Below are 72089 nucleotides of genomic sequence, written 5' to 3'. Positions count from 1 at the left end.
TTTGGTAGTGAGTGCAGAAACAATGGAAGAAGTTCCTCTGTTTCATACTTTTGACCAAACATTTTTGCAAGAATGAATTTGGTAATGCACCTGGAAAGTAGCCAATCATGTTCACCCATGTACTGCTATTTTTGCAAGGTCCTCCCATAAGCCCTTCATGTCATGGCAGTGGAACTTCCTCTCACTTTTAACATGCTTGCAGTGTTACCCTAACACCCTGCAAAGTCTCTTATTCTGTGTTTTTTCATTTCTGATGCTGTCTTGTTTTCTTAAAATACATAATGCTCCTGCACCTCCTCCTTTAACTTTAACTGTAACCATGTTGAAGTCCATCCACCCTAACTCCAGTCTTCTTTGTCTTCTTTGGCCATTTCTGCTGCCAAGCAATGATGTTCCCCGGCTGTAAGTGGCTGGCTCGGCTCCCTCTGTGGGTCTGTGTTGTGTTCTCCAGTGAAACAAGCAGAGCGTGACAGTCAGAGAATGAACAAAGTGCTGATGTCTGTGTGGGCATCGCCTGGCAGATCATGCTAATAAGGAGGCGTGTGTCTCGGAGGACAAAACCTGCTTCTTAAACCACGTTTCTTGCTTTGGAAGTTGGATTTTGGCAGACAGCCACAGCCGAAACTCTGTCACCACAAAGGGGAGGTGCTTCACCAGATCATTACCGGGCATGAGGGGATGTTGGATAGTTAAAAGACAAATATCTCATTTTATTTCAATCCTTATCTGTGTAAATTCTAATCTAACCCAGGCCATTGTGGTTAAGTGTTTCACACCCACGGTCAAGAAATGTAGTAACAATGTTTTACCTGGTGACAGAACAAGTTGTGGAGTTTGTTTGCTGGTGTGATGATGGATGTCTTATAAGAATAATGTCAAGATGTTGTTTTTTCATCAGAATGAAACCCTAACCCATGCCCGCTTGTCCCATAGACTTTACATTGAGATGACCTTCCTCACATAAAGGTAGCTTTTCTAGGCTCGGGTAAAGTTTTACAAATATTCTGTCTGTGTGTTTTTAAAATCCTCAACACTTAAGATCATCATTTACCTAATTAACCACGACAAAAGCTAAAAAGCTGCTGCGATACATTTCTGGAGTAGGTAAATCCTGTCTGTGAGCATTACAAACCATTCAGTGTTCTGGCATCTGATAAGCCTTTAAACGCATTAAGCTCTTTCTCAAACTTATCTCACTTCTGTGTGGTACAAGAATGTAGTGGTATAAGTAGACAGTTTACATGACCTGACCAGCAACTACATTTAGCAGCACCACTGCAATTACTTAAAACTGCACTAACAGTCATTGTCTGCTCAGCCAGCATGAAAGCAGCACGCTCCATCTGCAGTTAGAAACGATGTGTTCAGGGACAGTCCTGAGTGCAGGTCACCAGCACTCTGACAGAGCTCAGAGATCAGGGATCGTAGCTAACTGTACTGGAAGGACATATATGAATAAATCAATAAACAGCATGCAGTCTCACAAGCAAATAACAACCTTAACGTCACATTGACATTGTGTGTGTGTGTGTGTGTGTGTGTATGTGTGTGTGTGAAGCTGATTAATATGGAGTTAGATCTCAGTATGTGCTAATCCACTGCTTCATATTCAAGGTGATTAATCCTTGTAATCTACTGTAGAGGTACAGCGAGGGGGAAAGAGGAGGAGATCTCTTCCAGCCTTCTTCGCGTCACTGTCCTGAGTGAAAAATAACTTCTACCTCTCCATTCATCAGCATAGCACATGAGAGAGAGGAGGAGGAGATGAAGGGATGGAGGATGGGGAGAGAAAGGAAGAGAGGGAGAGAGGTGGAGGTCTCTCCGACATGCCCAATGACACTAACTCCATCTGGATAGTCCATGTCTTTGTTGCACCTCTTTGATGAAGACTTCAGAGCAAACTGATTAATGTAACACCACCTGGACGGAAGCCAAAGTGATCCAACGACTCAAGAAGTTCTCCAACTTCATCTCAGGGCTCTTAAATCACACAGCTTGATTATTCCACCACTGAAACTGGCACCATCTCGAGACATTGGCAAATATTTGCACAGCCTGCATGAAGCAAAATATGTAAAAAATTCATCCAGGGATTAGTCAGCCCCACCTCTTAAACACTGGGAGGACACTAGAGCAATTACAATTGGTTCATGATCTGTGTGTTAGTAATTATATCTATGGTAAATACCAAGGTGGGTGCTGCTCTTTCCTTTGTTCATCCATGTGCATCTACTCAAAAACTAAATCAAATGCATGATTTTGAAATTGAAACAGCGGAAAGTAAAATGTTTCAGGAAATGGTTATATTTCGATTCAGTAACAGTTTACTGTCTGTAATTGCTAAATCGTTTTCTTGGAAGTTTCCCAGAAATGAATGCCGATATTCAAACCATGTCACGGTCTGCCTCAGTCCTCCATCCCTCCGCTCAGCCACACCATCACTTCCCCAGCCCCCTGGACTGTCGTCCTCCACCAGATGCCCTCAGACTTTCCCATCTGTCCCAGTCCCCTGTCACTTCAGATCCAGCCACACCCTCCTGCCCTGCAGTAGCCTCAGTCCTGCCTTTACCATCACCTGATCTCCCCCACCTGCCTCCTCATCCGTTTCCACTTTCTCTAATCAGCCCTTCAGTACATACACCAGCCCCCTTTCTCCAGTCGGTCACCAGATGATCCATGAAACGTATGCTTTGCTTTCCTGAACCTGAGACTGATCTGTTGCTGTTTTTCCTTGTTACCTGTCACCTGTTCCTTCGTCCTTTGCTCTTCTGTTTGGCTGTTTGGACTCTCTTCCTGTTGCCAACCTGTGATCCCGAGCATGACCACTGCAGGTAAATTTCCTTTCATTCTCCCAGCTTTGCCTCGTGTGATCACAACATCACCAGAACTGTCCAGCTAATGAGTGACCATCAGTCTGTGTGTTTCCATTTGGTTTGTGTAGCTCAAAGAGTCGACGCCTCAGGTTCAGCTGAACTTTATTCTACATCTTTACACTGAATGAGGACTCGTTAGCAGCCAGTGTGAACAGGAGGATCCATTAAAAGGACTGATGACGATTTCTGTGGAGATATTTCAGCGTTTATTACATCAAGAAAGTTATTACAGTACTGGCAGTTATTACTTTACTGGCTTCTACAGCGCTCCACCATCCTCCATATGAAGTCCAATCTGCATACTTGGCCATGCAAATATTGCATTCATTCACACTGCAGCCCTTCCAGTTGAGTTCATTATATTGCATGTCTGTATGTTTAAGTGGGTGGTGATTAGCAGCAGGACAGCCCCCTCTTCTAAACAGAAGTATCAGTTCCTCCTCAGTAACATGCCTGATGAGGATGCAGACAGAGCAGACATAAGTACACACACACCTTAGGGAGCATGTTCCCTCATGTGTAACAGCCTTCTTTCATCCAAAGAGACTTTCTGAGGAACCGCAGAGATGCAGAGACTCCGTTCACACCTCTTCCTGCTTCATTCATGTAATCATGATGCTGGTTATCTGTTATTTGATAGACTGAGCTGAGCTAAACTAACAATCAGGACCACTACACTTAATTTCTTCTTTCCTCATTAAGCCCTGTGTAGACCCTGGAGCAAGGTTAGCAATAGAACTGGTCAACAGCGTTGCCACGGTGTCTGTGTCATTATTATGGGCGTAACTATGAAAGTGTGTTTCAGTTGTGCAGAGGTCTTCTGTAGCGGTGATGGAGAGCAGCAGTAAGTGTCAGCAGAGAGGCTGCTGGCTGCAGCTTCCACACACTCACTGCTGATTTATCTGCACCATTTGCTCTGCAGATAATCCTTATCACTGTGACAAGCCACTTGGTCCAATCAAGATCATGACGTGGACTGCTTCCACGGTGCTATCTGATGGTGTGTTCATGTTCTATGAAATGTACTGTAAATTCAAGACTTTTTCAAGCCATGGCAAAGCAACGTCACATCAACATTTTATTTGAACTATACCACAGCTGAAGTTAAACATGGCAGTTAAAGGACAGCTCTAGAGAATTTAGTTAATTTAAACACAAGATACTTGTGCTCAAAAAGAGGATTCATTCTCAGTGAAGAACCTTGGAGCTCTAATCTGCCTCTATACATGCCAAAGAGCAGTGATTCCTAACACGTCTCTGGGGGTCATCAGGTGGAAACCTCCCTTCAACAGTGTTTCGCCTACTTAGTCCCACTGCACCTCCAGGAGGCTAGGCGGTGAGCTCCAGCGTCCCAGAGTCACCCCCCCTAGTGCCAGTTCACACTGCTCGTACACAATCCAAACAGCACCGCCACGTTCAACTGACCCAGAGATACTCCAGGTAGTGGCCAGTACCGATGCTACCATTTAACTATTGCTAATGCTAATGCTAACTGCCCCCATGTGAAGACAATACAGTTCCGATCCTACCATCTAATGTTAAGTGCTAACCGCTACCTGCTAAGAGGAACAGAAGAAGACATTAAAGCTAGATTCACCTATACTGTTAATGTTAACTGCTAACTAGCTGCTAGGATACTATCATACTACCACCGCTTTAGCTATACTTAGCTGCTAGAAACAGGGGGGCGGGTCAACTTACTTATGCAATAGTGTTGAAACATTTCAGTCTGGACCAAAGTGGCTCTGACTCAAAGCGCTTTGAGTAAGTAAGAATCAATATTTTTTCCTGTTGATTAACAATGGATCAAGTGACTAGGTGTAATGTGGAAGGTGTCACTTGAAGTGATGAACCCACAGAGAAATGATGACCAACTCTTCACTTCCCCTCGGCTTTTTAGCCTCTTTGAACCCACTGCACGCGGCCTGGCCTGCACTCAATGACAGTAAAACAGAGTTATCAACAACCTGTGAAGAAAGTAAGTCGAGCATCAGCAGAACCAACAACAGTTTTCTTTCAGGAGAGGATGGAGACCAAACTGGAGCTAAGAGTAAGTGAATAGTGGCCATAAACAAGAGTCCAAATGAATGAATGCTAATGCTGTTCTGTGTCTGCTGCATGTGCATACAACATCATCATGAGATGATATGAAAGGTTTTTTTTTTCCAAAAAAGCACACATACTCTTTTATGAGCAGAACCTAGTATTCTGTACATCGAGTCAATCCAATTTATCATATCTGAGCTCTTTCACCTCAGTGTCGTCTCTTTTTTTGTGGAAAACAGTGTACTGTGTAAAAATCAGTATTTGATGTTTCTGCTTTTATGCTCAGTAAAAAGTCAGTGTCCCTTGTTTCTGGGGGGTTGGCAGGTCCAACTGCACTGCATTAGAGATAAAGCAGGGCTCCACTGCTCCTGCCTCTGCTAAATCCACACTCCAAACCACATCTTAATTGGCTTTAAACAGCTGCATATCTCCCTCTCTCCTCTCTGTGCTGGCCTCCGTCAGTGTGGCAGTGAATGTGGACAGACAGGGATAAATTATGACCCTCCATGCTCTTAACTCCTGTCCTCCTCCTCTTTCTATGTGGCTAGCTCTGCTCTGAATCAGCTCTGGTCTGCTCTCCTCTGCATCAGCTGTTCCTTCATGTCTTCCCTCCATCCCTCCTTCAGCAAACTCCACTGTTGGAAGCAGCAGTTCGCCCGTGAGGCTCTGTTGTGATTTCTGCTCTAAACCAGGAGAGTAACTAAACTCTGATTAACAGGCCAAGAGCTCTGTGTGCACGTTTCACAGTTTCGAGCCTGGAGTTGGTTGATGCAGTGTTGTTTAAATCTGTTACACCCTAAAAGAACACGTTAATCAGCGGGAGCAGATGTTTGCCGTGTTCAAGAAAACATCATTTGCATACGGTTTATTCCTTCAGTTGATCACCTGCAGGGGGTCCGCAGGCCCTTGGCTGTTTACATCAGAGGCCCAAATTCTGCTGCTTGAGAGAATAAAACAAATAGAAGTCAAAGTCTAACTTCAAACTGGTCTGCAGATTCTACACTTCTTCTTGTTTTCCTGTTGATGGCAGATTGTGAAATCAGAGATTGATGACAAGAAATGATTGCCTCTGATTTGTTGAATAGTATATTTGTAAGCTGTTATTATGAGCTAAAAGCAGGGCTGTTGCTGAAGTGCAGTAGTGTCTCTCTGCTCCTGTTTGCCTCAGGAAGTCGGCCACGCCTGCCTGTGAACAACAGTTCATTGCGAGGTTTCCCTTGTAAGCAAATCTTATTTCTGGCGTGCTCTCTGAGCGCTGGGCGTGTGCCATGGCCCTCCAGTGAGTCTCTTGTTTGGGTGCCTGTGAAACAGTTAACAAAGGTCTGACGGGTGGGACTGCGGAGCCCCTTCACAATACTGAAACAGATCCAGTTTCTCTTTGCTAATAAACACTGCAGGGTGGTTCCAAGGACTCCGAGTACAACAGAGCCAACACGTGTTGCTCATATTTAATCAACGTTTCACGTTTGTGCTTGAAGCCAGCGGCGTTGCAGCATAACAATGAAGTGCAGAGTAATGTGTTGATAAGAGGGCTGTTTGAGAATGCAAAACCCCAAATACTTTAAAAGATCCGAGCGCAGGACGTGAACATGAAGAATTTATGAGAGCAGCGCTGAACTGTGCCAGTTATCACCTGTCTTGTCTCATTTAATGAGACAAGACATTGTCTCATTAAATGACGATGCAAGACGATGCAGCGAGAGTCAGACTGACCTGTGAGCTGCCTGAGACCAGATCACACTGCAGCATTGTTTCGTTAGTATGCAAAATGTAGAAAGGTAATATGGGGAAATATGAGCAAATTTCCACCACACTAACGAAGAATTAAACAACTGTAGCTTAAATAGGCCTTTAACAGCAACTCAACTCATACAGTGCAGTCAGGTGAGTGGAGTTCAGGCGTAATTTCAATTCTCTGTTTGTCTTGTACACACTGCAGAATTGACAATAAAGCTGACTTTGACTTGACTTTGATTCTCTGTTTCAACAGAGCATTGGCACATATATTCTGTAAGTTGCACCTTGCTGTTCCCTGGCTTTTATTCTATGGGGTCAAGTAAATGTTTGAGTAATTCAGGTGTAGCCGGTAGTGAACCCACAGGAGAACACACAGAACAGGTACAGGCAGATCAGAGTTTTAAAAAGTTTATTGGAAAACTTAGCTCTCCGTATCGCAGGTGGAATGCTGGGGAGGAATGAGCGTTAGGCTCGCAGGGGAATCCGCCGGGCTGCTCTAAGTCCACAGCGGCTGCTGGTGGAGCAGCGGGGAAAACGGAACTGTCCAAGGTCCAAGGCTGGATGCGCCGGAGCGCACAGACAGACGGAGGTGGGATCAGCGAGTGGCCGAGCAGAGGGAAGGCGGCGGAGTCGGGGGGCTGCCGCGCACAGAGGCAGTGGGATTCTCCGATGGTGCGGTGGGCAGAACACAGGCGGGGACAGGATCTCGACAGAGCGGTCGAAGGACTGCGGAGAGAGAAAAAAACTTGGCACTAACACGTGCAAGCAGCTCAATCACTAACAGTAGGAAAACTGAGTTTACGATCTCGCAGGGAGTGGAGTGTTGAGCCCGGTTATATGGAGGTGGTGATCATCAGTGAGATGACGCGCAGCCGTCGGGAACCCATATGGCGCTGATTGCACATGGAGAGCCGCTGCTTGAGAGCTGCAAAGACAGGAGCTGAAGCAGGTGAGTGAGAGAATGTGGAAGGAATGAAACGGGATCAGAAGGAGGCCGAAGCAGACACAGGGTGAGCCCTGGCAGCTAAACTGCTGTATTTTACTGGCTTGTTTTTAATTTTCCTTTAAATGTATTCTTCCGTTTGTAATTCTTATACTATTTTATCTGTATTTTTATTTTTTATCATCTTTTAATTTTCTCTCTTTCTTTCTTTCACTCTTTCTTTGAAAGTATTTGTATTTATGATTTTAATGTATTTTTATGTTTCTGTAAAGAACTTTGAATGGCCTGATGTATGAATAAATAAATAAATAAATAAATTTGCCTTGCCTTGCCTTCTGCTTTTTCCATTCGCTGATTTCTGCCACAAACACTCGGGGGTTGAAAGAGCAGGAATCAGTTTTGCTCTGGTTGCCTGTCACACTTTTTTACTCTCTTTTGAAATCAATATATTGAACCTACAATTCTTTATGTGTAAGAACAAAAGTCCCATGAAAAAGTCATGATTGAGTTGTCATCAGGTCATGGGGAGGAGAAGAGCACCGATGGGCCTGAGAAAACAGAAATGTGGCTGAAGAGGAGGAACAGGGAGACAGACTGTGACAGCATGTCCATCCCGTCCACCTGGTCCCTCTAATGTCTGACCGAAGGTTTTACCCTGGTTTGACAGATGATGACCTTCCTCATTCAGATTCAGTGTTTCGAACCTGTTTTGCAGTGAGGGTTTAAGTGTTGGAGTGAGCGTTGGTGCCCCCTGATTTAATTTCTTGCTGGATTTGCCTTTTAAAAAATATGGCCGCCCTCTGTTTCTTTCATTGATGTGAGTCTCTGTAAATGTCCAGGATGCACTGTCCGAAACGTTGGCAGAGATAGCAGGGATATCAGGAGAAGGATGGAAGCAAAGCAGGAAGTAGAAGTGACGTTAATTTTACAGTTATGAGAGTGAACTGAATTGAATGATGATGTAATACTCTGAGCAAATGCATATTTTGGTTATTATTTTATGCCGATGTGTATATATTTAAAGGGGAAGTATTTTATTTTTCTAATGCCAATTTGAAGGAAGAAAAATATAATATATATAAATATAAAACAGTAAAACAGTTTTATTTTGGACAATGCAATTTATTGAGAACATTTATGCTATTTTGACTGAATTTAAAGCCACTAGAGAGTGATTTTTGGTGCAGTTCTCTCACATGAATAGGCCTATAGTGTGAGAGTAACCTAAGCACACTTCTTTAACCTCTGTGTCTAACTCAAAATGAATATTGTTATGTTATTTGGTTCTGATGTGGTTCTGATCAATGAATTTTTGAATGTTAATGGTTACCTACCATAAGTCTTTGAGCACTTTAATGTTGGTTTTCACAAATGATACACTTGAGATTAAAGTTGTACAACTGAGAGAAATTTGAAATTTGAATAGAGATGAAGATTTATGTCAGAGTTAGATGCAATTCTGTGCATTTTTTGCTATTTGATATTTGATATCCCTTTTGATGCATGTGAGTATAGATGGTGTTGAATGTGAATTGTGTGACCTGTCTACAGGTCAGGTTTTTGGAGGACGGAAGATGTTTGAGGTTCAGGACAACTTCCTGCCGTGACAGATGGCGAGCCGACCACCCGGAAGAGAGTTCAGCACTGAAGGAATCTCCACGTACCCGCCCATTCACACACACACACACACTTGCATAACATTACAAGGACCTTTGGAAGCAGGTGAACTTACAGTGACTTGACAACAACAAACCTGCAACAACTCCTATTCGACATGAGGGCCCCAACGGACATTTTTCTGTTTTAAAAGTGTGCACACTATTTTTATTTTTATTTTTTCTGACAGTTGGGTTACAATTTTGTATCCTGTACAACCTAATCAACTTACCTTAACCACTGTAAAAATTATATGAGTGGCTACTCGACTTTCACTCTGGTGTTTGCTTCATCATTGTTGCTCAGTAATGTGGCTCCTTCCGAATTTAGTATCTTCTGATTCTGGTCCAGGTCTTATAATCAGTCCAAGTGGTTATAATACCGTAATTCTCTTTTACATCTTTAAAATTGGTTCCAGGAGGAACAGGGAGACAGACTGTGACAGCATGTCCAAGATGCACTGTCTGAAACTTTGGCAGAGATAACAGGGATATCAGCAGAAGGATGGAGCAAAGCAGGAAGTAGAAGTGATGTCATGAACTTATTAACACACAGCTGAATTTGTCTGTTAGCATTAAGGCAGGTTCCACTGAGATTTGAACTCAGATCACTGGATTCAGAGTCCAGAGTGCTCACCGTTACACCATGAAACCTCTGTACAGACTCAGCAGACAGCTGTACCACAGCAACAACAAGCTTTTGACTTTTCATTTGTTTGGAGAGGACCAAACACTTGATGTGTGGCTGGAGAATGACATGTCCCCGGCAAACAGACAAGAAAAGTAAAGAACAACGCTGGACCGACTGGAGGGGCGATATTAAGGCACAAGAGACTTGAGGACACAGAGATTGACCAGACTGAAGCCGACAGACACGAAAAAAAGACCAAGAGAAACACAGCATGGGCGATCGACCTGCTAAAAGACTGCTTAGTGGAGACCAAACTGGAGACAGATTTTTAATGTATGACGCTGAACGCAGAGATCAGCTGCTGCGGGACTTTTATCCATCAGTACAAAATAATAGAAACCAAACTCTGTCTCCAGCTACGTCTCTCTCAGGTCTGGGATGTCCCGTCACTTCTCCACATTTTACATTATTTCTCTGAATAACTGCAAAGAAATAAGTTTTCCTGCCTGCCGGCCTAAATACAATATGATAATTAAAGCTAGGAAACACTGCTCTACAATATATACACTAAAACACAATATCGACACACTTTGCCAGGAACACACAATATTTGTCAGTATATACAGTATGTTATTTCTGTAATGCTGACTTTCCTCAAATACCAGACCTGTTACATGGGATGATAATTAAATTATTACAGCATTGGGCTGATAGAAGAAGCTCGCTGCTGGTCCTGTGGCAGGACATACGCAGAAGGTTCTGCCACAGGGCTTTGATGGTGGTGGCCTGCTGGTTGCTCAGTGTTTGTCCAGTTTCAGTCCTCAGCCCCATCAAATACTCTGCCAGGCTGTCCACTCGGTCCATCCCTGGGACACTGCGCTCATCCACACCCTGATAAATATAACACATATATAGAACATATATATATAACACACAATATGACAGGCAGAAGAATAACACACCTGTCAGAGTGTAACTTGTCACAGCATCAGATTATTGTATTTTTGGATAAGAAAAATAACCTCATCATGATAACTCACCAGAGTAAACAGCAGGCGGCTGAAAAGAGGGGAAGAGCTTCCTTCCGAGCACCTTGACGCTGTAGATGTTGACGCAGTGAAAAGGGTCCCCTGAGTGGCTGAAAGCAGTGAGGGAGGCTTCACTACCAGGGATGCAGCTTCACAGTCCTGGTTCATCTGTGGAGCCCCCCCGGGGGTACAGCTGGAGATTCAGGCTGTTGCCTTCAGATAGTAACCATGTGATCAATAACTGTAGCTTCATTTGTTTAACATTCATTGTGTCACTATTTCCAGGATGATAATGATAATCATCATCACCATCATCATCATCATCATAAGCACAATAATGATATTAAGAAGAACTGCAAGAGAACATGCTCTAACATTATAACGTTACTGTAAGTAGAATGAGGTGATAAAACGTTATGATTCTGCGTTGTTCTCTGAGGAAAACCAGTACAAAGTCTAAATTCAACATTCAACATCATTTTATCTGAATCTACACAGACCAGGACAGTAATTAACAGCGACTCTCTCTGCACCGACGTGCACCAAGACAGTAGCGTTATGCAACGACAGTAATGCCGATATAGCGCTCGTCATATAGCGTAACAGCGTAAAGAAGCTAGCTAGCTCGTCGACAAAATCAAACAAGCATAAAATAAGTTCGCCAGCAGCAGCAGCTCACCTCTTTATGTCGGCGGATGAAACTTGAGAGCAGCAGAAGCGGACCGGGACACTTGAAGCGGCTTCAGACGTGAACACTGCGGCCGGCTCCCGTTGCCGGGTTTATTTTCGTACTGGAGCGGAAGCCGGAAGTGATTGGCTGCGCTACCTGTTGCTATGGCTACCTGGAGGGGGTTTTTTTCAGGTCACGGAGCAAATAAATTGCTTTGAACTGTGACGTCACTTGCTTTTTGACATCAAAGCACATCAACAGCTATGACTCCTCATGCTCTGCTGTTCACATCAGTTCCAGATATTTTTCATTTATTCATTTTTATATCGAGAGACAACAAAATAAGATAAGATGGATCGTTGGCTGAAACGCAAAGAGGACAAAGAAAATCTTCTCGACAACATTTGTGTAGCTCCTGAGGAAATAGACGCCTCAGAGCTGCACAATATGTTCTTGGAAGAACGAGAAGACGACCGCAGAGGACAGTCTCGTGGTCGAGACCTAGAAGGGAGATATAAATGGCTTAAAGCTGGGAAAAAAGCAATCAGTGACTTAAGCAAAGACCTTCGCAAGAAATCAGGCAACCTGCACAGTAAACTCAAGCGCCAGATAGAACTGGAGGAAAAATGTCAGGCTGCTGAAAAAGAAATAGAAATCATAGTCCAAAACAACCACAGTCTTGAGCGAGAAATTGTTGGAGGACAGAGGCAAATGAGGGACCATCAAGTTTTGGAGGATGAATATGAGGCTAAACTGAGTGTAAACAAACGCTTGAGCCAGGAATGGAAGAAGCTGCAGCAAACGGTTCAGGACCTCCGGAAGAAAATCTCCAGGCAGAACGACTTGGAAAAGAAAATTCAAACAACGCAGGAGGAGAATCAAACCTTGAGCCAACTCATCGCTGTCCAAGAACGACAGCAGCAGGCTTTGACCGAGAAACTTCGCGATGAACAAGAGATGCAGGCCGCGTATGCATCAGAGAAAGCTAAGAAAAAGGAAAGGATGGACCACCTTCACAACCTCCAAAGCAGAATCCTGGATTTGACAGCAGAGTACGAACAGGTGAAACCCTGGCTCCATCGGTATCAACAGAACAAAACTGAGCTGAACAGGTTTGACAATGAGAAGGTTGCCCTCGTGCAGGAACGTCAGGAAATTCTCAACAAGATTAGACAGCAACAGTCTCTTGTAAGGGAGAATAAAGACATCACATCTGCCGCAGAGACCATTCGCCGAGAGATTTCTGTTCTCCGCAAACAAATTCAGGAGCTCCGTCAGGAGGACAGACGCTGGACGGCTGGACAACAAGCTGGGAAACGCTGAAACCATCAAAGCCAAATAAAGGAAGGAGGACGTGAGCTTAGATAAGGTCCTGCTGCACATTGAGAGGAAGGAGGAGGAGCAGCAGGCCCATCAGTCCCTCTTAGACTGGCCAAACAGGCGCTAGGGGGGACAGGACGTGCAGCAGGACCGACATAAACGCCGTCTGAATCAACCAGAGGGGACACTGGGCTGCGTTGTAGTTTTACTCTAACACAGTAAGGCTTCAGCTCCCAGCCCTGCTTCCTTCTGTGTTCTTCCTTCAGATGTGGGGTTTTCTCCGGGTGCTCCGGTTCGCCCATTGACAAAGTCAATCAAAAAAATGTAGCAGTCCACACGACTTGTTTCCACAAGGCATCAAGCTTGTTTCCATGATCCTTTGCAAACTTCTACACTGAATTTTGTGGCGAGGACGCAGGAAACTTTTCTTCTGATGACTTCCATGAAGGTCATTATTAGTCCAGATGTTGCTGCGCTCCTTTGCTTTTTTCTCTAAAAGAAATAAATAAAAGTTTAATCTTCATTTTCTACTCACTTAAGTATTCATTGATAAGCTCTGTTCTCATGTGCAGAGCAAATAATATCTATATATCTAAATAATAAATATCTAATATACAGTATATATCAAATATATTCTCATTTTATTCTTTTATTTTTTCAAAGATAGCTGTGTTACATATTTTTGTTTCAAAGGCTTTTAAATAAGTACAATCGGTGTCAAGTACGTCTCAACAAGCCTACATTTGAAAGAGGAGTAATTAAAAAGCTGTTGAAACAATGGTTTCATGTCAGTAAAGTATATGTATCTAAAATGCTTTCATCTTCCAACCAAAGTCAGGCCAGTTTCAACCTGTACATACAGAGGACTGATAAATAAAAGGAAATAACCGACTAAATGAATAGAGATGCTTCACTATGAGAAACTGTCAAGAAACTGTCCAGAACAAAACCCCCGTAAAACTGCAGACTACACTTGGTTTTTATGCTCACTAAACTGATGAGATATAGCCCAACATGTTAATAGTGAGCTTTAGAAGTGTTGGCAGGCTGATTTTCTGTTTGTTTCAGTCTTTTAAAGCAGTCAGGCTCGCTGTAGCCCCCTGCCCCCAGTCATTCTGCTAAGCTAAGCTAACCATTTCCTGCCTCTAGCCTCTCATTTAACAGACAGACACAACAGCAGCCGTTTTAGCTAAAAGCTAACAAGCATATTTCCCAAAGTGTCTAAATACTCCTTTTAATCTCTAGAAGTCTTAACTGTTGAAATATGCGATTGAAAATAAAACCACTGCAAAATGATCAAACATGAGGTGATCTAGTGCACGACAGCATGTTCAAGAGTTTTATCACGCTCGTGACTGCAGCAAATGATACTGATACTGTCGGTCTGTGGATTTTTATCTTTTTATTTATTTTTTGCACAGCCCTGAACTGTTAGCGGTGATCAATGTGGGCATGTTGCAGATATCAAACATCTAAAAGACAAGAAATATCAGTGCAGAAATGCCAAAAATTGCCAGCTTGGTTTTTATTGAACCGTAGGATGTTCTGCTCATTGCATGTCTTGGTTTCCAAAAAACCAAAAACAAACAGTATTTCATATCTGTGTAGAATCCAAGGTTGGTTGGTCTCTAATGGTGACGGTGGCTTTAGCGCCAACAGCATTTTATAGAAAGGAGAAAGAAAAAGGACAAACTGTTATCAATTTAACAACAATGATCACATGTATTTACCAAACGGGCCTTTTTGGGTCACAGCTGCTCATTGTTAGGAGTCCTCATTAGAATGAAGGTTTAGGTTCATTTCAAACATGTAGTTATTCTTTATTCAGGGTATTTAAATGTCATGCATTGCACAAGGAACAGCGGTTGTGGCCCCCTCCATGCTCCACACATATCAAATGTGTAAACAAGTGGTCAAACATTTCAACAAAATAGAACAAACTACGTAAAAGTGGTGCTTAAGAAACAAATAACAAGGAAAATATTTCCATGGTATTCATCAATCAATCTGTCTACATAAATTATATTCTGGAAGTTCCTGATTTTCATATAATACGCTATAGGTGTTACGTATGACTTCACCTCATCTTCATCTCAACAGCAGGTCCCACCTGATCTGAACTCAGATGGCTGGATTTAGAGTCCACACAGATAAAGGAGCAACAGTTACCTGAGACAGACAAAGACAATGTGCTATAAATGATTATTGTACTGAGCACAATGAATAAGATCATTACCAAAACAACACAACATGATAGAGTCTATCCACAGAAGGAGGAACATCACACTGACCCCTACAAATGGCTTTTGGTGTGAATGCTTGACAAAAGAAAACAGGTAAAAAGTTCCTGCATCATCAGTGGACCTCTCTCTGAAGTGGAAGCCTCAGAAGTTGGGGGTGTTTGTGGATTATGAGGAGAGTCTGGTCTCTTTTTGTGATGTCGATCAGTTGTCCCCAACCTTTTTATCACCGTGGACCGGTCAACACTTGACAATTTTACAGCGGCCCGGGAGGGGAGGGGCTGTACATAGATTCTTTGTATTGTAAATATAATAATAAACGTAAATCCACTGTGTACTCGTATGCAACTTTATTAGCAGCTTCCTCGTAACATTGTCTTTTAATCCAGTGTGCTTGGTCTCCAGGTGAAGCAGTTTTGAGGCTTCATCGCCTCATTAGAGAGCCGCTCGCTGCATATTTTATGCAGAGCGGGCTCGGTGTGTGGGAATCACCTGTCGAGACAAATCCATATTTCAAGTAGGACTCCTGGTATCGTCTGTTAAAAGCTTCTTTTTCTTGGAAGTCGTCGGCTCTTCTTCTGTCTCTTCACTGGGCCTTTTCCCCTTCACAAAGAAACTTCCCAAACACGTCTGTTTTTTACTCAATTTGCGAGCTTGTGGGTTAAATTTGAGCTATGGTGTCCTCTTCTCTACCTAACCTATTTGGGCTTCCTGGACTACAGGAAACAGGAAGTTAAAGATCTGGGCATCCACCCCAGAGACTGCTCTTTCAACCCCGGAGTGTTTGTGGCAGAAATCAGCGAATGGAAGAAGCAGAAGGCAAGGCAAGGCAAATTTATTTATTTATTTATTTATTCATACATCAGGCCAAAGTAGAAGAGCTACTTGTTAGTGTGAATGCTGAGTCAGCATCATTCCTCCATGATTTCCAAAAAGAGTTTCAAATGCTGACTCGTCAGACCGCAGGACAGAATCCAGTCTGTTTTTGATGCAGTGCTGTCTGAGGCCTGAGGATCACAGCCAGCCAGTATTTCCAGTCTTGTGCCTGCGTACAGAGATTTCTTCAGATTCTCTGAATCTTTTAATGACATTTTGTTCTGTAGGCAATGAAATCCCCAAATTCTTTGTAATTTTACACTGAGAAACATTCTTCTTAAATTGTGACATGTTTTGCTGCCACCGTCCAACTTTTGAAACATGTTGCCGGCATCGAATTCTAAATGAGGATATTATTTTCATAATCAATGAAATTTCTCAGTTTTAACATTTCATATATGCTATTGTCAGTTAAATATTGGGTTTCAGTGTTTTTCAAATCATCACATTCTGTTTTCCATTTCACACACAGTCCCAACTTTTTTGGGAACAAGTTGTATACAGATTAAGTTGAAGTAATTAAATAATCACTTATTAAAATAAGGATATGTTCTGAAAAAAACTCCAAAACAATACAGATATGTAAACGGTGGACACTGTGTGCAGGAATAAAAATGACTGCAAGTCATTTCTATTCAAACTCACAGTGACCTGCTTTTCTGTGGCCTGTTAACTCCACTAGATGGAGATCTTGAGTCAAGAGTGTTTGACTGCGGCCTTTTCTGATTTTTTGAAGAGAAAAAGTGTAAAAATAAAATTAAAGTCTTCAAGATTTAAACTTTATAGAGTTGAAAGAAGTTGGAGAACTTGTCTTATGTTGCATCCCTTTTGAAACATACATTTCACACACACACACACACACACACACACACACACACACACACACACACACACACACACAGTAACACACACTTGTGAGGTGAACAGAGATGCTGCCCAGCATGCAGCAACAGAGACACACTCATGGATTTAATTCTGATTTCCTGCGTTGCTACTGCAGTTCCTGACTGTTGGTCTATGTGACAAGCCCGGAGGCACAAGATTTGAGGACTCAAAATGCAGACCACAGACAGCTCAGCAGAGTTTCAAAATAAAAGGTTTATTGAACTCAAAGCGCTCAGGATAATTGCAACTGAGGGAGATACAAAGTATAACAGAAAACGCTAAGGATAACTAGAAAACTAGAAAACAAACTATCAAAGCACGAAGGCTGATGCGATAACAAAGTACAAACCAAAGGAGAGAGGCTGAACTAATCTCAAGACAGGAAGCAAAGTAGCAAACAAAAGATACAAAACTTGACTAGGTGCAAAGTAACAAACAAAAGATCTCAAGGCAATACCGACAACTAGACTTACACAGACAAGGATCAAGGACGCTAGAGAGCAAGGCGAGTACGAGACAAGGCACATGACAATCTGGCACAGGACAAAGGGAGACGCGGACTATATATACACGAGGTAACAATGAACAGGTGGAGACAATTAGGGCGGGGTAGACAATCAGACAGGCGGGAAACACACCGGGAAGTCAAGGGCCTGAAACGAGAGGAGAGTTAGGTTTCACAATAAGACAGGAAGTGTATGACAAGACATGAGGCTAGTGAACAAAAACACTTAACAGATTTGACGAGACATGACAGTACCCCCCCCTCTAGGGCCGGCACCTGACGGCCCAGGAACATCAGGGTGTTGTCTGTTAAAGTCCTCTATGAGCGTTTTATCTGTAATAAAGCTTGTGGGGACCCAGGATCTCTCCTCAGGACCATACCCCTCCCAGTCCACAAGGTACTGGAATCCTCGTCCCCGATGGCGCACAGCGAGCAGCTTTTTCACCGTGTAGACGGGACTTCCGTCTACCAGGCGAGGAGGTGGGGGTGGGTCAGTGGGGGGTACCAGGTTGCTTTCACGGACAGGTTTGAGTTTTGACACATGGAAAGTGGGGTGGACTTTCATGGACCTGGGGAGTTTCAATCGGACAGACACAGGATTAATGACTTTGGATACTGCAAAGGGACCCACAAACCTGGGCGCCAGCTTTCGGGAATGCACATGGAGGGGGAGATCCTTAGTGGATAGCCAAACCCTCTGGCCCTGAACATACTGTGGTGCCGTTTTACGGTGTCGATCAGCCGCTGCCTTCACCCGTGCCTGGTTACGGGACAGCATGCTCCGTGCTGCTGCCCAAATGCGTCGGCATCTTCTTACCAGGGCGTGGGCTGAAGGGACGGTCACCTCACGGTCGTTTATCTCAAACAGAGGGGGTTGATATCCATACACTACATGAAAAGGTGACATTCCTGTGGCTGCTGTGGGGAGAGTGTTATGCGCATATTCCACCCAAGTAAGGTGGTCACTCCAGGAAGTTTGATTCTGGGAGACAAGGCAACGGAGGCAAGTTTCTAGGTCCTGATTCATTCTTTCGCTCTGGCCATTGGATTGTGGGTGGTACCCGGATGTCAGGCTGACGGTAGCACCCAGCATCTGACAGAACTCTTTCCAGAAATTGGAGATGAATTGTGGGCCTCGGTCTGAAACAATGTCTTTAGGTAGTCCGTGTATGCGAATTATTTCCCTGATCAAAACAGTAGCTGTGTCTTTGGCTGACGGTAGTTTGGGCAATGCGATAAAGTGGGCCATTTTAGAAAATCTATCCACCACCGTGAGTATGGTTGTGTTACCTCTAGACATGGGCAGTCCTGTGACAAAGTCCAGAGCGAGGTGTGTCCATGGTCTCTGGGGGATGGGCAGGGGTTGAAGGAGTCCGGTCGGGTTTTGTCGGAGAGTCTTGTTCCTGGAACAGATTTCACAAGCCTGCACATATTCCAGTATGTCTTTATTCATGGTGGGCCACCAGAACCTTTGCTTGACCACATACTCAGTCCTTTTTACCCCCGGATGGCATGTAAGCAAGGATGTGTGTGCCCAATGGATCACCTGTGACCTCAGACGAACCGGTACAAACAACCGGTCGCTGGGACAGCCTGCAGGGATTTCATCACCCTCAATAGCTTGTTGCACATCCTTTTCTATCTGCCAGGAGACCCCTCCGACCACACAGTTCAGTGGTAGGATGGTTTCGGGCTCCTTGGCGACCGGTTCCGGCTCGTACAGCCGTGACAAGGCGTCCGGTTTAGTGTTCTGAGACCCGGGCCTGTACGACAAGGTGAACCGGAACCGGCTGAAAAACAGCGCCCAACGGGCCTGTCTGGCGTTCAGTCTTTTAGCAGTCTTAATGTATTCCAAATTTTTGTGGTCAGTCCACACTAGGAATGGCTGTTCTGCTCCCTCCAGCCAGTGCCGCCACTCTTCGAGCGCGGTCTTAACTGCTAATAGCTCCCTGTTGCCCACATCATATTTCCTCTCTGCCTGGTTTAGCTTGCGTGACAAGTAAGCGCATGGGTGAATCTTATTATCTTTAGCAGATCGTTGAGATAAAACTGCTCCTACCCCTTCGTTGGATGCGTCTACCTCGACCACGAACTGCCGTTGCGGGTCAGGTACCGTGAGGACAGGAGCGGAGACGAAGGCTGTCTTCAGACGCTGGAAGGCTGTCTCAGCACCAGAAGACCACTGAAACACTGATTTGGCAGATGTGAGAGCATGGAGAGGAGCAGCAACAGAGCTAAAGTTTCTGATGAATTTTCTGTAGAAATTAGCAAAGCCCAAAAACTGTTGTAATTTTTTGCGGTTTGTCGGAACTGGCCAGTTAGCCACCGCGCTCACTTTTTCGGGATCCATCTCGATCTGGTTCTTGGTTATAACATAACCTAAGAATGAAACCTGGTTAGTGTGAAACTCACATTTTTCAGCTTTTACGTACAAATGGTGTGCAAGTAGGCGAGAGAGGATTTGGCGTACATGACGCTGATGAGACTCCAAGTCAGGCGAGAAAATCAGAATATCATCCAAATACACGAAAACAAAGTCATTCAGGTATTCTCTCAGAACATCATTCGCGTACCCTTGAAACACAGCTGGGGCATTTGTCAGTCCAAACGGCATCACCAAATATTCATAGTGTCCGCTGGGGGTATTGAACCCGGTTTTCCATTCGTCCCCTTCCCTGATGCGGATCAGGTGATAGGCGTTGCGAAGGTCCAGCTTTGTGAACCACTGGGCCTGTTGTAGGAGCTCAAAAGCAGAGGACATTAATGGCAATGGGTAGCGGTTCTTGACAGTGATATCATTAAGCTGACTGTAGTCTATGCATGGCCTGAGGGACCCATCTTTTTTACCCACGAAAAAGAATCCTGCCCCCGCGGGGGGAGGATGAGGGTCGGATTATCCCGGACCTAAGTGAGGCTTGGATGTAATCATCCATCGCTCTACGCTCAGGCACCGAGAGTGAATAGAGTCTCCCCTTGGGGATGGGAGCTCCGGAGAGCAGCTCGATGGCACAGTCTGAGGATCTGTGGGGAGGTAACGATGTAGCTTTGTCCTTATTGAAGACCTCCTTGAGGTCCCAATAACACCGCGGCACCCGGGCCAAGTCCGGATACTGCTCACTCTCTTCCTTTGAGATGTCGATGGCTGCAGTGCTCTGGGTCTCTATGCTGTGGACAGATAAGCATGGAGAGTTTGTCATGTATTCCCTTCCCCACCCCAGGATTTTCCCAGTTTCCCAGTCTAAGTGGGGGTTATTTTTGCGGAGCCACGGGAAACCTAGAATGAGCGAGTGTTGAGCTGAATCGAATAAATGAAAACTGACAGTTTCTCGGTGTGCATTGTCTATGGTCAGCTCACATGGCTCGGTGCAGTGTGTGATCTGAAACAGGAAACGCCCGTTCAAGGCACTGGCGTTTATGGGCTGTGATAACTTCTTTACGGCTACCTGGAAATCCCGGGCTAATTGCCAGTCCAAGAAATTTTCGTCAGCACCGGAGTCAATCAGTGCCTCTACATCACACAGTTTCTGATTCATTCTCAACGTTACCTTAGTCAAAGCGCGAGGAGGATTCAGTCCAGGCAGACGGCTCACCAGCGACCTCCCTTCAGTTGGTGAGCCTGCTCTTTTACCTGGCAGGTTGCTAAGAGGTGGCCCTGCTCACCACAGTAGAAGCAGGCGTTTTCCCTACGGCGGCGGTTCCTCTCTTCCGGCGTCAACCTGGTATGCCCAATTTGCATGGGCTCCTCCGTTCCAGGAGGCGGCGGTGTGGGCGTGAACGGCGGAGGCGCTGACTGCAGCCCGAAGCGGCGGTTCTCCTCCCTCGGAGGTTGTCTCCAGCCGTCTCCTCGGCGCGCGCTGTCCCCCCGGCGATTCCTCTCCCGATCGCGTAGTCGAGAGTCGATCCGGATGGCCGTCGAGATGATGGCTTCCAGGTCCGAGGGCAGGTCCAGCGGAGCCAGCTGATCCTTCAGCGCGTCGGACAGGCCGTGGACGAAGGCATCGTTTAATGCCGGGCTGTTCCACCCACTGTCGGCGGCTAGCCTGCGAAAGTCTATGGCATAGTCAACAACTCTTCGCTGGCCCTGCCTCAGGCGCAGCAGCGCCCGAGAGGCATCGTGGGCTGGCGACTCATGATCAAAGATTTGAGACAGCATTCTGGAAAATGTCTTAACATCTTGGCACACCATAGATTCTCTGGACCATTCGGCCGTGGCCCAGGCTGAAGCTCGCCCCGACAGGTGGGAGATCATGAATGCCACTTTGGATTGTTCGTTCGGATACGCACCGGGATACTGCTTGAAGTGCAGATCGCATTGCACCAGGAAGGATCTGCATCCACCGGCGTCTCCCGAGAATCTTTCCGGGGCAGCGAGGCGTGGAGCGGCCCAGGTTTGGTCGCGGACCGGTGGAATGGCGGTCGGCTCAGCGTGAGGTTCTCCGGCAGGTGAAGCAGCGTTAGCGAGGTGGATGTTCATCCGGTGGAATTGTTCTGTGAGTAGATTAATTTGTGCCATGGCTGATCTCTGTAACTCGCTCTGTCTATCTGAGAGATCGTTTACTCCCTGCTGAATACTACGCAGCTGGTCCTCATGCTGGTGGATGAGGCTGCCCTGAGCTGTAAGAGCTGTTCTTAACTGGCTAGGGTCTGCTGAGTCCATGTTTGGCCAGATTGTACTGACAAGCCCGGAGGCACAAGATTTGAGGACTCAAAATGCAGACCACAGACAGCTCAGCAGAGTTTCAAAATAAAAGGTTTATTGAACTCAAAGCGCTCAGGATAATTGCAACTGAGGGAGATACAAAGTATAACAGAAAACGCTAAGGATAACTAGAAAACTAGAAAACAAACTATCAAAGCACGAAGGCTGATGCGATAACAAAGTACAAACCAAAGGAGAGAGGCTGAACTAATCTCAAGACAGGAAGCAAAGTAGCAAACAAAAGATCTCAAGGCAATACCGACAACTAGACTTACACAGACAAGGATCAAGGACGCTAGAGAGCAAGGCGAGTACGAGACAAGGCACATGACAATCTGGCACAGGACAAAGGGAGACGCGGACTATATATACACGAGGTAACAATGAACAGGTGGAGACAATTAGGGCGGGGTAGACAATCAGACAGGCGGGAAACACACCGGGAAGTCAAGGGCCTGAAACGAGAGGAGAGTTAGGTTTCACAATAAGACAGGAAGTGTATGACAAGACATGACGCTAGTGAACAAAAACACTTAACAGATTTGACGAGACATGACACTATGACCCAAAACACATTTATAAGATGTCAACTTGGGATTTGAGACGTTGCAGTTTTCACTCTTTTCTGATGTTTTATACACCAAAGGATTAAGACAATAATATGCAGAGTAATCGATAATGAAAATAATCATTAATAATATAATAATAATAATAATAATCGTAGTTTCATGCTATTAAATAAATAAATAAAAACGAAGAACCTTTAGTTCTTTAAAGAACCGCATTTAGTTTGTGAAAAGCCTTCCTGTAAATAAAGAGGCTCTGCAACTGGTGGAGAGAGCCTTTTGAAGAACCATCATTTTTCTGCCAAGCCGTTTTCAAGATAATTGCGAAAAAATAAACTTGATTCTTACAATAACACCTTGAGATCAATGAGTGGTGTGTGTGTGTGTGTGTGTGTGTGTGTGTGTGTGTGTGCATGTGTGTGTGTGTGTGCGTGTGTGTGTGTATCCCGCAACATCTACTGTTTAAGTGTGTGAGGAAGGAGAAATGTGTTTGAGTGTGAACTCTGACCACTGATGGCCAGAAAAGTGTTATTATCTGTATTATATAAGTGTTCATCACAGTGGCTCAGTGTATTTCACACACGTATGTGTTGTTTTTTAATTTGCACTCTCTGCTGTATATCTGGCAGCGACATTTGTAGGGTGGATCAATATTGTTTTATTCTAGAGGTGAACTGACAAACTTCTCCCAGCCTGGTTGGAGCCACACTACAGGACTTGATTAAGGACATCAAAGAAGAATCAGTGACACATGGCCAGTTAACAGCAGGATGAGCCTCCACTAACCTGATAAACTCTCAGTACCCCACGTCTCCAGACGAGGCCAGGACGCTCACACCACAGTGTGAACAAAGAACAAAAATAAAGTCTAACATGATGTGATTGTTGGAACTATGAGAGAAACACAAAACTGGTGCAGAAATAGTAAGAACTGAACTAACAAGAACAGATTAGAGCTAACGCTACTCCAGGAAAAGGGTTTGAGTTCTGCTACCAAACACAAGGACGCCTCAGACTGCAGGAGTCTGTCTGTGCTCGAGGAGAGAGAGAGCACAGACACAGCCCTGTAATAACAAGGGATGATCAGCTGTATTGATTTCAGTTTATTGTTCCATTTGTCTCTTCACTCTTACATCTTTGGGCCCCTAACCCTCTGGTGCCTGACCCTTCATTTTGGACCGCTGGCCAACGGGGCCTGCTGGGCACCCAGTTCAATATGGCCCTCAACAGAGCTGCACAGAACAGTTTGAAAACAAGAACTTTGCCCCACATTAGAACTGAAGAAACTCTGAACACAGCACGCCCAGCCAACTATGTGTGAAGATGTTACCTCCTTGCTGCAAGACGGGTAGAAAGAGAGAGAGCGTGACATGTAGACCATCAGCAGCGAGGAGGAGCGAACATGCCTGAGAGGGCGCAGAGATGCCAGAGAATCTGCAGGGAAAAATGTTGGGCCTCCCTCCCCTTTCAAAGCAACCTTTCTTTAACCCAACGACCCATCAGATGAACTTAGCTTTTCCTGTGAGCGCGGCTTGATGATATAGAATAATAAGAGTACTTTAGAAGAATAGGATTTGCCACCAACATCTTTATGTTCATGTTGGCGCCTCTCAGTGGCAGAATGCGGCCTTTCATGGTTTAATGTTGGAGTTTTACTTCATTTAGTTTAGTTCATTTACAACCAAAAATTACTTCCCCTGTTTTCCATTTCCATCAGAGATACACTTTCCCAATCCATCCCATCCCTTTCAGTGGGAAACACAATCTGTGCATCACAAAACATCACATCAGGTCCTGAGTGCACACCAGATGCACCAAACAGACACAAGAAGTAATCAAGGCACAGAAGCAGGGATGTCCACATCTGGTAAGTGAATGTGATGAAATTGCTGCTTTGCTGGACGGATGATGTGCAACAAGATGCCATCAGAGTGTGGAACTCTCACAGAAAACAAAAGAGATGCATGTTTTGACATTGCAGTGGTAATTTGTCCATAAAAAACTGTGCTTCAAACTCGAAACAAGCTCCAAAACAAAAGGTCACTGATGCATCACAGTGATGTATCGTACCCAGACAAAAGCCCGCTGAACATACAGTTAATACGTTTGATTTATTTAACTCTTACGATTAAAACAACAACAATAGAACAAAGCCATCAGCCATCATGGCTCCAGCTGCCACTTCTTGCCTCTTGCTCTGGTTAAAGAAATCACAGACTCTCCCAGGTGCTGATCTGACACCTGCCAGTCTATATAAAGCCTGAGGCTGATCATTTCTGGGGTAATGTGGAGGTTTAAAGGTCCCACAAGTTCATTTTTATTAATGGTGTGAGCACACAGAACTGTTCTCTTCAGTGCAGAAAGTAATGATTCTCTTCTGTACTTTCACTGTATTTTACCTTCTGGACATCTTTCTTATTATTTTCCTACTTTTGGATAACTTCAAGCTCCAAAAATATGATTGATATGATTGAAGTTGTGTCATGGTATTGCTTGTCCTTGTCCCCCCACCCCCCCATTTCAAACTCAAGAGTCAAACAGTAGGCAGACTTTAAATAGCTCGCAGACACCTCCTCCCTCAGATGTGTCTTCCTCTCATCTTCTCTAATGACTCTCTCTCTCTAATCATCTCATCTCTCTGGCTCTGTCGTCATGGAAGCTGTAATGGTGTGAGAGGAGCAGGCAAGCCCTGTTAGCCTGCAGCCAAAACACACACAAGTTTTAACCCAGACACAGTCTCCCAGGTGGCAGCAGGCTATCACTGGAGTGTGTGTGTTTGATGTCTGTGTGTGTGTGTGTGTGTATGTTGATGAAGCCGAGCAGCCAAGAAGCAGAGAAGTGGACCTAATCTCCTGTCATCAGTCTGTGTACAGCGATGAAGAGTTTGCACTCTGGACCCTCATCATGACCTCTGACACTGAACACAGATGCAGTGACAGCTGTTTCCCACAGCAGGGCAAAATGTAAAGTGTTGATCCGGAAATTGGTCCTGAAATCTGATTGGAGTGTGTGCATGCCTGTGTGTTAGTGTGTGTGAGCGTGTGTGTCTGGATTTTAGTGAGTGCGAGTCAGAGAAACATGCACAGGGTGCTGCACACAAATGGGATGCATTCACTTCCAACCTGTTCTTTACCATGTTATCCTGTGTGTCTTCTGTCTCCATGACAACCAGAGCTCTCTACACAGTGTGAGTGTGTGTTTGTTTGTGATGTTGCCTGTTATTAAAACCCAAAGGCAGCCACCATGTGATATTAGTGTGTAATGTGTGTGAAGTGTGAAATTGGCGTGTATTTAAAGGTGTGTGTGATTTAACAGGATCTATTGTCAGAAATTGAATATAACATTCATAATCATGTTTTTATTAGAGTAGAATCACCTGAAAATAACAGCTGTTGTGTTTTTGCGACCTGACAATGAGCAGTTTATGTCGACTTAGGGAACGGGTTCGACTCCACAGATGCCGTCATGTTTTTGTACAGTAGCCCAGAAAGGACAAACAACTGGCCTCTCACGTTGTTTGTGTCTTTAGCAGCCACTGCAGGCTCTCCCAGATACCTGTCAGGGGAGGGTCAGGCCAGGGGAGATCAGTTGGCTGAAAACTTCTCTGCTAGATGCCACTAACTCCTCCACACTGGACCCTTGTCGTACCTGCATCCCAAATAGAGGTCTCACCTCTTACCTGTTCCTCCCCCTTTAAATTTCACAAATATTACGCCTTAAATGTCATTAAATAGTTTACATTTGAATTGATAGGCTCTTATTTGCAAGATAAACACGAGTTTTTCTCTCCTTTCGCCCCAAATTAGACATATTATGGTGCACCAGAGTCAACGTTTGATAAAGGAAGCCTATCACCGCCTTTTTACTGACCTGCTACACTCACCTGCTGTATAGTGGTTGGTTGTTTTTCATGTTATTATTTGTTCAGTCCTGTTTGCCTGAGATCATCATGGTTTACTTTAACTTTCGATGTTTAGCTCCTGATATTATAGTATTTTACTTGAGATCATCATTAGTCCTGAATGCATTGTAGGCTTCAGCCAGATGTTGAGTTTACAGCATCATGGTGTTGTTTGTTTCAGATCTTCATTACAATCTGCCTTGAAGACACCAACATGGTTGCTGCTCAATAAACATTTTAGACCATTCTGAGTTTATCCAAACTGTGAAGTCGAAGCAGCTCTGTTTTACTTTAATGTTCAGGAAAAAGACAGATCTAAACAAAAGTTGAAATTAAACATCCTGGTTCATGTAAAATTAGCATTAAATCGTTACAACGTGCTAGTCCTTACTGAGAGAACATTTGTATTTCTGCAGAGGGGCTTAATGTGGTGGACCACCACAGCTGGATAAAATGAGAAACTGAACATTATAATCTAGATAATCAACCAAACAAATAGAAGTGGCCCTTTAGTCATGATCAAGTGGCCAAATATGAACAATATTAGTGCTGCAACTTCTTAAACCACTACAGCCAAAAGTAAGACCAACAGGGATGGAAGGGGAGCCAATCGGAGAAATAACCCCCCCAACTGATTCTAATGTTTTGCTTTTTTTACAGTTTTATTTATGTACATTTGAGTTCCTCAGGGTATACTGGAAGCATCACCATACACATACTTTGCAGTACATGTTTGTGCAGGAGGAAGTGATTCATTAAACCTAATTTACGTCATTTAAAGAACACATATCAACTGTCACTTAACTGAGTTTGTCCATCTGTTAAATACTAAAACTAATAACTCTCATTTTGCCTCAGTTGTTTGGATTTGATTTGGTGCATACACACAAACTCCAAAGTCATTTGATTATTTTATTCTAAACTCTTGAGAGGGAGGTAGCTGTTAACAAGACCACAACTCTGCAGCTATTGTCTTCCAGTCAGTGTGAAAACCAGAAATGTCACAATCATCTTACTTCAAGGATTCAGGAAATGTATTTTTACACACAGCATCACAGCATGAGGGCTGATCATCTTAGGTCTGATAACAGAAAAGTCTTCTTAAAGAAAATCTCACATTTTTATCAACTAGCACATGGCACGTAACATACATACATTCAAAAAAAAAAACATGAAATAATCATGTGTGAGTGTTACCAAAGGGATGTAGCAAAGGAAAGTTCAACTTTTTAAAAACTGACTTCTTACAAAGATGCATAGGACACAAGTCATTATTTACAGCTATTTTCATCGTTCCTCATGTTTAATTCCTGCTGTGTGAGCAAGCGGCAAACAGGAAGCTGCCAAAAACTCTGACAAGGTGTTGAGGGCTGTACAAACTGCCTGTTATATAGAATCTATCCACTAGATGGCGGTACGCTGCTCATACTGCGATGGTGAACTGGTCACAATCATTTTTAAGTTTCAACCATGTTGAATAAAAACGCTATTTAACTTAACATTGCCATACATCCCTTATGGTTAATGTGCTGATTATGATCTGATTATGAGCCTGAGCACATAACAGCTTAGTAAACGCCTGTTGCCATGATTGTGCTTTGCAGTTGTTATGGCTGATACAGCTGTGGATGTGTAATCTGATGTTATCCTGAACGGCTGTTGGTGCGTCTCTATAAATGTTGCTGCCACAAGTAATCGTGAGCCGATATAACCTCTTTTCCTTTCGTAAAGGGTGGTCCGCTGCATCCCATGCTAAAGGAGACACAAAAGGAAGCACTGAAGCAGCTTTCCTGAGCATTTTAAGAAGTCCAACAGCTCTTTTCATGGCTGCTGGTTAGATCCTGTGGGCACATGTGATGGATGAGTGGAGCGTAGCACTGAGGGGCCTGGGTAAACAGAGATGGGGCTGGACAGGAGGAACAGGGAGACGGACTGTGACCATTCCCATCCTCTGTGACTCATGATATCCCCCTATAGTCACTGTAAACTTCATACAGCAACTTTAAAACTGAGAATGTTTTAAGTGTCAGAAGTACATCCACTAAACATTAAGTCAGGGGTTTGATCCGTGCCTGATCTGCTCTGCGTGTCCTCAGCTAAGATGCTGAACCCTAAATTGCTCCTGATGATCTGTGCGTGTGAATGTGGCTTGTGCTGTAAAGCACTTTGAGTGGCTGCTAGACGCAGCATTAGATAGAGGCAGCAGCATGATCATAACATGTGCATCACTGCCCTGAGCTCAAGCAACGCTAACAACGGAGGGAAGTTTGTTTGCTTTGTTAGGTATAGCTAGATGTTTTGCTGGTATGCTCTTATTGACTCAAATATTCTTTATGTTTACAGGACACATTAAAGGTTTGGCTCAAGTTTTATCTATTTTGCAGGGATTGCAGGGATTGGCTCTCTATGATGGCATCACAAAGGTTGATTGGTTCAGGCAGCTGTAGTCCTACATTAAATGTTGGTCTCAGGACAACAACCTCTCTGCAAAATCAGAATGTACCATGAAGCACATAAGAAAATCTGTATGGATGGTGAAATAGCTTATGTCCTGGCATTGGTGGTATAGTGGTGAGCATAGCTGCTCCCCAAGCTGTTGACCCGTTGTTGATTCTTGACTTAGTCCACACTGATCATCTTAACTGGCAAAGGTCCATTTCACCTGGAAAACCACGTCGTCCCAAGGTGGGGGTAGTCGTGGTGGAGCGGTCAAGGTGCAGGACGACAGGTCCATTGGGGTTTCCCCAAACAGACTGGACTCCTGCCAGCTACTCTGACCTGTTCTTCCCTTTATTCCAGTGTGAGATGGGTGTATGTTGGAATGATGAGTTATGTATAAACATGGATGAGCCACATATAAAATGGAGGAGGGCACAGAGAGCAAAAAACAATGTGGCTGGTGGATTCAGATTCAGTCGAGCATGTAATGTTATGTCCAGTGCTGGAAATTGTTCATGAATGGTGATGAAATAGTTCCACCACAGCATTGGTGGTATAGTAGTGAGCATAGCTGCTTCCCAAGCAGTTGACCTGGGTTTGATTCCCGGCCAATGCATGATATGTCTTGACCTTTCATCAGGAGGACTTCTGGAAGATGAAAGAATTCTGTGCTGTATCAAGAACTACAGCTGTGAAGACAAGTGCTGAACAGATTCAGACTCATATGAACAAAATCTTGGCTTGTAGCTTGTTTTTTTATTACCGCTCAGGAAAATAGTAACAACATTTTTTTTTGAATAAAAAGACTTTTTTTCTAGGCGAGTGGGGCAGATAAGCATCAGGAGGTACTGAATTGTGATGCGGGAGAAAGCTTGAGAAAACTAAAAGTAAGTTTGGCCGGGAATTGAACCCTGGCAGCAGTGGTGAGAGCACCGAATCCAAGCCTGGCTGCAGGACCATTAGGGACTGAGGGACTCCCTGGTTTTCAATAGGACATAAAAAAATGTACCATCCTCTCTGAAGTTTGGCTTTTGTGTCTCACTGACATTTCTAAACTGTCACAGCCAATTTAATCTGGCTTCATGATAGTTTACATCGTTCCTGCTGAAAATTATACAGAATATTACCATGATCTTACCTGCTCATGTCAAGAAGCATGAGGTCAGACAGTGGCATTGTAATTAAAGCCAGAAAAGGCCACACCCTTCACACAATGAGTCCAATTGACTTGAAACTGGGCACACAAGTCCAAAACAACCTCTCGCACCATAAAAGTCCAGCATGCATGGATATTTAGCTAATTAGCATGAAGTGAAAAACAGTGGTGTGATGTAAATTTTGGATTTTGACTGTATCAACACCAAAATGAGTGTACAGCATTCCAGCACTGATTCACACATTGCTATCAACAAGGTCCGTTCAGAAACAAGCCACAAAACTTTGGGGCTGGGTGGGAAAATTAACATAAAGTGTAATGATTTGTTCAGTCAAAACAAATCTTGGTACAAATCTTCTGTTTGGGAAAAAGCCGACCAACGTATTTCAAGCCCAACACATAGGGGGTGCTATAAACACCAAAAATGCGTAATTCCAAACCCAGACACAGCACCGGGAACAAATTCAGTATCATGGCCAGTCATTCTTCAACATGTAGACTGCAGGGACCAGGAAGCCAACCCCCGACCTTCTGATAACTCGACTACTCTAACGTCTGAGTATTGTATGTATTACTGAAAATATACCTGAAAATGATTTGACAGCAATCATGTCAAAAGTGCATTTTAAATATTGAACTTAAATTTGACTAAGGACATGTTTTACTGTAGTATAGTTATTGAATGTACGCCTTCAATCTGTTTGAAATAACTACACGTTTAAATAAATGAACTGGAAGCATACTTTACAATATTTAAATATATTTTAAGTATTTTTTTAAGTACTTTTTTTCACCTGGGGCACCATACCCACAGAGTCTTGAGGGGGCAGCATCTGCATACACACTGGCCACAGCAGTCACACTATGATGCTCATGTGTATAATAGTACAACCAATAGCAATACTTCAGCAAAAAATACCTCCACATGTGAAAATCATTCATCACGCAGTGCTCACATACACACACAAAGATGCAGTTTTATTCATTTATTTGTATATATACTGCAGTATACAGCAATTACTACACAAACACCGAGAAAGAAAAATAAATCAATACTTGAACCTGCCGTGCTTTATTTCTCAAACTGCTCGCTTTAATTGGAAACAAATAAACGGTGCAGCTGGTGCAGTGATGGAAACACAGGTTGGACAGACCTGTTGTATATGTGCTCTCTGGAAACACAGTACGCTGTATATAACTACCACACAAAACCAAAAAAACCCAAATAAATAAACACTTAACCTTTCAAGTGCTTCATTCCTTAAACCTCCTGGTTGAATTGAGCAAATAAACTGTGTGTCTGCAAAATAAAATTCAAAGCTAGACAGAGAAGACTCACAGCTTTGAAGAGATCTGTAATAAAATAAAAATGAAAAATCCACACACAGCTGTGCAGCTGATGCAATAATGAAAACAAGTTGTACAAACCTGAGGTATAAGTCCAGTCTGGAAATCGCACACGCTGAGGAAGACTGACTGTCTTCGCTGTGTTTACAGCACACATGTGCTGAGCTTCTCACAGAAATATCATCTTTTTCTCTGCTGCTCATACAGGACAGAACTGCAATAAAAAAAAGTCAGTGCTAATACACAACTGTGCAGGTGATGCAAGTTGTAGGTTGTACAAACCGCTCCATCCACCAGGATTCATGTGTTCATACGTCTTTCTCATTTGTTTATACGACAGAGGCCTGACGTAAGCAGCTGTCAAAAGCCAAAAGAACAGACTGAGCAGAAAGAGACCACATGTGTTAGGTTAAAACTGATTGTGGTGTGCGTGGGGGGGTTGGGGCTACAGCTCAGAGGGGGGCGATTACAGCAAGATGATGTCCATCATCTATTAACACTTTTAAATCAAGGAGCTCTGCAAATTCCTCTGACATCTCCAAGAAAGAGGTGTAAGAAGCGAGCGTGATTTTGTGGGCTTCTAACAAATTCACTTCTTTGCTCCACAAACCACACATGGACGGGTGGTGTGTGGGTGAAGTTCACTGGCACCTGATTCAAATAAACAGGGCACGCTGAGAAAACAATGGAGCCCCAGAACCAGTTAACACCAACATTTCCTCAGCCGATGGAATAAATGACCACAGGTCGGCTGCAGAGTGTCTAACACCTCATTCACACCACCCAGTGGCAGGTTGAGCCTCTGCAGATATGGACTCCAGCACCTGCAGACGTATGCTGGATCTTATTGGTCTCTTTGTGTGCTGAGGGCTTTACCCAAATTTGCTTTGGTCGCTTTATTCCTGACATTGTTTGCCTCCAGAAGAGCAGGCCAGTCTCAGAGAGGCCATTCCTCTCCTCGTTTGGTAGTGAGTGCAGAAACAATGGAAGAAGTTCCTCTGTTTCATACTTTTGACCAAACATTTTTGCAAGAATGAATTTGGTAATGCACCTGGAAAGTAGCCAATCATGTTCACCCATGTACTGCTATTTTTGCAAGGTCCTCCCATAAGCCCTTCATGTCATGGCAGTGGAACTTCCTCTCACTTTTAACATGCTTGCAGTGTTACCCTAACAGCCTGCAAAGTCTCTTATTCTGTGCTTTTTTCATTTCTGATGCTGTCTTGTTTTCTTAAAATACATAATGCTCCTGCACCTCCTCCTTTAACTTTAACTGTAACCATGTTGAAGTCCATCCACCCTAACTCCAGTCTTCCTTGTCTTCTTTGGCCATTTCTGCTGCCAAGCAATGATGTTCCCCGGCTGGAAGTGGCTGGCTCGGCTCCCTCTGTGAGTCTGTGTTGTGTTCTCCAGTGAAACAAGCAGAGCGTGACAGTCAGAGAATGAACAAAGTGCTGATGTCTGTGTGGGCATCGCCTGGCAGATCATGCTAATAAGGAGGCACACCAGTGTCTCAGAGGACAAAACCCCGCTTCTTAAACCACGTTTCTTGCTTTGGAAGTTGGATTTTGGCAGACAGCCACAGCCGAAACTCTGTCACCACAAAGGGGAGGTGCTTCACCAGATCATTACCAGGCATGAGGGGATGTTGGATAGTTAAAAGACAAATATCTCATTTTATTTCAATCCTTATCGGTGTAAATTCTAATCTAACCCAGGCCATTGTGGTTAAGTGTTTCACACCCACGGTCAAGAAATGTAGTCACAATGTTTTACCTGGTGACAGAACAAGTTGTGGAGTTTGCTTGCTGGTGTGATGATGGATGTCTTATAAGAATAATGTCAAGATGTTGTTTTTTCATCAGAATGAAACCCTAACCCATGCCCGCTTGTCCCATAGACTTTACATTGAGATGACCTTCCTCACATAAAGGTAGCTTTTCTAGGCTCCGGCAAAGTTTTACAAATATTCTGTCTGCGTGTTTTTAAAATCCTCAACACTTAAGATCATCATTTACCTAATTAACCACGACAAAAGCTAAAAAGCTGCTGTGATACATTTCTGGAGTAGCTAAATCCTGTCTGTGAGCATTACAAACCATTCAGTGTTCTGGCATCTGATAAGCCTTTAAACGCATTAAGCTCTTTCTCAAACTTATCTCACTTCTGTGTGGTACAAGAATGTAGTGGTATAAGTAGACAGTTTACATGACCTGACCAGCAACTACATTTAGCAGCACCACTGCAATTACTTAAAACTGCACTAACAGTCATTGTCTGCACAGCCAGCATGAAAGCATCACGCTCCATCTGCAGTTAGAAACGATGTGTTCAGGGACAGTCCTGAGTGCAGGTCACCAGCACTCTGACAGAGCTCAGAGATCAGGGATCGTAGCTGACTGTACTGGAAGGACATATATGAATAAATCAATAAACAGCATGCAGTCTCACAAGCAAATAACAGCCTTAACGTCACATTGACATTGTGTGTGTGTGAAGCTGATTAATATGGAGTTAGATCTCAGTATGTGCTAATCCACTGCTTTATATTCAAGGTGATTAATCCTTGTAATCTACTGTAGAGGTACAGCGAGGGGGAAAGAGGAGGAGATCTCTTCCAGCCTTCTTCGCGTCACTGTCCTGAGTGAAAAATAACTTCTACCTCTCCATTCATCAGCATAGCACATGAGAGAGAGGGGGAGGAGATGAAGGGATGGAGGATGGGGAAAGAAAGGAAGAGAGAGAGAGGGAGGTGGAGGTCTCTCAGACATGCCCAGTGACACTAACTCCATCTGGATAGTCCATGTCTTTGTTGCACCTCTTTGATGAAAACTTCAGAGCAAACTGATTAATGTAACACCACCTGGGCGGAAGCCAAAGTGATTCAACGACTCAAGAAGTTCTCCAACTTCATCTCAGGGCTCTTAAATCACACAGCTTGATTATTCCACCACTGAAACTGGCACCATCTCGATACATTGGCAAATATTTGCACAGCCTGCATGAAGCAAAATATGTAAAAAATTCATCCAGGGATTAGTCAGCCCCACCTCTTAAACACTGGGAGGACACTAGAGCAATTACAATTGGTACATGATCTGTGTGTTAGTAATTATATCTATGGTCAATACCAAGGTGGGTGCTGCTCTTTCCTTTGTTCATCCATGTGCATCTACTCAAAAACTAAATCAAATACATGATTTTGAAATTGAAACATCAGAAAGTAAACTGTTTCAGGAAATGGTTATATTTCGATTCAGTAACAGTTTCCTGTCTGAATCGCTGAATCGTTTTCTTGGAAGTTTCCCAGAAATTAATGCCGATATTCAAACCATGTCACAGGTCTGCCTCAGTCCTCCATCCCTCCGCTCAGCCACACCATCACTTCCCCAGCCCCCTGGACTGTCGTCCTCCACCCAGATGCCCTCAGACTTTCCCATCTGTCCCAGTCCCCTGTCACTTCAGATCCAGCCACACCCTCCTGCCCTGCAGTAGCCTCAGTCCTGCCTTTACCATCACCTGATCTCCCCCACCTGCCTCCTCATCCGTTTCCACTTTCTCTAATCAGCCCTTCAGTACATACACCAGCCCCCTTTCTCCAGTCGGTCACCAGATGATCCATGAAACGTATGCTTTGCTTTCCTGAACCTGAGACTGATCTGTTGCTGTTTTTCCTTGTTACCTGTCACCTGTTCCTTCGTCCTTTGCTCTTCTGTTTGGCTGTTTGGACTCTCTTCCTGTTGCCAACCTGTGATCCCGAGCATGACCACTGCAGGTAAATTTCCTTTTATTCTCCCAGCTTTGTCTCGTGTGATCACAACATCACCAGAACTGTCCAGCTAATGAGTGACCATCAGTCTGTGTGTTTCCATTTGGTTTGTGTAGCTCAAAGAGTCGACACCTCAGGTTCAGCTGAACTTTATTCTACATCTTTGCACTGAATGAGGACTCGTTAGGAGCCAGTGTGAACAGGAGGATCCATTAAAAGGACTGATGACGATTTCTGTGTGGAAATTTCAGCGTTTATTACATTAAGAAAGGAAAATTATTACAGTACTGGCAGTTAATACTTTACTGGCTTCTACAGCGCTCCACCATCCTCCATATGAAGTCCAATCTGCATACTTGGCCATGCAAATATTGCATTCATTCACACTGCAGCCCTTCCAGTTGAGTTCATTGTATTGCATGTCTGTATGTTTAAGTGGGTGGTGATTAGCAGCAGGACAGCCCCCCTCTTCTAAACAGAAGTATCAGTTCCTCCTCAGTAACATGCCTGATGAGGATGCAGACAGAGCAGACATAAGTGCACACACCTTAGGGGGCATGTTCCCTCATGTGTAACAGCCTTGTTTCATCCAAAGAGACTTTCTGAGGAACCGCAGAGATGCAGAGACTCCGTTCACACCTCTTCCTGCTTCATTCATGTTATCATGATGCTGGTTATCTGTTATTTGATAGACTGAGCTGAGCTAAACTAACAATCAGGACCACTACACTTAAATTCTTCTTTCCTCATTAAGCCCTGTGTAGACCCTGGAGCAAGGTTAGCAATAGAACTGGTGAACAGCGTTGCCACGGTGTCTGTGTCATTATTATGGGGCGTAACTATGAAAGTGTGTTTCAGTTGTGCAGAGGTCTTCTGTAGCGGTGATGGAGAGCAGCAGTAAGTGTCAGCAGAGAGGCTGCTGGCTGCAGCTTCCACACACTCGCTGCTGATTTATCTGCACCATTTGCTCTGCAGATAATCCTTATCACTGTGACAAGCCACTTAGTCCAATCAAGATCATGACGTGGACTGCTTCCACGGTGCTATCTGATGGTGTGTTCATGTTCTGTGAAATGTACTGTAAATTCAAGACTTTTTCAAGCCATGGCAAAGCAACGTCACATCAACGTTTTATTTGAACTATACCACAGCTGAAGTTAAACATGGCAGTTAAAGGACAGCTCTAGAGAATTTAGTTAATTTAAACACAAGATACTTGTGCTCAAAAAGAGGATTCATTCTCAGTGAAGAACCTTGGAGCTCTAATCTGCCTCTATACATGCCAAAGAGCAGTGATTCCTAACACGTCTCTGGGGGTCATCAGGTGGAAACCTCCCTTCAACAGTGTTTCGCCTGTCCCACTGCACCTCCAGGAGGCTAGGCGGTGAGCTCCGGCGTCCCAGAGTCACCCCCCCTAGTGCCAGTTCACACTGCTCGTACACAATCCAAACAGCACCGCCACGTTCAGCTGACCCAGAGATACTCCAGGTAGTGGCCAGTACCGATGCTACCATTTAACTATTGCTAATGCTAATGCTAACCGCCCCCATGTGAAGAACAGAAGAAGACATACAGTTCCGATCCTACCATCTAATGTTAAGTGCTAACCGCTACCTGCTAAGAGGAACAGAAGAAGACATTAAAGCTAGATTCACCTATACTGTTAATGTTAACTGCTAACTAGCTGCTAGGATACTATCATACTACCACCGCTTTAGCTATACTTAGCTGCTAGAAACAGGGGGGCGGGTCAACTTACTTATGCAATAGTGTTGAAACATTTCAGTCTGGACCAAAGTGGCTCTGACTCAAAGCGCTTTGAGTAAGTAAGAATCAATATTTTTTCCTGTTGATTAACAATGGATCAAGTGACTAGGTGTAATGTGGAAGGTGTCACTTGAAGTGATGAACCCACAGAGAAATGATGACCAACTCTTCACTTCCCCTCGGCTTTTTAGCCTCTTTGAACCCACTGCACGCGGCCTGGCCTGCACTCAATGACAGTAAAACAGAGTTATCAACAACCTGTGAAGAAAGTAAGTCGAGCATCAGCAGAACCAACAACAGTTTTCTTTCAGGAGAGGATGGAGACCAAACTGGAGCTAAGAGTAAGTGAATAGTGGCCATAAACAAGAGTCCAAATGAATGAATGCTAATGCTGTTCTGTGTCTGCTGCATGTGCATACAACATCATCATGAGATGATATAAAAGGTTTTTTTTTTCCAAAAAAGCACACATACTCTTTTATGAGCAGAACCTAGTATTCTGTACATCGAGTCAATCCAATTTATCATATCTGAGCTCTTTCACCTCAGTGTCGTCTCTTTTTTTGTGGAAAACAGTGTACTGTGTAAAAATCAGTATTTGATGTTTCTGCTTTTATGCTCAGTAAAAAGTCAGTGTCCCTTGTTTCTGGGGGGTAGGCAGGTCCAACTGCACTGCATTAGAGATAAAGCAGGGCTCCACTGCTCCTGCCTCTGCTAAATCCACACTCCAAACCACATCTTAATTGGCTTTAAACAGCTGCATTTCTCCCTCTCTCCTCTCTGTGCTGGCCTCCGTCAGTGTGGCAGTGAATGTGGACAGACAGGGATAAATTATGACCCTCCATGCGCTTAACTCCTGTCCTCCTCCTCTTTCTATGTGGCTAGCTCTGCTCTGAATCAGCTCTGGTCCGCTCTCCTCTGCATCAGTTGTTCCTTCATGTCTCCCCTCCATCCCTCCTTCAGCAAACTCCACTGTTGGAAGCAGCAGTTCGCCCGTGAGGCTCTGTTGTGATTTCTGCTCTAAACCAGGAGAGTAACTAAACTCTGATTAACAGGCCAAGAGCTCTGTGTGCGCGTTTCACAGTTTCGAGCCTGGAGTTGGTTGATGCAGTGTTGTTTAAATCTGTTACACCCTAAAAGAACACGTTAATCAGCGGGAGCAGATGTTTGCCGTGTTCAAGAAAACATCATTTGCATACGGTTTATTCCTTCAGTTGATCACCTGCAGGGGGTCCGCAGGCCCTTGGCTGTTTACATCAGAGGCCCAAATTCTGCTGCTTGAGAGAATAAAACAAATAGAAGTCAAAGTCTAACTTCAAACTGGTCTGCAGATTCTACACTTCTTGTTTTAGTGTTGATGGCAGATTGTGAATGTAGCCTTCCAGGTGAAACACAAATGGCTTCAATAAAAGATGCCGCAACGATCAGTGTGGGTCATACGCATGCCATTTATTTGATTAAAAACACAGGGAATGAAAAAGGAGAGGACAGACAGTCGTACTACGGCTGGGACACCAACCACTCACGGCTGGGACACTGGGAGTATACTACATAACCAAAGAAAGCAAAACTCAACACACAATTAACAATGTGCCACCACAAACCGTATCACCATCTAAAGTGAACTCCCAGCGTCAACCACACTGGCAAGTGGAGGACCCCACCAACCGCCGCACTAGAAACAAGAGGAGACAGTATTAAAAAGAGTATTAAAACTAAACCCTACACTAAAACAATAAATAATAGAATCAATAAAACTGAAACACGTCGTACTAAAATAACATAAAATAAACGGCAGCCAGTGCTTTGCCTGGAAACAAACAAAGCACAATTAATTCCCGAGGTCAAGCACAAGAGGTTTAAAATGCTGGCTGTTTTACATACCTCTGTGCAGTGTGAAACTTGACTTAGACCTGAAAACATGGTAGACCCACAATTAAAATCATTAAAATACAAATACCTCAGGGTGCAAGTACCCCTACTGTACCCTAACAATTAAAATACTAACATAATAAAACAATGTTAAAAGTCCACCCTACCAGAGTCACAGGGAATTAGGCAGTCACAGCCAGTGAGTGAGCACACACAATTTGAAGCCTGCTGCTGCTGCAGTCTCACCTGCTGCCAATCAGCCCCTCCTTTCCCTCCTGATTGGTTTCCAGCCTCTTCTCTGCATGAAGATGGTTTAAATCAGAGATTGATGACAAGAAATGATTGCCTCTGATTTGTTGAATAGTATATTTGTAAGCTGTTATTATGAGCTAAAAGCAGGGCTGTTGCTGAAGTACAGTAGTGTCTCTCTGCTCCTGTTTGCCTCAGGAAGTCGGCCTCGCCTGCCTGTGAACAACAGTTCATTGCGAGGTTTCCCTTGTAAGCAAATCTTATTTCTGGCGTGCTCTCTGAGCGCTGGGCGTGTGCCATGGCCCTCCAGTGAGTCTCTTGTTTGGGTGCCTGTGAAACAGTTACCAAAGGTCTGACGGGTGGGACTGCGGAGCCCCCTCACAATACTAAAACAGATCTAGTTTCTCTTTGCTAATAAACACTGCAGGGTGGTTCCAAGGACTCCGAGTACAACAGAGCCAACACGTGTTGCTCATATTTAATCAACGTTTCACGTTTGTGCTTGAAGCCAGCGGCGTTGCAGCATAACAATGAAGTGCAGAGTAATGTGTTGATAAGAGGGCTGTTTGAGAATGCAAAACCCCAAATACTTTAAAAGATCTGAGCGCAGGACGTGAACATGAAGAATTTATGAGAGCAGCGCTGAACTGTGCCAGTTATCACCTGTCTTGTCTCATTTAAGCCACACTGGAATTTCAATCACTTTGGGGATCCCTTAACTTTTCATCTAGGATCAGTGTTATACTAAAGGTAGATGGAAAACAACAGACCTGACACACATCAGTTAGCATTATGAACATGTGAGGGAGGGGTAGGCAACCTTTTCTATGATGAGTGTCAGCTTACAAAGATGAAGACGACCAGCTTGCAGTGACATCTGTTGATGTGTAATTTATCTGCAGTGTCATTTCTGCTCCTCTCAGCAGTTCCATAACCCTGGAGATGAAGGTCTTTACTCTGCAGTCCATCAAGCTAAACCTCTGCACTGTGGAGGGAAGGCTCCTTCATGCAGTCTCCCTCTGTGAATGGTTTCCCATGTTTAGCAACACACTCTGCTCCACCCAGCTTTATTCTCTCATCTTTGAAGTTTTTCTTCATGCTTAGTTTCAAAATGATGCTTTTATGCTTCACAGCAAAATGCACAGACAGTTCTGTTTTCTCTTTGTTGTTCAGCGGGCTGAGGAGGCTGGCTCGATTTTCTCTCAGTGTCGCATGCAGATTGGCGCAGTGTGGACTCCTGTTTGCCAGGCAGTTAATGGGTTAACCACTGCTGGTTTAGATGTACAATACTACACTCCATGCCAGGGGTTCTCAAACTTATTACTCAAAGGTCACACATCTCATTTTATTCAGGGTCTGAGGTCTGAAACGATTAGCAATAACATAATAATATTCAATTCATTAACGTCACATCTCTTGTGATTGGGACAGCATGAAACTGAGGCAGTTAAGGCTCAGACAGTTAGTCCATATTTATATCAGACTCAGACATATTCTTAAAACCACATTTGCACTAGTTATAAAAATTGTGCACCAGAGAAAAAAAGACACACTCTCCTCTGGTTGTGGAGAATAGAATCAACGCACCTTGCTCTACCTCGCCTTTCCATTTCAATGTCAAGTTGCTAAAGGAGGTGTGTCGTTCCCAATCATCACCATCAACGTTTGCACTTTAAGTAGCCTAGGCAACAGTCCTTCAACTTGCTGGAAGAGCAGCAGTGATCTCACTTCACCTGCAGAAGGAAGACATGTTCATTGAAAGTTTCTCTTTTTAAGAGTTGCCATCTTCGCGTCTCTTTCTCTCTTTTTCTCTGGAGGTGGAAGGTTTATGACCTGCCAGCAGCCGTGGATGCAGCATGTGACGACATCACAGCAGAGTCATGCAGAGGGTGGATTCGCCGCTCCAGGAGATACTTCCTCGCTGCATCGCAAGGGATGATATCTGTTGTGATGTAGATGAAAACATGTGGCCAGACAGACAGGAACGTCTGGATGTGCCAGCATGATTTACCTTTGTTCAGTCACAATATGTACTGTTATATTGTTCACATTTGTGCACAGCTCTACCAAAAGGTTGTTTCTTATGTTTGTTCTAAATAAGGTGACTGCTGTGTATTTTTCTGTTGCACAATGTTTTAGAATTGCAAAGCACATATATATTTTTACATATACAGTAAAACATTTTCAGGTAGTGTCACAGAGTTCTGACCTTTTTTGGAAAACACTGAGAGAATAAACTGTCATAATGAAAACATGACAAAGCCATTTGACTGTCTTGTTCATACACGATGGTGTCAAGACTTCTCATTTTGGTGACACTGGCAGTTTCATTGACATAAATACTTGCTTTTGAGGGATGAACTATCCATTTTTAGTAAGTGATGTGCTTTTGCTGGTTATCCACTAGGTTTTGCAGTTTGCACTAATTGTTTTGAGAAACTGTTGCAAATTTTAAGAGCGATGTGACAAACGCACCAAAGTGATCATTACTTTACCTGTCTGTCTACATGAGTTGTTTAATTCTTTTTTGCTGGTGTCAGATGGATGTAGAATACATGGGTTTGGTTTCTGCGGTCCGTCACTTATGGTCGCATGTGTTTTTTTCCAGTCCCACACTGTACTTCACAATGTGGCGAAGGATCAGAGGAGGTAGACCAGCGCATGTAGTGAGTGGCTGATGGTGGAACGGCTTGCAGGTGAGGAAGTCCAGGCAACTGCAGAGCAGAAGAGGGAAGTGGGAACAGGTGTGTGTCTGGGTGGGCAGTCAGGTCATGGGGATTGGAGGAGAAGAGCACCGATGGGCCTGAGAAAACAGAAATGTGGCTGAAGAGGAGGAACAGGGAGACAGACTGTGACAGCATGTCCATCCCGTCCACCTGGTCCCTCTAATGTCTGACCGAAGGTTTTACCCTGGTTTGACAGATGATGACCTTCCTCATTCAGAGTCAGTGTTTCGAACCTGTTTTGCAGTGAGGGTTTAAGTGTTGGAGTGAGCGTTGGTGCCCCCTGATTTAATTTCTTGCTGGATTTGCCTTTTAAAGGCTGTTTCTTTCATTAATGTGAGTCTCTGTAAATGTCCAGGATGCACTGTCCAAAACGTTGGCAGAGATAGCAGGGATATCAGGAGAAGGATGGAAGCAAAGCAGGAAGTAGAAGTGACGAGTGAAAAAAAAAGTAATTTGGTATGCTGTAATAAATATAAAACAGTAAAACAGTTTTATTTTGGACAATGCAATTTATTGAGAACATTTATGCTATTTTGACTGAATTTAAAGCCACTAGAGAGTGATTTTTGGTGCAGTTCTCTCACATGAATAGGCCTATAGTGTGAGAGTAACTTCAGCACACTTCTTTAACCTCTGTGTCTAACTCAAAATGAATATTGTTATGTTATTTGGTTCTGATGTGGTTCTGATCAATGAATTTTTGAATGTTAATGGTTACTTACCATAAGTCTTTGAGCACTTTAATGTTGGTTTTCACAAATGATACACTTGAGATTAAAGTTGTACAACTGAGAGAAATTTGAAATTTGAATAGAGATGAAGATTTATGTCAGAGTTAGATGCAATTCTGTGCATTTTTTGCTATTTGATATTTGATATCCCTTTTGATGCATGTGAGTATAGATGGTGTTGAATGTGAATTGTGTGACCTGTCTACAGGTCAGGTTTTTGGAGGACGGAAGATGTTTGAGGTTCAGGACAACTTCCTGCCGTGACAGATGGCGAGCCGACCACCCGGAAGAGAGTTCAGCACTGAAGGAATCTCCACGTACCCGCCCATTCACACACACACACACTTGCAGAACATTACAAGGACCTTTGGAAGCAGGTGAACTTACAGTGACTTGACAACAACAAACCTGCAACAACTCCTATTCGACATGAGGGCCCCAACGGACATTTTTCTGTTTTAAAAGTGTGCACACTATTTTTATTTTTTCTGACAGTTGGGTTACAATTTTGTATTCTGTACAACCTAATCAACTTACCTTAACCACTGTAAAAATTATATGAGTGGCTACTCGACTTTCACTCTGGTGTTTGCTTCATCATTGTTGCTCAGTAATGTGGCTCCTTCCGAATTTAGTATCTTCTGATTCTGGTTCAGGTCTTATAATCAGTCCAAGTGGTTATAATACCGTAATTCTCTTTTACATCTTTAAAATTGGTTCCAGGAGGAACAGGGAGACAGACTGTGACAGCATGTCCAAGATGCACTGTCTGAAACTTTGGCAGAGATAACAGGGATATCAGCAGAAGGATGGAGCAAAGCAGGAAGTAGAAGTGATATCATGAACTTATTAACACACAGCTGAATTTGTCTGTTAGCATTAAGGCAGGTTCCACTGAGATTTGAACTCAGATCACTGGATTCAGAGTCCAGAGTGCTCACCGTTACACCATGAAACCTCTGTACAGACTCAGCAGACAGCTGTGCCACAGCAACAACAAGCTTTTGACTTTTCATTTGTTTGGAGAGGACCAAACACTTGATGTGTGGCTGGAGAATGACATGTCCCCGGCAAACAGACAAGAAAAGTAAAGAACAACGCTGGACCGACTGGAGGGGCGATATTAAGGCACAAGAGACTTGAGGACACAGAGATTGACCAGACTGAAGCCGACAGACACGAAAAAAACACCAAGAGAAACACAGCATGGGCGATCGACCTGCTAAAAGACTGCTTAGTGGAGACCAAACTGGAGACAGATTTTTAATGTATGACGCTGAACGCAGAGATCAGCTGCTGCGGGACTTTTATCCATCAGTCCAAAATAATAGAAACCAAACTCTGTCTCCAGCTACGTCTCTCTCAGGTCTGGGATGTCCCGTCACTTCTCCACATTTTACATTATTTCTCTGAATAACTGCAAAGAAATAAGTTTTCCTGCCTGCCGGCCTAAATACAATATGATAATTAAAGCTAGGAAACACTGCTCTACAATATATACACTAAAACACAATATCGACACACTTTGCCAGGAACACACAATATTTGTCAGTATATACAGTATGTTATTTCTGTAATGCTGACTTTCCTCAAATACCAGACCTGTTACATGGGATGATAATTAAATTATTACAGCAATGGGCTGATAGAACAAGCTCGCTGCTGGTCCTGTGGCAGGACATACGCAGAAGGTTCTGCCACAGGGCTTTGATGGTGGTGGCCTGCTGGTTGCTCAGTGTTTGTCCAGTTTCAGTCCTCAGCCCCATCAAATACTCTGCCAGGCTGTCCACTCGGTCCATCCCTGGGACACTGCGCTCATCCACACCCTGATAAATATAACACATATATAGAACATATATATAACACACAATATGACAGGCAGAAGAATAACACACCTGTCAGAGTGTAACTTGTCACAGCATCAGATTATTGTATTTTTGGATAAGAAAAATAACCTCATCATGATAACTCACCAGAGTAAACAGCAGGCGGCTGAAAAGAGGGGAAGAGCTTCCTTCCGAGCACCTTGACGCTGTAGATGTTGACGCAGTGAAAAGGGTCCCCTGAGTGGCTGAAAGCAGTGAGGGAGGCTTCACTACCAGGGATGCAGCTTCACAGTCCTGGTTCATCTGTGGAGGCCCCCCGGGGGTACAGCTGGAGATTCAGGCTGTTGCCTTCAGATAGTAACCATGTGATCAATAACTGTAGCTTCATTTGTTTAACATTCATTGTGTCACTATTTCCAGGATGATAATGATAATCATCATCATCATCATCATCATCATCATAAGCACAATAATGATATTAAGAAGAACTGCAAGAGAACATGCTCTAACATTATAACGTTACTGTAAGTAGAATGAGGTGATAAAACGTTATGATTCTGCGTTGTTCTCTGAGGAAAACCAGTACAAAGTCTAAAGTCAACATTCAACATCATTTTATCTGAATCTACACAGACCAGGACAGTAATTAACAGCGACTCTCTCTGCACCGACGTGCACCAAGACAGTAACGTTATGCAACGACAGTAATGCCGATATAGCGCTCGTCATATAGCGTAACAGCGTAAAGAAGCTAGCTAGCTCGTCGACAAAATCAAACAAGCATAAAATAAGTTCGCCAGCAGCAGCAGCTCACCTCTTTATGTCGGCGGATGAAACTTGAGAGCAGCAGAAGCGGACCGGGACACTTGAAGCGGCTTCAGACGTGAACACTGCGGCCGGCTCCCGTTGCCGGGTTTATTTTCGTACTGGAGCGGAAGCCGGAAGTGATTGGCTGCGCTACCTGTTGCTATGGCTACCTGGAGGGGGTTTTTTTCAGGTCACGGAGCAAATAAATTGCTTTGAACTGTGACGTCACTTGCTCTGTGACATCAAAGCACATCAATAGCTATGACTCCTCATGCTCTGCTGTTCACATCAGTTCCAGATATTTTTCATTTATTCATTTTTATATCGAGAGACAACAAAATAAGATAAGATGGATCGTTGGCTGAAACGCAAAGAGGACAAAGAAAATCTTCTCGACAACATTTGTGTAGCTCCTGAGGAAATAGACGCCTCAGAGCTGCACAATATGTTCTTGGAAGAACGAGAAGACGACCGCAGAGGACAGTCTCGTGGTCGAGACCTAGAAGGGAGATATAAATGGCTTAAAGCTGGGAAAAAAGCAATCAGTGACTTAAGCAAAGACCTTCGCAAGAAATCAGGCAACCTGCACAGTAAACTCAAGCGCCAGATAGAACTGGAGGAAAAATGTCAGGCTGCTGAAAAAGAAATAGAAATCATAGTCCAAAACAACCACAGTCTTGAGCGAGAAATTGTTGGAGGACAGAGGCAAATGAGGGACCATCAAGTTTTGGAGGATGAATATGAGGCTAAACTGAGTGTAAACAAACGCTTGAGCCAGGAATGGAAGAAGCTGCAGCAAACGGTTCAGGACCTCCGGAAGAAAATCTCCAGGCAGAACGACTTGGAAAAGAAAATTCAAACAACGCAGGAGGAGAATCAAACCTTGAGCCAACTCATCGCTGTCCAAGAACGACAGCAGCAGGCTTTGACCGAGAAACTTCGCGATGAACAAGAGATGCAGGCCGCGTATGCATCAGAGAAAGCTAAGAAAAAGGAAAGGATGGACCACCTTCACAACCTCCAAAGCAGAATCCTGGATTTGACAGCAGAGTACGAACAGGTGAAACCCTGGCTCGATCGGTATCAACAGAACAAAACTGAGCTGAACAGGTTTGACAATGAGAAGGTTGCCCTCGTGCAGGAACGTCAGGAAATTCTCAACAAGATTAGACAGCAACAGTCTCTTGTAAGGGAGAATAAAGACATCACATCTGCCGCAGAGACCGTTCGCCGAGAGATTTCTGTTCTCCGCAAACAAATTCAGGAGCTCCGTCAGGAGGACAGACGCTGGACGGCTGGACAACAAGCTGGGAAACGCTGAAACCATCAAAGCCAAATAAAGGAAGGAGGACGTGAGCTTAGATAAGGTCCTGCTGCACATTGAGAGGAAGGAGGAGGAGCAGCAGGCCCATCAGTCCCTCTTAGACTGGCCAAACAGGCGCTAGGGGGGACAGCACGTGCAGCTGGACCGACATAAGCGCCGTCTGAATCAACCAGAGGGGACTTCGGGCTGCTGTAACACAGTAAGGCTTCAGCTCCCAGCCCTGCTTCCTTCTGTGTTCTTCCTTCAGATGTGGGGTTTTCTCCGGGTGCTCCGGTTCGCCCATTGACAAAGTCAATCAAAAAAATGTAGCAGTCCACACGACTTGTTTCCACAAGGCATCAAGCTTGTTTCCATGATCCTTTGCAAACTTCTACACTGAATTTTGTGGCGAGGACGCAGGAAACTTTTCTTCTGATGACTTCCATGAAGGTCATTATTAGTCCAGATGTTGCTGCGCTCCTTTGCTTTTTCTCTAAATAAATAAATAAAAGTTTAATCTTCATTTTCTACTCACTTAAGTATTCATTGATAAGCTCTGTTCTGATGTGCAGAGCAAATAATATCTATATATCTAAATAATAAATATCTAATATACAGTATATATCAAATATATTCTCATTTTATTCTTTTATTTTTTCAAAGATAGCTGTGTTCCATATTTTTGTTTCAAAGGCTTTTAAATAAGTACAATCGGTGTCAAGTACGTCTCAACAAGCCTACATTTGAAAGAGGAGTCATTAAAAAGCTGTTGAAACAATGGTTTCATGTCAGTAAAGTATATGTATCTAAAATGCTTTCATCTTCCAACCAAAGTCAGGCCAGTTTCAACCTGTACATACAGAGGACTGATAAATAAAAGGAAATAACCGACTAAATGAATAGAGATGCTTCACTATGAGAAACTGTCAAGAAACTGTCCAGAACAAAACCCCCGTAAAACTGCAGACTACACTTGGTTTTTATGCTCACTAAACTGATGAGATATAGCCCAACATGTTAATAGTGAGCTTTAGAAGTGTTGGCAGGCTGATTTTCTGTTTGTTTCAGTCTTTTAAAGCAGTCAGGCTCGCTGTAGCCCCCTGCCCCCAGTCATTCTGCTAAGCTAAGCTAACCATTTCCTGCCTCTAGCCTCTCATTTAACAGACAGACACAACAGCAGCCGTTTTAGCTAAAAGCTAACAAGCATATTTCCCAAAGTGTCTAAATACTCCTTTTAATCTCTAGAAGTCTTAACTGTTGAAATATGCGATTGAAAATAAAACCACTGCAAAATGATCAAACATGAGGTGATCTAGTGCACGACAGCATGTTCAAGAGTTTTATCACGCTCGTGACTGCAGCAAATGATACTGATACTGTCGGTCTGTGGATTTTTATCTATTTATTTATTTTTTGCACAGCCCTGAACTGTTAGCGGTGATCAATGTGGGCATGTTGCAGATATCAAACATCTAAAAGACAAGAAATATCAGTGCAGAAATGCCAAAAATTGCCAGGTTGGTTTTTATTGAACCGTAGGATGTTCTGCTCATTGCATGTCTTGGTTTCCAAAAAACAAAAACAAACAGTATTTCATATCTGTGTAGAATCCAAGGTTGGTTGGTCTCTAACGGTGACGGTGGCTTTAGCGCCAACAGCATTTTATAGAAAGGAGAAAGAAAAAGGACAAACTGTTATCAATTTTAACAACAATGATCACATGTATTTACCAAACGGGCCTTTTTGGGTCACAGCTGCTCATTGTTAGGAGTCCTCATTAGAATGAAGGTTTAGGTTCATTTCAAACATGTAGTTATTCTTTATTCAGGGTATTTAATTGTCATGCATTGCACAAGGAACAGCGGTTGTGGCCCCCTCCATGCTCCACACATATCAAATGTGTAAACAGGTGTTCAAGGAACGAGGAAGTTCCTGATTTTCATATAATACCCTATAGGTGTTACGTATGACTTCACCTCATCTTCATCTCAACAGCAGGTCCCACCTGATCTGAACTCAGATGGCTGGATTCAGAGTCCACACAGATAAAGGAGCAACAGTTACCTGAGACAGACAAAGACAATGTGCTATAAATGATTATTGTACTGAGCACAATGAATAAGATCATTACCAAAACAACACAACATGATAGAGTCTATCCACAGAAGGAGGAACATCACACTGACCCCTACAAATGGCTTTTGGTGTGAATGCTTGACAAAAGAAAACAGGTAAAAAGTTCCTGCATCATCAGTGGACCTCTCTCTGAAGTGGAAGCCTCAGAAGTTGGGGGTGTTTGTGGATTATGAGGAGAGTCTGGTCTCTTTTTGTGATGTCGATCAGTTGTCCCCAACCTTTTTATCACCGTGGACCGGTCAACACTTGACAATTTTACAGCGGCCCGGGAGGGGAGGGGCTGTACGTAGATTCTTTATATTGTAAATAACATAATAAACGTAAATCCACTGTGTACTCGTATGCAACTTTATTAGCAGCTTCCTCGTAACATTGTCTTTTAATCCAGTGTGCTTGGTCTCCAGGTGAAGCAGTTTTGAGGCTTCATCGCCTCATTAGAGAGCCGCTCGCTGCATATTTTATGCAGAGCGGGCTCGGTGTGTGGGAATCACCTGTCGAGACAAATCCATATTTCAAGTAGGACTCCTGGTATCGTCAGTTAAAAGCTTCTTTTTCTTGGAAGTCGTCGGCTCTTCTTCTGTCTCTTCACTGGGCCTTTTCCCCTTCACAAAGAAACTTCCCAAACACGTCTGTTTTTTACTCATTTTGCGAGCTTGTGGGTTAAATTTGAGCTATGGTGTCCTCTTCTCTACCTAACCTATTTGGGCTTCCTGGACTAGAGGAAACAGGAAGTTAAAGATCTGGGCATCCACCCCAGAGACTGCTCTTTCAACCCCGGAGTGTTTGTGGCAGAAATCAGCGAATGGAAGAAGCAGAAGGCAAGGCAAATTTATTTATTTATTTATTTATTCATACATCAGGCCATTCAAAGTGCTTTACAGAAACATAAAAATACATTAAAATCATAAATACAAATACTTTCAAAGAAAGAGTGAAAGAAAGAAAGAGAGAAAATTAAAAGATAATAATAAATAAAAATACAGATAAAATACTATAAAAATTACGACCAGAAAAATACATTTAAAGGAAAATTAAAAACAAGCCAGTAAAATACAGCAGTTTAGCATTTAGAGTGATTAAAATAATTTAGCAGATATATTTACTTTAAGTAAAAGCTGTTTTCAACTGTGATTTAAATGAAGTGACAGTCGGTGCAGGCCTCAGGTGTGCAGGGAGATTGTTCCACAGGTGAGGAGCATAATAACTGAAAGCTATTTTTCTGGTGTCTTTAATCCTAACACACGATCTTCAAACAGAGAAGATCAACAGAGGTACAACAGTGTAAATACTTCATTTCAAGTAAAAACCCTGGATTCAAGTTTTACTGAAGTAAAAGTACAGGAGAAAGAAAAGTAAAATGCACTTAAGTATTAAAAGTAAGAGAACCCGATGCAGAGCGGGGCCTTTATACTGAAGAATACAAGAGATTATCATCTATACATTAACATGTTAGCAGCATGTGAGCACCACTTCATTGATCATATAACTGAAAATCCATCCCATTGAGTCCTAAAAGTCATTTTTTCTTTAATCATTGAAAAAAAGAATAGAAAAAAGAAAAATCTAAAAATATGTTTTTGCAGATTTTTGCAGCGTGTGCAACTTCTGCAATCTTTCAAATATAATAGAGTAACAAGTATTTCTGTCTGAAACGTGGTGAGATAGAAGGAACATGTATGTGAAATCTATACTCAATTACAGTATTTGAATAAATATGCTTCGTTACTTTCCACCCCTGGTGGTCGAGAGCTCCAGAAGAGCTACTTGTTAGTGTGAATGCTGAGTCAGCATCATTCCTCCATGATTTCCAAAAAGAGTTTCAAATGCTGACTCGTCAGACCGCAGGACAGAATCCAGTCTGTTTTTGATGCAGTGCTGTCTGAGGCCTGAGGATCACAGCCAGCCAGTATTTCCAGTCTTGTGCCTGCGTACAGAGATTTCTTCAGATTCTCTGAATCTTTTAATGACATTTTGTTCTGTAGGCAATGAAATCCCCAAATTCTTTGTAATTTTACACTGAGAAACATTCTTCTTAAATTGTTGCCAGCGCAGTGTGTCACAGAGTGGTGAACCCCTCCCCATCATTACTTCACAAAGACTCAGCCTCTCTGAGGCTCTTTTTACACCCCATCATGTCACTAACCTGCTGCCAGGTCACCTCATTAACTGTGACATGTTTTGCTGCCACCGTCCAACTTTTTGAAACATGTTTCTGGCATCGAATTCTAAATGAGGATATTATTTTCATAATCAATGAAATTTCTCAGTTTTAACATTTCATATATGCTATTGTCAGTTAAATATTGGGTTTCAGTGTTTTTCAAATCATCACATTCTGTTTTCCATTTCACACACAGTCCCAACTTTTTTGGGAACAAGTTGTATACAGATTAAGTTGAAGTAATTAAATAATCACTTATTAAAATAAGGATATGTTCTGAAAAAAACTCCAAAACAATACAGATATGTAAACGGTGGACTCTGTGTGCAGGAATAAAAATGACTGCAAGTCATTTCTATTCAAACACAGTGACCTGCTTTTCTGTGGCCTGTTAACTCCACTAGATGGAGCTCTTGAGTCAAGAGTGTTTGACTGCGGCCTTTTCTTATTTTTTGAAGAGAAAAAGTGTAAAAACAAAAATGAAAGTCTTAAAGATTTAAAATGCAGAGAGTTAAAAGAAGTTGGATAACTTGTCCTGTGTTGCATCCCTTTTGAAACATACATTTCAAACAAAACACAACACTGAGTCCTGTAAGAGGACAATACTTTCAGGATCACTTCTTCTGTTTACGCCCACTTACTCATTCAGACATACTGCAGTGATGCATAGACAGCATTATTCATTAGATACTACATTTCCAATAGAGACTGTGATACAAACACCATTCTACTTTGCCTTCCTGTGATCATTTAACTTTCCAAGCTGTTTAAATGAGTTGTGTCATGAACCTTTTTACTTGTCAGATGCAGTTACACTGGATCATCATCCTGATGGCTGATTTTACATAACAGATCTTAATCAATACTCTGCTTCAAACACACAGTATGGAATCCCTTTTTTCCAAATGACTATCAGTGCAAACACACACACACACACACACACACACACACTGTAACTTGTCCTCTTGACATTAGTTTTCTGGAGCTGGTTCTGAACTACATATTAGATGATGTATTGTAGTTTGGTGTGAGGTGAACAGAGATGCTGCCCAGCATGCAGCAACAGAGACACACTCATGGATTTAATTCTGGTTTCCTGCGTTGCTACTGCTGTTTCTGTGTTTTACATCTGGTTCCACGGTGTGTAGTGTGTCTGCAGTTCCTGACTGTTGCTCCATGACCCAAAACACATTTATAAGATGTCAACTTGGGATTTGGGACGTTGCAGTTTTCACTCTTTTCTGATGTTTTATACACCAAAGAATTAAGACAATAATAAAAAAGAAAATAATCATTAATAATATAATAATAATAATAATCGTAGTTTCATGCTATTAATAGGCACCAAATAATTCCAATAAAAATGAAGAACCTTTAGTTCTTTAAAGAACCACATTTAGTTTGTGAAAAGCCTTCCTGTAAATAAAGAGGCTCTGCAACTGGTGGAGAGAGCCTTTCGAAGAACCATCATTTTTCTGACTGTGTGTGTGTGTGTGTGTGTGTGTGTGTGTGTGTGTGTGTGCGCGTGTGTGTGTATCCCGCAACATCTACAAGTGTGTGAGGAAGGAGAAATGTGTTTGAGTGTGAACTCTGACCACTGATGGCCAGAAAAGTGTTACTATCTGTATTATATAAGTGTTCATCACAGTGGCTCAGTGTATTTCACACACGTATGTGTTGTTTTTTAATTTGCACTCTCTGCTGTATATCTGGCAGCGACATTTGTAGGGTGGATCAATATTGTTTTATTCTAGAGGTGAACTGACAAACCTCTCCCAGCCTGGTTGGAGTCATACTACAGGACTTGATTAAGGACATCAAAGAAGAATCAGTGACACATGGCCAGTTAACAGCAGGATGAGCCTCCACTAACCTGATAAACTCTCAGTACCCCACGTCTCCAGACGAGGCCAGGACGCTCACACCACAGTGTGAACAAAGAACAAAAATAAAATGTGTAACATGACGTGTTTGTTGGAACTATGAGAGAAACACAAAACTGGTGCAGAAATAGTAAGAACTGAACTAACAAGAACAGATTAGAGCTAACGCTACTCCAGGAAAAGGGTTTGAGTTCTGCTACCAAACACAAGGACGCCTCAGACTGCAGGAGTCTGTCTGTGCTCGAGGAGAGAGAGAGCACAGACACAGCCCTGTAATAACAAGGGATGATCAGCTGTATTGATTTCAGTTTATTGTTCCATTTGTCTCTTCACTCTTACATCTTTGGGCCCCTAACCCTCTGGTGCCTGACCCTTCATTTTGGACCGCTGGCCAACGGGGCCTGCTGGGCACCCAGTTCAATACGGCCTTGAACAGAGCTGCACAGAACAGTTTTAAAAACAAGAACTTTCTGAAAGGAGCCCCACATTAGAACTGAAGAAACTCTGAACACAGCACGCCCAGCCAACTATGTGTGAAGATGTTACCTCCTTGCTGCAAGACGGGTAGAAAGACAGAGAGCGGGACATGTAGACCAGCACACTCCACCATCAGCAGCGAGGAGGAGCGAACATGCCTGAGAGGGCGCAGAGATGCCAGAGAATCTGCAGGGAAAAATGTTGGGCCTCCCTCCCCTTTCAAAGCAACCTTTCTTTAACCCAACGACCCATCAGATGAACTTAGCTTTTCCTGTGAGCGCGGCTTGATGATATAGAATAATAAGAGTACTTTAGAAGAATAGGATTTGCCACCAACATCTTTATGTTCATGTTGGCGCCTCTCAGTGGCTGAATGCGGCCTTTCATGGTTTAATGTTGGAGTTTTACTTCATTTAGTTTAGTTCATTTACAACCAAAAATAGCTCGCAGACACCTCCTCCCTCAGATGTGTCTTCCTCTCATCTTCTCTAATGACTCTCTCTCTCTAATCATCTCATCTCTCTGGCTCTGTCGTCATGGAAGCTGTAATGGTGTGAGAGGAGCAGGCAAGCCCTGTTAGCCTGCAGCCAAAACACACACAAGTTTTAACCCAGACACAGTCTCCCAGGTGGCAGCAGGCTATCACTGGAGTGTGTGTGTGTTTGATGTCTGTGTGTGTGTGTGTGTATGTTGATGAAGCCGAGCAGCCAAGAAGCAGAGAAGTGGACCTAATCTCCTGTCATCAGTCTGTGTACAGCGATGAAGAGTTTGCACTCTGGACCCTCATCATGACCTCTGACACTGAACACAGATGCAGTGACAGCTGTTTCCCACAGCAGGGCAAAATGTAAAGTGTTGATCCGGAAATTGGTCCTGAAATCTGATTGGAGTGTGTGCATGCCTGTGTGTGTGTGTGTGTGAGCGTGTGTGTCTGGATTTTAGTGAGTGCGAGTCAGAGAAACATGCACAGGGTGCTGCACACAAATGGGATGCATTCACTTCCAACCTGTTCTTTACCATGTTATCCTGTGTGTCTTCTGTCTCCATGACAACCAGAGCTCTCTACACAGTGTGAGTGTGTGTTTGTTTGTTTGTTTGTGATGTTGCCTGTTATTAAAACCCAAAGGCAGCCACCATGTGATATTAGTGTGTAATGTGTGTGAAGTGTGAAATTGGCGTGTATTTAAAGGTGTGTGTGATTTAACAGGATCTATTGTCAGAAATTGAATATAACATTCATAATCATGTTTTTATTAGAGTAGAATCACCTGAAAATAACAGCTGTTGTGTTTTTGCGACCTGACAATGAGCAGTTTATGTCGACTTAGGGAACGGGTTCGACTCCACAGATGCCGCCATGTTTTTGTACAGTAGCCCAGAAAGGACAAACAACTGGCCTCTCACGTTGTTTGTGTCTTTAGCAGCCACTGCAGGCTCTCCCAGATACCTGTCAGGGGAGGGTCAGGCCAGGGGAGATCAGTTGGCTGAAAACTTCTCTGCTCGATGCCACTAACTCCTCCACACTGGACCCTTGTCGTACCTGCATCCCAAATAGAGGTCTCACCTCTTACCTGTTCCTCCCCCTTTAAATTTCACAAATATTACGCCTTAAATGTCATTAAATAGTTTACATTTGAATTGATAGGCTCTTATTTGCAAGATAAACACGAGTTTTCTCTCCTTTCGCCCCAAATTAGACATATTATGGTGCACCAGAGTCAACGTTTGATAAAGGAAGCCTATCACCGCCTTTTTACTGACCTGCTACACTCACCTGCTGTATAGTGGTTGGTTGTTTTTCATGTTATTATTTGTTCAGTCTTGTTTGTCTGAGATGAGATGGTTTACTTTAACTTTCGATGTTTAGCTCCTAATATTATAGTATTTTACTTGAGATCATCATTAGTCCTGAATGCATTGTAGGCTTCAGCCAGATGTTGAGTTTACAACATCATGGTGTTGTTTGTTTCAGATCTTCATTACAATCTGCCTTGAAGACACCAACATGGTTGCTGCTCAATAAACATTTTAGACCATTCTGAGTTTATCCAAACTGTGAAGTCGAAGCAGCTCTGTTTTACTTTAATGTTCAGGAAAAAGACAGATCTAAACAAAAGTTGAAATTAAACATCCTGGTTCATGTAAAATTAGCATTAAATCGTTACAACGTGCTAGTCCTTACTGAGAGAACATTTGTATTTCTGCAGAGGGGCTTAATGTGGTGGACCACCACAGCTGGATAAAATGAGAAACTGAACATTATAATCTAGATAATCAACCAAACAAATAGAAGTGGCCCTTTAGTCATGATCAAGTGGCCAAATATGAACAATATTAGTGCTGCAACTTCTTAAACCACTACAGCCAAAAGTAAGACCAACAGGGATGGAAGGGGAGCCAATCGGAGAAATAACCCCCCCAACTGATTCTAATGTTTTGCTTTTTTTGCAGTTTTATTTATGTACATTTGAGTTCCTCAGGGTATACTGGAAGCATCACCATACACATACTTTGCAGTACATGTTTGTGCAGGAGGAAGTGATTCATTAAACCTAATTTACGTCATTTAAAGAACACATATCAACTGTCACTTAACTGAGTTTGTCCATCTGTTAAATACTAAAACTAATAACTCTCATTTTGCCTCAGTTGTTTGGATTTGATTTGGTGCATACACACAAACTCCAAAGTCATTTGATTATTTTATTCTAAACTCTTGAGAGGGAGGTAGCTGTTAACAAGACCACAACTCTGCAGCTATTGTCTTCCAGTCAGTGTGAAAACCAGAAATGTCACAATCATCTTACTTCAAGGATTCAGGAAATGTATTTTTACACACAGCATCACAGCATGAGGGCTGATCATCTTAGGTCTGATAACAGAAAAGTCTTCTTAAAGAAAATCTCACATTTTTATCAACTAGCACATGGCACGTAACATACATACATTCAAAAAAAAAACATGAAATAATCATGTGTGAGTGTTACCAAAGGGATGTAGCAAAGGAAAGTTCAACTTTTTAAAAACTGACTTCTTACAAAGATGCATAGGACACAAGTCATTATTTACAGCTATTTTCATCGTTCCTCATGTTTAATTCCTGCTGTGTGACCAAGCAGCAAACAGGAAGCTGCCAAAATCTCTGACAAGGTGTTGAGGGCTGTACAAACTGCCTGTTATATAGAATCTATCCACTAGATGGCGGTACGCTGCTCATACTGCGATGATGAACTGGTCACAATCATTTTTAGGTTTCAACCATGTTGAATAAAAACGCTATTTAACTTAACATTGCCATACATCCCTTATGGTTAATGTGCTGATTATGATCTGATTATGAGCCTGAGCACATAACAGCTTAGTAAACGCCTGTTGCCATGATTGTGCTTTGCAGTTGTTATGGCTGATACAACTGTGGATGTGTAATATGTAAAGGGTGGTCCGCTGCATCCCATGCTAAAGGAGACACGAAGTCCAACAGCTCTTTTCATGGCTGCTGGTTAGATTCTGTGGGCACATGTGATGGATGAGTGGAGCGTAGCACTGAGGGGCCTGGGTAAACAGAGATGGGGCTGGACAGGAGGAACAGGGAGACGGACTGTGACCATTCCCATCCTCTGTGACTCATGATATCCCCCTATAGTCACTGTAAACTTCATACAGCAACTTTTTGCTGTATGTTTTAAGTGTCAGAAGTACATCCTCTAAACATTAAGTCAGGGGTTTGATCCGTGCCTGATCTGCTCTGCGTGTCCTCAGCTAAGATGCTGAACCCTAAATTGCTCCTGATGATCTGTTCGTGTGAATGTGGCATGTGCTGTAAAGCACTTTGAGTGGCTGCTAGACACAGCATTAGATAGAGGCAGCAGCATGATCATAACATGTGCATCACTGCCCTGAGCTCAAGCAACGCTAACAACGGAGGGAAGTTTGTTTGCTTTGTTAGGTATAGCTAGATGTTTTGCTGGTATGCTCTTATTGACTCAAATATTCTTTATGTTTACAGGACACATTAAAGGTTTGGCTCAAGTTTGATCTATTTTGCAGGGATTGCAGGGATTGGCTCTCTATGATGGCATCACAAAGGTTGATTGGTTCAGGCAGCTGTTATCCCACATTAAATGTTGGTCTCAGGACAACAACCTCTCTGCAGAATCAGAACGTACCATGAAGCAGATAAGAAAATCTGTATGGATGGTGGAATGGCTTATGTCCTGGCATTGGTGGTATAGTGGTGAGCATAGCTGCTTCCCAAGCAGTTGACCTGGGTTTGATTCCTGGCCAATGCATAACAGATGTTGTGGCTCGTCATCTGGACAAAGTGAGGACCTTGTTGCAAATCAGATTGAAACTCTGTGACTGTCTGCAACATGATGCTCCTCAGACAGTCTGTTTTAAACTTTCTCTCTCGAGTGTTTCCGAGTGCATCACCACCTCAGCTATGAGAGCACTGAATCCTAGCCGCTAAACCATCAAGCACCCATCTTCATCTTCATCTTCACCTAATGCAAAAACTGATGAAAATACATCAGGACTCAACAGTTCTTTGGTTTACTACAGATTGGCAAACTGACGATGTGACTCAACTTCCTGAAGTGATTTCAATAAGAATCATAAAGATGCTGCTCACCAAAGCTAAAGAAATCAGCTGAAATAGCAAAAATCTCAGCACTTGGATAAACAACACATTCCTACTTCACTGACACTGTGTGAAGACTCTGCATTGTTTAGTGCTGGAGGACGATGTTTCTTTGTTGATTCTTGACTTAGTCCACACTGATCATCTTAACTGGCAAAGGTCCATTTCACCTGGAAAACCAGGTCATCCCAAGGTGGGGGTAGCCATGGTGGGGCGGTCAAGGTGCAGGACGACAAGTCCATTGGGGTTTCCCCAAACAGACTGGACTCCTGCCAGCTACTCTGACCTGTTCTTCCCTTTATTCCAGTGTGAGATGGGTGTATGTTGGAACAATGAGTTATGTATAACATAGATGAGCCACAAATAAAATGGAGGAGGGCACAGAGAGCAAAAAACAATGTGGCTGGTGGATTCAGATTCAGTCGAGCATGTAAATGTTATGTCCAGTGCTGGAAATTGTTCATCGTGTGCTGAAATTGGGACTTAGAATGGTGTTGAAATGGTCTCCGTCACAGCATTGGTGGTATAGTGGTGAGCATAGCTGCTTCCCAAGCAGTTGACCCGGGTTCGATTCCCGGCCAATGCATGATATGTCTTGACCTTTCATCAGGTGGACTTCTGGAAGAAGAAAGAATTCTGTGTTGTTTCAAGAACTACAGCTCTGAAGGTAGCTGCTGAACAGATTCAGACTTATATGAACAAAATCTTGGCTTGTAGCTTGTTCTTTTATTACCACTCAGGAAAATAGTTACTAAATTTTTTTTGAATAAAAATAGTTTTTTTCAAGGCGAGTGGGGCAGATGAGCATCAGGAGGTACTGAATTGTGACATGGGAGAAAGCTTAAGAAAACTAAAAGTACGTTCCCTGGTCGGGAATTGAACCCTGGCAGCAGTGGTGAGAGCACCGAATCCAAGCCTGGCTGCAGGACCATTAGGGACTGAGGGACCCCCTGGTTTTCAGTAGGAGATAAAAAAATGTACCATCCTCCCTGAAGTTTGGCTTTTGTGTCTCACTGACATTTCTAAACTGTCACAGCCAATTTCATCTGGCTTCATGATAGTTTACATCGTTCCTGCTGAAAATTATACAGAATATTACCATGATCTTACCTGCTCATGTCAAGAAGCATGAGGTCAGACAGTGGCATTGTAATTAAAGCCAGAAAAGGCCACACCCTTCACACAATGAGTCCAATTGACTTGAAACTGGGCACACAAGTCCAAAACAACCTCTCGCACCATAAAAGTCCAGCATGCATGGATATTTAGCTAATTAGCATGAAGTGAAAAACAGTGGTGTGATGTAAATTTTGGATTTTGACTGTATCAACACCAAAATGAGTGTACAGCATTCCAGGACTGATTTACACATTGCTATTAACAAGGTCAGTTCAGAAACAAGCCACAAAACTTTGGGGCTGGGTGGGAAAATTAACATAAAGTGTTAATGATTTGTTCAGTCAAAACAAATCTTGGTACAAATCTTCTGTTTGGGAAAAAGCCGACCAACGTATTTCGAGCCCAACACATAGGGGGTGCTATAAACACCAAAAATGCGTAATTCCAAACCCAGACACAGCACCGGGAACAAATTCAGTATCATGGCCAGTCATTCTTCAACATGTAGACTGCAGGGACCAGGAAGCCAACCCCCGACCTTCTGATAACTCGACTACTCTAACGTCTGAGTATTGTATGTATTACTGAAAATATACCTGAAAATGATTTGACAGCAATCATGTCAAAAGTGCATTTTAAATATTGAACTTAAATTTGACTAAGGACATGTTTTACTGTAGTATAGTTATTGAATGTACGCCTTCAATCTGTTTGAAATAACTACACGTTTAAATAAATGAACTGGAAACATACTTTACAATATTTAAATATATTTGAAGTATATCTTTTTTTCACCTGGGGCACCATACCCACAGACAGTCTTGAGGGGGCAGCATCTGCATACACACTGGCCACAGCAGTCACACTATGATGCTCATGTGTATAATAGTACAACCAATAGCAATACTTCAGCAAAAAATACCTCCACATGTGAAAATCATTCATCACGCAGTGCTCACATACACACACAAAGATGCAGTTTTATTCATTTATTTGTATATATACTGCAGTATACAGCAATTACTACACAAACACCTAGAAAGAAAAATAAATCAATACTTGAACCTGCCGTGCTTTATTTCTCAAACTGCTCGCTTTAATTGGAAACAAATAAACGGTGCAGCTGGTGCAGTGATGGAAACACAGGTTGGACAGACCTGTTGTATATGTGCTCTCTGGAAACATTACAGTACGCTGTGTATAACTACCACACAAAACCAAAAAAACCCAAATAAATAAACACTAAACCTTTCAAGTGCTTCATTCCTTAAACCTCCTGGTTTAATTGAGCAAATAAACTGTGTGTCTGCAAAATAAAATTCAAAGCTAGACAGAGAAGACTCACAGCTTTGAAGAGATCTGTAATAAAATAAAAATGAAAAATCCACACACAGCTGTGCAGCTGATGCAATAATGAAAACAAGTTGTACAAACCTGAGGTATAAGTCCAGTCTGGAAATCGCACACGCTGAGGAAGACTGACTGTCTTCGCTGTGTTTACAGCACACATGTGCTGAGCTTCTCACAGAAATATCATCTTTTTCTCTGCTGCTCATACAGGACAGAACTGCAATAAAAAAAGTCAGTGCTAATACACAACTGTGCAGGTGATGCAAGTTGTAGGTTGTACAAACCGCTCCATCCACCAGGATTCATGTGTTCATACGTCTTTCTCATTTGTTTATACGACAGAGGCCTGACGTAAGCAGCTGTCAAAAGCCAAAAGAACAGACTGAGCAGAAAGAGACCACATGTGTTAGGTTAAAACTGATTGTGGTGTGTGTGGGGGGGTTGGGGCTACAGCTCAGAGGGGGGCGATTACAGCAAGATGATGTCCATCATCTATTAACACTTTTAAATCAAGGAGCTCTGCAAATTCCTCTGACATCTCCAAGAAAGAGGTGTAAGAAGCGAGCGTGATTTTGTGGGCTTCTAACAAATTCACTTCTTTGCTCCACAAACCACACATGGACGGGTGGTGTGTGGGTGAAGTTCACTGGCACCTGATTCAAATAAACAGGGCACGCTGAGAAAACAGTGGAGCCCCAGAACCAGTTAACACCAACATTTCCTCAGCCGATGGAATAAATGACCACAGGTCGGCTGCAGAGTGTCTAACACCTCATTCACACCACCCAGTGGCAGGTTGAGCCTCTGCAGATATGGACTCCAGCACCTGCAGACGTATGCTGGATCTTATTGGTCTCTTTGTGTGCTGAGGGCTTTACCCAAATTTGCTTTGGTCGCTTTATTCCTGACATTGTTTGCCTCCAGAAGAGCAGGCCAGTCTCAGAGAGGCCATTCCTCTCCTCGTTTGGTAGTGAGTGCAGAAACAATGGAAGAAGTTCCTCTGTTTCATACTTTTGACCAAACATTTTTGCAAGAATGAATTTGGTAATGCACCTGGAAAGTAGCCAATCATGTTCACCCATGTACTGCTATTTTTGCAAGGTCCTCCCATAAGCCCTTCATGTCATGGCAGTGGAACTTCCTCTCACTTTTAACATGCTTGCAGTGTTACCCTAACAGCCTGCAAAGTCTCTTATTCTGTGTTTTTTCATTTCTGATGCTGTCTTGTTTTCTTAAAATACATAATGCTCCTGCACCTCCTCCTTTAACTTTAACTGTAACCATGTTGAAGTCCATCCACCCTAACTCCAGTCTTCTTTGTCTTCTTTGGCCATTTCTGCTGCCAAGCAATGATGTTCCCCGGCTGGAAGTGGCTGGCTCGGCTCCCTCTGTGAGTCTGTGTTGTGTTCTCCAGTGAAACAAGCAGAGCGTGACAGTCAGAGAATGAACAAAGTGCTGATGTCTGTGTGGGCATCGCCTGGCAGATCATGCTAATAAGGAGGCTCACCAGTGTCTCTGAGGACAAAACCTGCTTCTTAAACCACGTTTCTTGCTTTGGAAGTTGGATTTTGGCAGACAGCCACAGCCGAAACTCTGTCACCACAAAGGGGAGGTGCTTCACCAGATCATTACCAGGCATGAGGGGATGTTGGATAGTTAAAAGACAAATATCTCATTTTATTTCAATCCTTATCTGTGTAAATTCTAATCTAACCCAGGCCATTGTGGTTAAGTGTTTCACACCCACGGTCAAGAAATGTAGTCACGATGTTTTTATCTGGTGACAGAACAAGTTGTGGAGTTTGCTTGCTGGTGTGATGATGGATGTCTTATAAGAATAATGTCAAGATGTTGTTTTTTCGTCAGAATGAAACCCTAACCCATGCCCGCTTGTCCCATAGACTTTACATTGAGATGACCTTCCTCACATAAAGGTAGCTTTTCTAGGCTCCGGCAAAGTTTTACAAATATTCTGTCTGCGTGTTTTTAAAATCCTCAACACTTAAGATCATCATTTACCTAATTAACCACGACAAAAGCTAAAAAGCTGCTGTGATACATTTCTGGAGTAGCTAAATCCTGTCTGTGAGCATTACAAACCATTCAGTGTTCTGGCATCTGATAAGCCTTTAAACGCATTAAGCTCTTTCTCAAACTTATCTCACTTCTGTGTGGTACAAGAATGTAGTGGTATAAGTAGACAGTTTACATGACCTGACCAGCAACTACATTTAGCAGCACCACTGCAATTACTTAAAACTGCACTAACAGTCATTGTCTGCACAGCCAGCATGAAAGCAGCACGCTCCATCTGCAGTTAGAAACGATGTGTTCAGGGACAGTCCTGAGTGCAGGTCACCAGCACTCTGACAGAGCTCAGAGATCAGGGATCGTAGCTGACTGTACTGGAAGGACATATATGAATAAATCAATAAACAGCATGCAGTCTCACAAGCAAATAACAGCCTTAACGTCACATTGACATTGTGTGTGTGTGTGTGTGTGTGTGTGTGATTAATATGGAGTTAGATCTCAGTATGTGCTAATCCACTGCTTCATATTCAAGGTGATTAATCCTTGTAATCTACTGTAGAGGTACAGCGAGGGGGAAAGAGGAGGAGATCTCTTCCAGCCTTCTTCGCGTCACTGTCCTGAGTGAAAAATAACTTCTACCTCTCCATTCATCAGCATAGCACATGAGAGAGAGGGGGAGGAGATGAAGGGATGGAGGATGGGGAGAGAAAGGAAGAGAGGGAGAGAGGTGGAGGTCTCTCCGACATGCCCAATGACACTAACTCCATCTGGATAGTCCATGTCTTTGTTGCACCTCTTTGATGAAGACTTCAGAGCAAACTGATTAATGTAACACCACCTGGACGGAAGCCAAAGTGATCCAACGACTCAAGAAGTTCTCCAACTTCATCTCAGGGCTCTTAAATCACACAGCTTGATTATTCCACCACTGAAACTGGCACCATCTCGAGACATTGGCAAATATTTGCACAGCCTGCATGAAGCAAAATATGTAAAAAATTCATCCAGGGATTAGTCAGCCCCACCTCTTAAACACTGGGAGGACACTAGAGCAATTACAATTGGTTCATGATCTGTGTGTTAGTAATTATATCTATGGTAAATACCAAGGTGGGTGCTGCTCTTTCCTTTGTTCATCCATGTGCATCTACTCAAAAACTAAATCAAATGCATGATTTTGAAATTGAAACAGCGGAAAGTAAAATGTTTCAGGAAATGGTTATATTTCGATTCAGTAACAGTTTACTGTCTGTAATTGCTGAATCGTTTTCTTGGAAGTTTCCCAGAAATTAATGCCGATATTCAAACCATGTCACGGTCTGCCTCAGTCCTCCATCCCTCCGCTCAGCCACACCATCACTTCCCCAGCCCCCTGGACTGTCGTCCTCCACCAGATGCCCTCAGACTTTCCCATCTGTCCCAGTCCCCTGTCACTTCAGATCCAGCCACACCCTCCTGCCCTGCAGTAGCCTCAGTCCTGCCTTTACCATCACCTGATCTCCCCCACCTGCCTCCTCATCCGTTTCCACTTTCTCTAATCAGCCCTTCAGTACATACACCAGCCCCCTTTCTCCAGTCGGTCACCAGATGATCCATGAAACGTATGCTTTGCTTTCCTGAACCTGAGACTGATCTGTTGCTGTTTTTCCTTGTTACCTGTCACCTGTTCCTTCGTCCTTTGCTCTTCTGTTTGGCTGTTTGGACTCTCTTCCTGTTGCCAACCTGTGATCCCGAGCATGACCACTGCAGGTAAATTTCCTTTCATTCTCCCAGCTTTGCCTCGTGTGATCACAACATCACCAGAACTGTCCAGCTAATGAGTGACCATCAGTCTGTGTGTTTCCATTTGGTTTGTGTAGCTCAAAGAGTCGACGCCTCAGGTTCAGCTGAACTTTATTCTACATCTTTGCACTGAATGAGGACTCGTTAGGAGCCAGTGTGAACAGGAGGATCCATTAAAAGGACTGATGACGATTTCTGTGGAGATATTTCAGCGTTTATTACATCAAGAAAGGAAAATTATTACAGTACTGGCAGTTATTACTTTACTGGCTTCTACAGCGCTCCACCATCCTCCATATGAAGTCCAATCTGCATACTTGGCCATGCAAATATTGCATTCATTCACACTGCAGCCCTTCCAGTTGAGTTCATTATATTGCATGTCTGTATGTTTAAGTGGGTGGTGATTAGCAGCAGGACAGCCCCCCTCTTCTAAACAGAAGTATCAGTTCCTCCTCAGTAACATGCCTGATGAGGATGCAGACAGAGCAGACATAAGTACACACACACCTTAGGGGGCATGTTCCCTCATGTGTAACAGCCTTCTTTCATCCAAAGAGACTTTCTGAGGAACCGCAGAGATGCAGAGACTCCGTTCACACCTCTTCCTGCTTCATTCATGTAATCATGATGCTGGTTATCTGTTATTTGATAGACTGAGGTGAGTTAATCTAACAATCAGGACCACTGCACTTAAATTCTTCTTTCCTCATTAAGCCCTGTGTAGACCCTGGAGCAAGGTTAGCAATAGAACTGGTCAACAGCGTTGCCACGGTGTCTGTGTCATTATTATGGGGCGTAACTATGAAAGTGTGTTTCAGTTGTGCAGAGGTCTTCTGTAGCGGTGATGGAGAGCAGCAGTAAGTGTCAGCAGAGAGGCTGCTGGCTGCAGCTTCCACACACTCACTGCTGATTTATCTGCACCATTTGCTCTGCAGATAATCCTTATCACTGTGACAAGCCACTTAGTCCAATCAAGATCATGACGTGGACTGCTTCCACGGTGCTTTCTGATGGTGTGTTCATGTTCTATGAAATGTACTGTAAATTCAAGACTTTTTCAAGCCATGGCAAAGCAACGTCACATCAACGTTTTATTTGAACTATACCACAGCTGAAGTTAAACATGGCAGTTAAAGGACAGCTCTAGAGAATTTAGTTAATTTAAACACAAGATACTTGTGCTCAAAAAGAGGATTCATTCTCAGTGAAGAACCTTGGAGCTCTAATCTGCCTCTATACCTGCCAAAGAGCAGTGATTCCTAACACGTCTCTGGGGGTCATCAGGTGGAAACCTCCCTTCAACAGTGTTTCGCCTACTTAGTCCCACTGCACCTCCAGGAGGCTAGGCGGTGAGCTCCGGCGTCCCAGAGTCACCCCCCCTAGTGCCAGTTCACACTGCTCGTACACAATCCAAACAGCACCGCCACGTTCAACTGACCCAGAGATACTCCAGGTAGTGGCCAGTACCGATGCTACCATTTAACTATTGCTAATGCTAATGCTAACTGCCCCCATGTGAAGACAATACAGTTCCGATCCTACCATCTAATGTTAAGTGCTAACCGCTACCTGCTAAGAGGAACAGAAGAAGACATTAAAGCTAGATTCACCTATACTGTTAATGTTAACTGCTAACTAGCTGCTAGGATACTATCATACTACCACCGCTTTAGCTATACTTAGCTGCTAGAAACAGGGGGGCGGGTCAACTTACTTATGCAATAGTGTTGAAACATTTCAGTCTGGACCAAAGTGGCTCTGACTCAAAGCGCTTTGAGTAAGTAAGAATCAATATTTTTTCCTGTTGATTAACAATGGATCAAGTGACTAGGTGTAATGTGGAAGGTGTCACTTGAAGTGATGAACCCACAGAGAAATGATGACCGACTCTTCAGTTCCCCTCGGCTTTTTAGCCTCTTTGAACCCACTGCACGCGGCCTGGCCTGCACTCAATGACAGTAAAACAGAGTTATCAACAACCTGTGAAGAAAGTAAGTCGAGCATCAGCAGAACCAACAACAGTTTTCTTTCAGGAGAGGATGGAGACCAAACTGGAGCTAAGAGTAAGTGAATAGTGGCCATAAACAAGAGTCCAAATGAATGAATGCTAATGCTGTTCTGTGTCTGCTGCATGTGCATACAACATCATCATGAGATGATATAAAAGGTTTTTTTTTTCCAAAAAAGCACACATACTCTTTTATGAGCAGAACCTAGTATTCTGTACATCGAGTCAATCCAATTTATCATATCTGAGCTCTTTCACCTCAGTGTCGTCTCTTTTTTTGTGGAAAACAGTGTACTGTGTAAAAATCAGTATTTGATGTTTCTGCTTTTATGCTCAGTAAAAAGTCAGTGTCCCTTGTTTCTGGGGGGTAGGCAGGTCCAACTGCACTGCATTAGAGATAAAGCAGGGCTCCACTGCTCCTGCCTCTGCTAAATCCACACTCCAAACCACATCTTAATTGGCTTTAAACAGCTGCATATCTCCCTCTCTCCTCTCTGTGCTGGCCTCCGTCAGTGTGGCAGTGAATGTGGACAGACAGGGATAAATTATGACCCTCCATGCTCTTAACTCCTGTCCTCCTCCTCTTTCTATGTGGCTAGCTCTGCTCTGAATCAGCTCTGGTCTGCTCTCCTCTGCATCAGCTGTTCCTTCATGTCTTCCCTCCATCCCTCCTTCAGCAAACTCCACTGTTGGAAGCAGCAGTTCGCCCGTGAGGCTCTGTTGTGATTTCTGCTCTAAACCAGGAGAGTAACTAAACTCTGATTAACAGGCCAAGAGCTCTGTGTGCACGTTTCACAGTTTCGAGCCTGGAGTTGGTTGATGCAGTGTTGTTTAAATCTGTTACACCCTAAAAGAACACGTTAATCAGCGGGAGCAGATGTTTGCCGTGTTCAAGAAAACATCATTTGCATACGGTTTATTCCTTCAGTTGATCACCTGCAGGGGGTCCGCAGGCCCTTGGCTGTTTACATCAGAGGCCCAAATTCTGCTGCTTGAGAGAATAAAACAAATAGAAGTCAAAGTCTAACTTCAAACTGGTCTGCAGATTCTACACTTCTTCTTGTTTTCCTGTTGATGGCAGATTGTGAAATCAGAGATTGATGACAAGAAATGATTGCCTCTGATTTGTTGAATAGTATATTTGTAAGCTGTTATTATGAGCTAAAAGCAGGGCTGTTGCTGAAGTGCAGTAGTGTCTCTCTGCTCCTGTTTGCCTCAGGAAGTCGGCCTCGCCTGCCTGTGAACAACAGTTCATTGCGAGGTTTCCCTTGTAAGCAAATCTTATTTCTGGCGTGCTCTCTGAGCGCTGGGCGTGTGCCATGGCCCTCCAGTGAGTCTCTTGTTTGGGTGCCTGTGAAACAGTTAACAAAGGTCTGATGGGTGGGACTGCGGAGCCCCTTCACAATACTGAAACAGATCCAGTTTCTCTTTGCTAATAAACACTGCAGGGTGGTTCCAAGGACTCCGAGTACAACAGAGCCAACACGTGTTGCTCATATTTAATCAACGTTTCACGTTTGTGCTTGAAGCCAGCGGCGTTGCAGCATAACAATGAAGTGCAGAGTAATGTGTTGATAAGAGGGCTGTTTGAGAATGCAAAACCCCAAATACTTTAAAAGATCCGAGCGCAGGACGTGAACATGAAGAATTTATGAGAGCAGCGCTGAACTGTGCCAGTTATCACCTGTCTTGTCTCATTTAATGAGACAAGACATTGTCTCATTAAATGACGATGCAAGACGATGCAGCGAGAGTCAGACTGACCTGTGAGCTGCCTGAGACCAGATCACACTGCAGCATTGTTTCGTTAGTATGCAAAATGTAGAAAGGTAATATGGGGAAATATGAGCAAATTTCCACCACACTAACGAAGAATTAAACAACTGTAGCTTCAACAGGCCTTTAACAGCAACTCAACTCATACAGTGCAGTCAGGTGAGTGGAGTTCAGGCGTAATTTCAATTCTCTGTTTGTCTTGTACACACTGCAGAATTGACAATAAAGCTGACTTTGACTTGACTTTGATTCTCTGTTTCAACAGAGCATTGGCACATATATTCTGTAAGTTGCACCTTGCTGTTCCCTGGCTTTTATTCTATGGGGTCAAGTAAATGTTTGAGTAATTCAGGTGTAGCCGGTAGTGAACCCACAGGAGAACACACAGAACAGGTACAGGCAGATCAGAGTTTTAAAAAGTTTATTGGAAAGCTCTCCGTATCGCAGGTGGAATGCTGGGGAGGAATGAGCGTTAGGCTCGCAGGGGAATCCGCCGGGCTGCTCTAAGTCCACAGCGGCTGCTGGTGGAGCAGCGGGGAAAACGGAACTGTCCAAGGTCCAAGGCTGGATGCGCCGGAGCGCACAGACAGACGGAGGTGGGATCAGCGAGTGGCCGAGCAGAGGGAAGGCGGCGGAGTCGGGGGGCTGCCGCGCACAGAGGCAGTGGGATTCTCCGATGGTGCGGTGGGCAGAACACAGGCGGGGACAGGATCTCGACAGAGCGGTCGAAGGACTGCGGAGAGAGAAAAAAACTTGGCACTAACACGTGCAAGCAGCTCAATCACTAACAGTAGGAAAACTGAGTTTACGATCTCGCAGGGAGTGGAGAGTTGAGCCCGGTTATATGGAGGTGGTGATCATCAGTGAGATGACGCGCAGCCGTCGGGAACCCATATGGCGCTGATTGCACATGGAGAGCCGCTGCTTGAGAGCTGCAAAGACAGGAGCTGAAGCAGGTGAGTGAGATAATGTGGAAGGAATGAAACGGGATCAGAAGGAGGCCGAAGCAGACACAGGGTGAGCCCTGGCAGCTAAACTGCTGTATTTTACTGGCTTGTTTTTAATTTTCCTTTAAATGTATTCTTCCGTTTGTAATTCTTATACTATTTTATCTGTATTTTTATTTTTTATCATCTTTTAATTTTCTCTCTTTCTTTCTTTCACTCTTTCTTTGAAAGTATTTGTATTTATGATTTTAATGTATTTTTATGTTTCTGTAAAGAACTTTGAATGGCCTGATGTATGAATAAATAAATAAATAAATAAATTTGCCTTGCCTTGCCTTCTGCTTCTTCCATTCGCTGATTTCTGCCACAAACACTCCGGGGTTGAAAGAGCAGGAATCAGTTTTGCTCTGGTTGCCTGTGACACTTTTTTACTCTCTTTTGAAATCAATATATTGAACCTACAATTCTTTATGTGTAAGAACAAAAGTCCCATGAAAAAGTCATGATTGAGTTGTCATCAGGTCATGGGGAGGAGAAGAGCACCGATGGGCCTGAGAAAACAGAAATGTGGCTGAAGAGGAGGAACAGGGAGACAGACTGTGACAGCATGTCCATCCCGTCCACCTGGTCCCTCTAATGTCTGACCGAAGGTTTTACCCTGGTTTGACAGATGATGACCTTCCTCATTCAGAGTCAGTGTTTCGAACCTGTTTTGCAGTGAGGGTTTAAGTGTTGGAGTGAGCGTTGGTGCCCCCTGATTTAATTTCTTGCTGGATTTGCCTTTTAAAGGCTGTTTCTTTCATTGATGTGAGTCTCTGTAAATGTCCAGGATGCACTGTCCGAAACGTTGGCAGAGATAGCAGGGATATCAGGAGAAGGATGGAAGCAAAGCAGGAAGTAGAAGTGACGTTAATTTTACAGTTATGAGAGTGAACTGAATTGAATGATGATGTAATACTCTGAGCAAATGCATATTTTGGTTATTATTTTATGCCGATGTGTATATATTTAAAGGGGAAGTATTTTATTTTTCTAATGCCAATTTGAAGGAAGAAAAATACAATACGTATAAATATAAAACAGTAAAACAGTTTTATTTTGGACAATGCAATTTATTTACATTTATGCTATTTTGACTGAATTTAAAGCCACTAGAGAGTGATTTTTGGTGCAGTTCTCTCACATGAATAGGCCTATAGTGTGAGAGTAACTTCAGCACACTTCTTTAACCTCTGTGTCTAACTCAAAATGAATATTGTTATGTTATTTGGTTCTGATGTGGTTCTGATCAATGAATTTTTGAATGTTAATGGTTACTTACCATAAGTCTTTGAGCACTTTAATGTTGGTTTTCACAAATGATACACTTGAGATTAAAGTTGTACAACTGAGAGAAATTTGAAATTTGAATAGAGATGAAGATTTATGTCAGAGTTAGATGCAATTCTGTGCATTTTTTGATATTTGATATCCCTTTTGATGCATGTGAGTATAGATGGTGTTGAATGTGAATTGTGTGACCTGTCTACAGGTCAGGTTTTTGGAGGACGGAAGATGTTTGAGGTTCAGGACAACTTCCTGCCGTGACAGATGGCGAGCCGACCACCCGGAAGAGAGTTCAGCACTGAAGGAATCTCCACGTACCCGCCCATTCACACACACACACCTGAAGAACATTACAAGGACCTTTGGAAGCAGGTGAACTTACAGTGACTTGACAACAACAAACCTGCAACAACTCCTATTCGACATGAGGGCCCCAACGGACATTTTTCTGTTTTAAAAGTGTGCACACTATTTTTATTTTTATTTTTTCTGACAGTTGGGTTACAATTTTGTATTCTGTACAACCTAATCAACTTACCTTAACCACTGTAAAAATTATATGAGTGGCTACTCGACTTTCACTCTGGTGTTTGCTTCATCATTGTTGCTCAGTAATGTGGCTCCTTCCGAATTTAGTATCTTCTGATTCTGGTCCAGGTCTTATAATCAGTCCAAGTGGTTATAATACCGTAATTCTCTTTTACATCTTTAAAATTGGTTCCAGGAGGAACAGGGAGACAGACTGTGACAGCATGTCCAAGATGCACTGTCTGAAACTTTGGCAGAGATAACAGGGATATCAGCAGAAGGATGGAGCAAAGCAGGAAGTAGAAGTGATATCATGAACTTATTAACACACAGCTGAATTTGTCTGTTAGCATTAAGGCAGGTTCCACTGAGATTTGAACTCAGATCACTGGATTCAGAGTCCAGAGTGCTCACCGTTACACCATGAAACCTCTGTACAGACTCAGCAGACAGCTGTGCCACAGCAACAACAAGCTTTTGACTTTTCATTTGTTTGGAGAGGACCAAACACTTGATGTGTGGCTGGAGAATGACATGTCCCCGGCAAACAGACAAGAAAAGTAAAGAACAACGCTGGACCGACTGGAGGGGCGATATTAAGGCACAAGAGACTTGAGGACACAGAGATTGACCAGACTGAAGCCGACAGACACGAAAAAAAACCTAAAACTGCTAAAAGACTGCTTAGTGGAGACCAAACTGGAGACAGATTTTTAATGTATGACGCTGAACGCAGAGATCAGCTGCTGCGGGACTTTTATCCATCAGTACAAAATAATAGAAACCAAACTCTGTCTCCAGCTACGTCTCTCTCAGGTCTGGGATGTCCCGTCACTTCTCCACATTTTACATGATTTCTCTGAATAACTGCAAAGAAATAAGTTTTCCTGCCTGCCGGCCTAAATACAATATGATAATTAAAGCTAGGAAACACTGCTCTACAATATATACACTAAAACACAATATCGACACACTTTGCCAGGAACACACAATATTTGTCAGTATATACAGTATGTTATTTCTGTAATGCTGACTTTCCTCAAATACCAGACCTGTTACATGGGATGATAATTAAATTATTACAGCAATGGGCTGATAGAAGAAGCTCGCTGCTGGTCCTGTGGCAGGACATACGCAGAAGGTTCTGCCACAGGGCTTTGATGGTGGTGGCTTGCTGGTTGCTCAGTGTTTGTCCAGTTTCAGTCCTCAGCCCCATCAAATACTCTGCCAGGCTGTCCACTCGGTCCATCCCTGGGACACTGCGCTCATCCACACCCTGATAAATATAACACATATATAGAACATATATATAACACAATATGACAGGCAGAAGAATAACACACCTGTCAGAGT

The 72089-nt window shown here is 43.3% G+C and overlaps 6 non-coding genes across 6 annotated transcripts; 3 read left to right on the top strand and 3 right to left on the bottom strand.

Moving 5' to 3' along the window:
- Nucleotides 1–9836: 9836 nt before the first annotated feature.
- trnaq-cug lies at nt 9837–9908 on the bottom strand. The gene has a single exon. It is a non-coding gene; the product is annotated as a tRNA-Gln (tRNA).
- Nucleotides 9909–29558: 19650 nt separating this feature from the next.
- Nucleotides 29559–29630, top strand: trnag-ccc. The gene has a single exon. It is a non-coding gene; the product is annotated as a tRNA-Gly (tRNA).
- A 13887-nt stretch (nt 29631–43517) lies between these two features.
- trnaq-cug lies at nt 43518–43589 on the bottom strand. Its single transcript has one exon. It is a non-coding gene; the product is annotated as a tRNA-Gln (tRNA).
- Nucleotides 43590–57441: 13852 nt separating this feature from the next.
- On the top strand, nt 57442–57513 carry trnag-ccc. The gene has a single exon. It is a non-coding gene; the product is annotated as a tRNA-Gly (tRNA).
- Nucleotides 57514–58377: 864 nt separating this feature from the next.
- trnag-ccc lies at nt 58378–58449 on the top strand. Its single transcript has one exon. It is a non-coding gene; the product is annotated as a tRNA-Gly (tRNA).
- Nucleotides 58450–71095: 12646 nt separating this feature from the next.
- On the bottom strand, nt 71096–71167 carry trnaq-cug. The gene has a single exon. It is a non-coding gene; the product is annotated as a tRNA-Gln (tRNA).
- Between the last annotated feature and the right edge of the window lie 922 nt (nt 71168–72089).

This window comes from Chelmon rostratus, chromosome 22 (assembly GCF_017976325.1).
Source record: "Chelmon rostratus isolate fCheRos1 chromosome 22, fCheRos1.pri, whole genome shotgun sequence".
Taxonomy (NCBI): Eukaryota; Metazoa; Chordata; class Actinopteri; order Chaetodontiformes; family Chaetodontidae; genus Chelmon; species Chelmon rostratus.
The sequence above is the reverse complement of the archived record's forward strand: the minus strand, read 5'-3'. Positions and strand labels throughout refer to the sequence as shown.